The following is a 72,089-nucleotide window of genomic DNA, read 5'->3' as shown; positions in this document are numbered from 1 at the left end:
ATCCTTAAAAAATGAGTAAAGCACTGAAGTAGCAACCCACAGCTCCTAATACATGGCAATAAAAAATAAAAATAAAAAAAAAAACTTTTTTTTCCAATTCCCTTGAAGAATAGTTTAAATGAATTCTTCATCCATTGGGTAAATGTGGTCTTTAATACCAGTGACTCAAATAATGAATATATTTCAGAGAAAAGAATCTGGCTGAAAGGGTATACTTGAAGGATTGTTCTTCCTAATAATGCGGTATCCTGCTGCTTGACTTTCTAAACTCACTTCAATATTTGCATTATGGAGAAAGTGATAACTTTGGAGAACATACACATTTTCTTCAGCAGTGTAAAATGAACTCCCAGGCTATGAAGCCAGGCTTTATGCAAGGTCACCACTTATCACCTTGGCTCTGTGACTGTAATTTTCTCCTTTTCAAACAACTCTAGTACTCCTGCTAGAACAAGTTTTCTTTCACTACATCACTCTGTGGCCCAAGATTTCCTGTTTTCGTACATATCATTTTCAGAATCCTAGTTGACTTTCGGTGTCCCCCAGTGTCTTATTGTGCTCAAATTATGCAAATGTATCTTATTTTGATTTTGATCTACCTTCCAGTATAAATCTTTTCTCCTCCCACATTAAGTCACTCTCTACTGCTTGACACCTTTCTTTTATGTTCCTCACTCTGTCTACAATGACTGCTCTTCTCCTTCTCCTACCTAAATCCCAAGAGTTTTAAAAGTGCTATTTCACCATTTCAATTCTGTCATTTTAACTATATTTATTTCTCCACAATAATAGGAGATATATGTCATCTTCTTTATTTAATAGGTTCAGTTAGTACTTGGCCAGCTGATGGAGATATATCATGATACATTTATTGGTTTTCTTAAAACTCCCACCTGCGGTCATGGTAATTGAGTGTAGCAGCCAAAGTATGTGTATGCATATGTGCTTGCATGTGTTTGTTTATTTGATAGGTTCTTTTTTTTTTTTTTTTTTTACTTTTTTTTTTTCAACGTTTATTTATTTTTGGGACAGAGAGAGACAGAGCATGAACGGGGGAGGGGCAGAGAGAGGGAAACACAGAATCAGAAACAGTCTCCAGGCTCTGAGCCATCACCCCAGAGCCTGACGCGGGGCTCGAACTCACGGACCGCGAGATCGTGACCTGGCTGAAGTCGGATGCTTAACCGACTGCGCCACCCAGGTGCCCCTGATAGGTTCTTTTTAAATGACACTTAATAGTTATTTGGTCATTAAAGTGTTTAATAGTTATAGTTCATATTCAGCAAACATTTAAGTGCCTACTATGTCTTAACATTATAATTATTATAAATTGTAAACTTACATTGTAAATATAATGCTACAAAATAAACCACCAGAAAATCTCAGTGATTTCAATAATAAGTATTTATTTCTCTATCACATATGTCTACAAATCATCTCAGGTTTAGCTGATCTTGGCTAGGTTTAACTAGATTTGACACATAGCTCTGATTATTTCCTAGGCCTACTTCAATTATCACTCATCATCCTTGGATGATGGCAAAAAAGAAGAGAAGAGCACAAGGTCAATCCTACATTCACATTTCCAGAGGCTACTCATGTTTTTGTCCCTTAACATTATGTTGGTCAAAACAAGCAATATGACTGAGGACCAAGTCATGGGGAGACCATGGTAAAGAGTGAGTGTGAGCATGTACATAACTCCTACAGTGGACTGGTAAATTGAGAACAATAATTCATTTATCACAAGGGAGCAGACATATGAAGCCAGCTTGTAGTTAGTCCTGCCATCATGCAGTTTATAGATACTTTAGGGAGACAAAGTTAGAAGGTGATTAAAATACAGTAATATAAATAAAACATGTGAGATCATTTCCACACTGGCCTAAGGTGGTATATGAAAACCTACTATTTGTCAGGAAGGCATAGAATAGGTACTGGCTTATATCAAGGTTACATTGTAATTGTACTCAGGCTAGGCATTCATGGGAAGTAAGGAGGTGATAAGTAGCCATAATTAGGAAGAAGGATGTTTAGAGTGAAAAAAAGTTATCTCAGACACTGTTTTTGTTTTTACCATTTTTCTATGTATCACTGAAATAGAAAAATGAGAAGGTCCCTGAATCTCAGTTTTGTGTGCTGTGGGAACCTCCAGAAAAATCTGTCCAGTAGACACTAAAGTAAAGTACATCCCTGGAAGGAAAACACTTGATGTTAGAAATTCTTTAATATGTATTTTCTCCTCCCAGTAACTCTGTACAAAGCTGTTGCATGACATTAAATCGCTAACATGGTGATCATACAAACACACCCAAACATAGAAGTTGTGATATGGTCAATGCTAGAATAGAGTTATCAGGACTATGAGATGACAACACCATACTGAATAAAACTTTTAGAATTAAAAAGGATTTGTAAGTGAAAAAACAACCTTCCATTTATCTTTAAATGATTTACTTCACATGTGTTTTCATTCCTTTGACAAACATTTAATTGTTGGGTCTGAAAGTTTCCTGGAGGAGAGGTCCAAGAAAAGGCTAAATTCAATTTGGCAGCATCAGGAAGAGGAGGTCTTGTCAATCGCTTTCTTATCTTAAAGTGAAGAATGAAGATCGAAAGGACAAGATTAAGAGTGAATCTAAAAAAAAAAAAAATTGCTCAGTAAGTCACTCTGTTCTTTACTACCCCTTGGTTTAATTTACAAGTAATGAGTCATCCTGGCTTAATAATTACCCACCAATTCACCAAGATAGGAATGTGAATTTGAAGTCCCAAACAGTATTGAGACACACTCTTTGGGATTAATGTAATCATGGGCTGCCATAAAGGGACACAGGATCATGTTCTCAGCAATGTATCATGCAAAGAATTAAAGTAGGGAATGGCAGTGATTTGGGTATGTGAAGTTAAAAAAAATTGGGGCGCCAGGGTGGCTCAGTCGGTTAAACGTCTGAATTCAGCTCAGGTCATGATCTCATGGTTTGTGAGTTCGAGCCCTGCGTCAGGCTCTGTGCTGACAGCTCAGAGCACGGAACCTGCTTCGGATTCTGTGTGTGTGTCTCTCTCTCTCTCTGCCCCTCCCCCACTCATACTCTGTCTCTCTCTGTCTCTCAAAAAAAAATAAACATTAAAGAAAAAAATTAAAAAAAAAACTAATTCTGGAGCGCCTTCGTGGCTCACTCTTTAAGCATCGAACTCTTGATTCCGTCTCATGTCATGATCTCATGGTTTTTGGGCTCTGCACTGACAATGTGGAGCCTGCTTGGGATTCTCTCTCTCTCTCTCTCTCTCTCTCTCTTTCTCTCTCTCTCTCTCTCTCTCTCTCTCCCCCTTTGTCCTCCCCTCTTGTACTCTCTCTCTTTCTCTCAACATAAGTAAATAAACTTAAAAAACAAAAATAAAAGAGTAATTCTATGCTGGAGTTCCATTTGCCAAGATACAGTTTAACTTCCTCTTCTTTAGTCCACCCCGAATCTAACACAAATTTGCCTACATATCCTAAGTTTCTATTCAGAATAATTTCAGCAGAAAATGTATATGGAGTATGAAGTACATTTATACCTCAGAACATGACTATTTAAGGCAAGTTCTTATTAAGTGCAAGAGAATGGGGTGGTTTGGCAGTGGTTGGAAACTGGAATCACACAGACACGTGGAGGAGACCATGGCACTGGGAAGCTAGACAAGATTGAAGGTGTGGTGAGAATCACAGCACAAGGAGCAGGATAAGAATCAATCTGTTTGGTCACAGATAAAGATATCTACAAGAGGTAGTAGGTGTGTTTAGACATCTAATAGATTTGAGAATCTTGACCATTCAAGATGGAGATAAGCAGTTAGCATTAAGGAAATTTTAAGCAGCTCATGGGCAGCAGCCATCAGAAACTGGATACTAAAGAGAAATTTGGGTAATGTATAGTTTATAAAGACAGAACCTCAAGTATTTGAGGAAATAAACAAAACAAAACAAACAAAAAAACAAAAAAACCCTGTTTTAACCAGTAGAGCCTGAGCTGAAGCTTAAGTTCTAGGAAGGAAGCAAGACATGGTAATCAGTACTTGGGTACTTACAAGTCAGGGGCAACCTGTAAAAGGAGGCAACATTGAATTCCTTAGAATCAGGTTGAGGAGGCCTTAACCCCCTCAGTACTGGCCTTAGAAATTAGATAAGGGCTAAACTGTCAGATAAGTGTTAAGAAACATTAGTTATTGTTAAGAAAATTAAACATTGTTAAGAAAATAAACAAGAAAATTTGGGAACCCCCAATATATTCCAAAACAGTAGGGTTGATAGCTTCATATTTGTTGAATAGTAACTGGTCTTAAGGAAAATTTCTCTAATATTAATCCTGGAGGCAATTCCTAGTCCTATGCTAATTCAAATGTGGCTTTTTTGCAAATCCTATAGAATCTCAGCCTCTGGCCCTAATATTAGCAAATAAATTAATGAAATCTACATGAGACAATATTGTGGTCTACTGTTAATAAATTAGGGTATGGAATAGTTTAACTTCACTTTTAACTCTCAGTACAAAAATAAAAACAACCCCCGAAAAGCAAGATGTTGTGTTTCCATGTCTAGATACCCTTTTTTCTTGTAAATAGTAAGGTTTACACCTACAAAATTAAATTACTCCTCTGAGGTAAAAATGTTAGTCTCATTTATTTCAATCACATGCTTTTAACTTTCACACAAATTCAAATATTAAGTGCCTACATTATAATGTCTCACAATGTTATAGACCTGCCTTGTAATTTGTGAGCTTATGAATCTTCCAGAGAGGATGCAATGATCATTATGACCATGATGAAATGATGAAATAATAATAATAATAGTAATAATAATAATAAATACAAGTTACCATTGTTGAACACAGAAATTTGAAAATTTAGGCCCAATCCTGAGATGCTGGACTTCTAGGGTCAGAGGAATGAAATCTAAGAAATGGTTTAAGAATGAGGACATTGTCTCTTCCGTAAAGAATTTGAAGTTCTGGCATACATACCTCTTCCAAACTTATTTCCTACATACAGATATTTGAGATTTTATCTACATATGTTGATAGCTCCAAAGGGGAAACACCTAGACATAATCCCAGAGGAACAGTACAGCTTGGGTGTATGGTAAATAACATCCCTGGCAGAAATCAGCTGGGAGAAACCTGACTTGTTTCCATCACTGATAAAACCCCCTTCTGTGGAGGCCACAAAGCTAAGTGCTGCTGGTGTCACTGAAGAAGTATAGTATCAACTTGTAGGGGCACCTGGCTGGCTCAATTGGTGGAACATGCAATTCTTTTTTTTTTTTTTTTTTTTTTATTTTTTTCCAACGTTTATTTATTTTTGGGACAGAGAGAGACAGAGCATGAACAGGAGAGGGGCAGAGAGAGAGGGAGACACAAAATCGGAAACAGGCTCCAGGCTCTGAGCCATCAGCCCAGAGCCCGACGCAGGGCTTGAACTCACGGACCGCGAGATCGTGACCTGGCTGAAGTTGGACGCTTACCCGACTGCGCCACCCAGGCGCCCCATATGCAATTCTTAATCTCAGGGTTGTGGGTCCAAGCCCCACATTACATGTGGAGCCTACCTAAATAAAAAAATAATAATTTTATAAAAAAAAAAAAAAAAAGAAAGAAAATCAACTTGTAGTATGAGATGCTAAAGATGCTAAGAGTCAGATAAGAGATTTCAGATATATGCACACCCAGCTTCCATTAAATTAGCTATCATGACAGGAAAAAAAGGAGAAAAACAATCCCAAACAACTCTCAAAACAAGCCAATCATCTGTAGGACTCTGAGAGGAAATTTATAATTCCTATAGCTTCTAATTATTGTTTAAGTGCCCACTTTGATTGTTCCCTGCAGATAGATTGAGGAAGTCAAGCTATTTTGACATTCTGCAGTTTATAGGCGATCATGTATTTTAATTGTCATTTCACAGAGCAGTCAACAGAATTATACTGATCTGTTTGAAGTCAAATGATTAGTTAGAGGCAGCATCACTAAATAGACATCTTTTATTTAGTTCAGAGTTACTATGAAATCAATGGTGTATCATCACACACAGACATACACACACTGTTTTTTTGTTGAAGCAATAACCACAGTGATAGGATATTTAGAGATCAGGTCTTTGAGAGGTAATTAGGTTTCAATGACATTATGTGGGTGGGACCCTAGTGATGGGTTTAGTTCCCTTAGAGAAAAAAGACACCTGAGAGCTTGCTGTGACCTCTCTGCCATTTGAAAACACCAGATGATGGTCCTCTGCAAGTCCAAAGAGAGCCCACACTAGAAACTAAATTAGTCTGTACCTGGCCCTTGGATTTCCAGCCTCCTAATTGTGAGAATACACATTTCTGTTATTTAAGTCACCCAATGTACAGTATTCTGTTATGGCAGCCTGAGCTGCCAAGAGGAAGATCCTTTCCCTTTCTTTACTCACTGCCTGACAGTATAAAAACTGAGGGCTTCAAGGCTGGGAAGAAGGGTTCTGAAGACAGCATTCCCAATCTGCATTTGCATCCTCTTCCTTGCCTTGGTATCATTCTCTCTCTTTTCTTTCGTCTGAAGAGGCCTCTTTCAACAAGCTTTAACCCTTCACTTCATGTTGCAGGATTCTGAAAAGGCTCTCCAAATCCTTCCCCAAAGCAGGAGAGGTTTCCATTGCGGAGTTGGGCACTGAGCTCCTCAGAAGGGCTACTGTTGTTCTTCCTTCAGTACATTTCCCCTACTCTCTTCTGATAGATGCTACAGCCAAATTACATACACAAAACAAAGCTATTTCCAAAATTACCCGGGGTTATGGCTTCTATTCTCAGCTTTACTTTTGCCAAACAGACCAGATGTTAGAGTTCTTCTGAAAGTGCATACATTTTGGGATTAAAGGCTATTTACATAAAAGTTCATTGTTCGTAATTGACCCTCCTGATGGCTGGTTCTGGCCTTTTCACATTCTTTCTCATCTCCCAATAGATACATGGATAGGCATAAAGAACTAGAAATATTTTAAAAGATACAGATCAAAGTAGAGAGAAATGTGTGTGGTTAAATTTTAAATATTGAAAATAAGTGTTGGTGAAGGAGAAGATGGCAAAATACAAAACCCAAGAATAAAAAATTAAGAATTGGCAAAACATCGATTCCTTGAGTTTGGAGAAGCTGTTGGGTGAAAAAAATCCAGGGCTAGTAGTGTCCACCCCACACCCGTCTAAAGGACGCTACCCTCCAGAGTAACACAGTGCCACAGAGGCACAGTTCAGATAGTAATCCCCAAACCAACGGTGCTGTGGATGGAGGCAGGAGATGCTTATTTTATGTAACAAATTCTCTTGCTCTTTCCCTCGTTCAAGAAATTTTCTCTGTTCATCTCTTTGTTTGTAATGTGTTCTTCCTCTTTATCTTGGTAATCCTTCCAGACTTAGTTTTTGTCTCAGTCTTTCTAGGCTAACTTGGGCCTCAGGAGTCATCTGTATGCTGAATACACAAGTTGTAGGGAACTGTATTTATATATTTATAAAAATATATTTTTATATTTTATATTTATAAAAACATAAAAATATATGTACATATATACATATATATGTGTATGTATGTGTATATATATATATATATATATATATATATATGTATATATGTATATATATTCCCTACCACTTTTTATGAGGTTAAAAATAATGTAAATTGTGCCTCCATTTCTCCATTAGAATGAATTAAGTCAGTATAAATTTATTCTTTAAATATATAGTCATTGGCTACTTAATATATAAAGCACAGGGCTAGACCTTGTGGGTGGGAACGTTGAAGAATTATAGCCCAAGTTACTGAAGACTCACAATCGAAGAGAACATACCTAAGATAAGATAAACTGACTTCAATTTTTTTTTTTTGTTTTATTGTGGTAAGAACAGTTAACATGAGATCTACCCTCCTAACAGATTTTTAAGTGTACAATAAACTGCTGTTAGCTATAGATGCAATGTTGTACCACAGATTTCTAGAACTTACTCATCTTGCATAACTGAAACTTTAAACCTTTTGATAAGCAACTTCCCATTTCCCTCCCTGCTGCAGTCCCTGGTAACCACCATTCCACTCTCTGATTCTGAGTTTGACTACATTAGCTACCTCATATACAGGAGATCATGCTGTGGTTTATTTCACTTAGCATAATGTCTTTTAGGTTCATCCCATGTTGTATTACATAGAGAAGAATTCCCCTTGTTTTTAAGGTTTAATAATATTCCATTATATGTATATGCCACTTTTCTTTTAAACCATTCATCCATAGATGGACATTTAAGTTATTTTTACATCCTGAGTATTGTGAATAGTACAGCAATGAACATAGGAGTGCTGATATCTCTTTGAGATCCTGATTTAAATTCTTCTGCATAAATATCCGGAATTGGAAATGCTGGATCATATTGTAGTTCTTTTTTAATCTTTTGAGGAGCCTTCATACTATTTCCACAGCGCCTCACCATTTTACATTCCCACCAGCAACATACAAGGGCTCCAATTTCCCCACATCCTTGCCAAACACTTGGCATTTCTTCTTTTGATAACAGCCATCTTCATAGGTGTGAAGCAATATATTATTGTGGTTTTAATTTGCATTTTCCTGATGATTAGTGGTACTCAGTATACTACTTTTATATGCATTGCAGTTTTGGAGTTATGAAAGTGTAGTGGAGGGAGAGAGAAATGTGGGAAGGCTTCTTGAAGGAAGTGTGCTTTATTATGAAGCTTCAAACATGGATAGAACTTTAGATGAAGGGAATAGATTGAACAAAAGAATATTTCTTGGGTATGCCCTGTGTTTACCAGATTCCAAATGTACTTTGTGATTCTCTGAGAAATTTCTTTACTCTGATAAATTAGATTCCTATGACCTGTATTATAATTTCACTATCTATACTCATAATGATATCTTCAAAGTATTTTTACAAGACTCAAAAAATTTTAATATTTATAATGACCTTGCAAAAAAGGCACCATTAACCCTATTTGTAGATAAGCAACTGGATATCCAGGCAGGTTAATGGAGAAGAAAATAACAGGCTTTGGAACTAAACCCATTTTTTTTTCAAACCTTAAGACAGATTTTTTTTTTTCTCATTTAGAAAATAAGCTGTTTTATTTCGTATCTGAGGTAAGAAGACAACATAGATTATATCATGTCTCTTTTTAATTCTTAGAAAATGAAAAGCTTACTTAATTTTGAGTGTTAATAAAAATATAAACACCTGTGAACATTTTTAAAGATGGCATTTTAATAGAAAGATATATTAAAATAGTTTTGAATCAGTAATAAATTTATCACATATACAAAAGGAGATACTTAGATGAATCTGAGAAAGAGCAGTAAATTAAAAAAGCTGTACTACCCTATGACCCAGCAGTAGCACTGCTAGGAATTTACCCAAGGGACACAGGAGTACTGATGCACAGGGGCACTTGTACCCCAATGTTTATAGGAGCACTCTCAACAATAGCCAAATTATTGAAAGAGCCTAAATGTCCATCAACTGGTATGGACAAAGAAATTGTGGTTTATATACACAATGGAGTACTACAGGGCAATGAGAAAGAACGAAATATGGCCCTGTGTAGCAACGTGGATGGAACTGGAGAGTGTGATGCTAAGTGAAATAAGCCATACAGAGAAAGACAGATACCATATGTTTTCACTCTTATGTGGATCCTGAGAAACTTAACAGAAACCCATGGGGGAGGGGAAGGAAAAAAAAATGAGGTTAGAGTGGGAGAGAGCCAAAGCATAAGAGACTCTTAAAAACTGAGAACGAACTGAGGGTTGATGGGGGGTGGGAGGGAGGATAGGGTAGGTGATGGGCATTGAAGAGGGCATCTTTTGGGATGAGCACTGGGTGTAGTATGGAAACCAATTTGACAATAAATTTCATATATTAAAAAAAAAGAAAAAAAAGAAAAAAAAAGCTGTGGTTGTAATGCTTTTCATTAATAACATTATTGAGAACTCTCTTTGGGTGTAACTGTCTCTTATTTTCAAATACATGTCCTAGAACTTCATATATTTATAAATGTTAAGAGAGATTCTAAAATATACTTCATTTTTCTCTTATCTTTATTTTCCCCTTCTTCCATCTGATAATCTCCAGAAAATAAGTTCTTATCTTCCTCTATGATACCTTCTAAAAAACCAGATCAAAAAAAAATTTTTTAATTAAAAAAAGAAAGTCAGATGTATATATTTTCATTTTTAAAATGTTTGAAGCAGAAAACAAATGATGAGTATGTCACAGTGAATGACAGGTGACAGAAAAGTTGACAGAGCTTTTTTTGGTTTTTGTTTTTTCTTTTTCTCTAATGTCCCCCATAAAAGTCTTCATTTCCAAAGACACTGACAATATATTTCCACCATTAAAAATATTAAGAGTGTACTTAGTGGCTCTTGGCACAAGAAAAGAGTCATTTAAAAATTACCCTTATTTACTTTTTATAGAGTCTGTCCAAAAGAATATCAATATTTACTGAATATAGCAAAAGAGCTATAGATTTTTCTCATCCAAGAAAGTGGTCAACCTCAGAAATAGCTCTCAAAAATCATTATCTCCAGATATACACTTGGTCCTGGATTTTCAGTCAGGCCCACTTATCTTTTCCAATGCCAACCCTTTCTTTTAAGCCTTGGAGATCTAGAGTAAGGCAGTGCATTACCCAAAGTGTTCGTAAAATGCTCATTAATCTCTGCAGGGGATGTTTCAGACCTTGAAAGGGGCAGGATATCCACCTCACCTCACTCAGCTGTCGTACCTAGAATTCAAAATGTTGTCTTCTGTGAGAAAAACACAAGAGATAGTCTATATTAATCTGTATTCTCAATATTTGTATAGTGAAATGAAAAGGTCAATATATTTAAAACTACATTCTAAAATATTAGATTTGTTATTTTGTACAAAAATAGTTGTAATCTATCATCCAAATGAAATTTAAGTCCGCTTGTTTTATTGACCAAAAGAGGGCCTTTCAAGCTGTCGGTAGATGCATAGGTGTTCATACAAATGCATAGAAACATGTACGCCTGTTTTTTAGTTAAAATATTTTTTAAAGCAAATTGTAATAAATTTTAAACAAATAGTATGAACAACATAATTAATTTGTCCATAACAGATATGGTCCCTCATGGGTGACTTGAAACTCCGGAGGTCTAATTTCTTGTTTCATCACCAGTAGCTCACTGTTAGTGGACACAGTACCAACCTGTCTCAATTATAGCTTTGTCTTCTTAAATGGGAGTAACTCCATCTGGTGATCTAGAGGGTGGGTGGGTCAGCTGAAGCTCGAGTCACCTCTGCTGTGATTCTATGGTGTCAACTCAAAGTTAAGATTCTGATCAACTATGTACTCATTACCTCTTTTAGTTCTATCCTATTTCTGTCTTTTCTCCATAATTTACCACTTCTCTTTTCTCATGAAAATGTGAGAAAATACATTTTTTGTCATCATGAGAAGAACCTTCTTCATATCCTCGAAGAAGCTTGACAAAAAGAAGCTGCTCCAGCCCACAACTAATCACTGAGATGCTTTTCAGTTTCAACTCTGATATTCTACATTTTACCACCTTCCTCAGCCAATGAGGTTGACCTACCTTCATGTATTTCCTGTTGCAGAAATGTTGTCAGATTGAAATAAACATTTATTAAGGGCTTTGATCTTCTGAAAACAAAAAGCCTTATAAAAGTTTATTAGATGAAAAGTACTTTCATGGTTGGGTGTCTGGGCTTTTTTAAATGCCATAGACAATATAAGAATTTCAGAAGATTATTATAAAGATAGGATGTCTGCCACCCTTTGGGATTTGTCTTACAGTCTCAGCACTAGAATTTGATAACTATTCAGAAAGGAATAGATTTTTTTAAGTGTTGCAGTGTCCTCAAACCATCTGTGTTAAATCTCCATGGTAAGTCTCCCTATATTTTGGCATATGTATGGCATCTAGGTGGTGACTTTGAGAGACTTCATGAGGAAAAGTCACCAAGGTATTTTTTAGCCATGGTGTCATTCTGCCTTTAATAGCCACTTAATTCCTCCTTAGTGAGTTAAAGAAATAAATAGAAGCTCTTAAATGGGGCATATTACTTTGGTAGAGTAAATTATTAAATAACCACAACATAATGGTGGTTACTAACCATTATGCAAATGTTAGCAAATGTTTGGTTGCTAACATTTATACATGATTATTCAGATAAAAAGCAAGTATCTGGAAAAAGGAGACACTGACGTCTCAAAGTTGGCCTTGTTCCTGAATTGTTTAACTGACTTAATCATTTAATTAACACTAAGTTATGAACATAGGAGTTGTCATGTGAAGACAATAATTAACACATCCAGCTAATTTTGATTCCTCAGAATTTATTCACTCTTCATTTTACCACTATTATTTTTATCATCCTTTGCCTCATTATTCTTGCACCTCTCTCAGATTGCCTTTCTTGCCTCTAACCTCTATTTTGCTGCTACAATGAACAAGTCAATTCTTTTTGAAAAATCCTTCAATTACCCCCAGTGACTATAACAGTGATTACCAAAGTGGGTGTATCACTCTCCCAGGAATGTACTTGGTAAATTACTGCTGTGTACGAATAAAACACCAGAATTTCCATTTATGATTTATCACATCCTTTTAGAACATGTTCTGTTTATTTTTTTTATTTACTCGTTTAATGTGTATTTATTTTTGAGAGACAGAGACAGAGTGTGAGCAGGGAAGGGGCAGAGAAAGAGAGGGAGACATGGAATCTGAAGCAGGCTTCAGGCTCTGAGCTGTCAGCACAGAGCTCGAAGCATGTCTCAAACACATGGACTATGAGATCATAACCTAAGTTGGAGTCAGACGCTTAACTAAACCACTCAAGTACCCCAAACATGTTCTTTTTATTTGAATATTTGGTATCGTTTTCAGTATTGGTACACTAATACTTGGATATTACTTATAAATAAATATATTTATATGAAGATGTTTTCTTAAAATATTTGTAATGATAAAGATAAAATAAGGTACCACTATACACCTATTAGAATGGCTAAAATTAAAATGACTGACCTTGGAATGCCCAAGTGGCTGAGTTGGTTAAGCGTCTGACTTCGGCTCAGGTCATGACCTCGCAGTTTTGTGAGTTTGAGCCCTTGTATCCGGCTCTGGGCTGCTCAGAGCCTGGAGCCTGCTTCAGATTCTGTGTCTCCTTCTCTCTCTCTCTCTCTCTCTCTCTCTCTCTCTGTCCTTCTGCTTGTGTTCTATCTCTCTCTCCTCAAAAATTAATATTAAAAAAATAAAATAATATAATATAACTTACCTTACCTAGTGTTGGTAAGGATGTTGAGAAGCTGGATTTCGTATGTATTGCTAGAGAGAATGAAAAATGGTACAACAAAATTTGCAAAGAGCTTGGCAGTTTTTTAAAAAATCTTCTATATGATCCAGTCATTCCTGTCTTAGGTATTTACTCAAGACAAAAGGAAATGTATGTCCATGCAAAGACCTACATGAACGTTTATAGTAGTTTTATCTGTAATAGCCCCAAACTGGGAACAACTGAAGTTGCCATGCTCAGGTAAATAGATAAATGAATTGTGGTGTACAACCACTTAATTAAATATTTCCCAGCCATAAAAAGTAATGAGCTATCGATACGCACAACAGCACAGATGAATCTCAAAATGATTACGCTGAGTAAAAAGATGTATGATTCCATTTCTATAAAACTAGAAAATTGAAATTTATAGTGAAAAGAAAGCAGATCAGCGGTTGCTTGAAAATAGGGAGTGGAGACAGGTGGGAGAGAGGGACAGATAAAGGACATCAGGAGATTTTGTAGGTATTAGATATGTTCAATAATCTTCACTGTGATTACTATTTAGTGGGCATGTATGTATGTCACAACTTATGAAATTAGACATATATGTACAGCTTACTGTATGTTAATCATATACCTCAATAAAGCTATTGTAAAATATTTCTTTTTAAAGTTTAGATTCCATTTGCCAAAGAAAAAGTCTTAGTATGGCCTATAAGACCATTATGTGACCTTCACTACCTTATTCTCTGGCAGCTATGCAACGCTCTAGTTACCTAATAATAAATAATTACTTCCACACATTAAGTTGTTTCCTATGTTTCTGTCTTTGCTCATCCCCTTCCCTATGCCAAGAACACACTTCCCTGATTCTCTTTATCCTTAAAGTCTCAATTTAAGTATTGACTCCTCTAGAAATCTTCCCATCGCTAGCTAAGATCAAGACAGGTACCACTCCTCTGTTTCTCTAACACGCAGGACATACTCCTATCTTTGTACCAATAATCATTAGCACATGTGTCTCTTCTCCTTAAGGACAGGACCCTCATTTATTCAGCTAGATATACTTGGGTAATATTTTAAAGTAATGGTTCAATAGAAATTTGTTGAAGTAATATAAGAAAAAAGTAGAGTAGACAGTACAAGTTCTCTCTCATTCTGCAAATCACGCCGTGGTTTATGAGAATATGCTGGGTCAAGTGTTTTCTGAAGTTAAGTTGAAGGCATTGTTAAGATATATCAAATATTCATATTGTTTTTGTATTTGTAACTAACATCCATTTTCACAGTCACTAAGAAAACATGCATTGTTTCTCAGTGTGGGTTGATTTATAGCATTGTGTTTCCTGGTTACGTCTGCTAATGCTTAGTTTTTCTACCTATTATATAAGAATCTTTATGTAAAATTGCAGGCATAAGCCACAGGGTATAGCGTGGATTTAGTTTAAAACAAATCACGTTAAATCACAGCTTTAACCCACAGTTTAGGTCACTTGTAACAGAACGTAGGCTCAATCATCCTTCCTCCACTATAAAATTTTTTGGTAAAACCTTAATGTATGTGCTTCCAGATCCAGATACATGACATTTTATTTAGGAGACTGTAAGTCCTTTTTTACAGATTTAAATAATCAATTTTCAAATTTTATTTTAATGTAATTAGCAAACCAAATTGTATCTGGTTATTTTGGTCATTGAATCAAACACTCTAATGCTAACTCTAGTCTCACAATGAATGCTTGTTATTTTACACAAACAAGGTTATTCTTCTCTTTGTTCATCCCTGCTATTGCTAAGTGTTTGCAAGATTTTTGTGTTCTACTATAGTAATAGCAGTTTTCTTCCAGGACTCATTCTACCCCCAATCTGTATTCTTTCCATATGTTATTCAATCTTAGACTTGACTAAGGCAATCAATTCTGTCAGGACAGAGTTTTTTTCATCTTCATTGCTATGTGTCTCAGAAGTATTTTATTCCATTTTCTTTTCAATAGACAAGGGGTTCTTCCCTCCTTACATATTTAACTTTATTTATATTTTCAATTTCAACCATTCCTGTCTCCCTACTTTCATAATAGCACTTGAATTGTATACCTCTCTCCCACTGCACCATACACACATATCCCAAGAGTTCTACTTCAGTTTTTATTAGAGATGCATATAGTTCTTGTTTTGCTTATAGTGAAATAGACCTGACTCAGTTGCTTCTCATCTTAATGAAGCAAGAACATGCCATTTAAAATGACACAATTTGGGGCACCTGGGTGTCTGTCAGTTAAGCGTCCAACTTCAGCTCAGGTCATGATCTCACAGTTTGTGAGTTCAAGCCCCGCATCAGGCTCTCTGCTGACAGCTCAGAGCCTGGAGCCTGCTTTGGATTTTGTGTCTCATTCTCTCTCTACCCCTCCCCCCTTGTGTTTTGTCTCTTTCTGTCTCTCAAAAATAAAAAAAAATAAAAATAAAAAAATAAAAATAAATAAAATGACACAATTTTAGTTATTTTTTTACATAAATACAGATTACTTGAGTTAGTACTGTAAAGTCAGCATGAGCCAAGCGCTGACTTGCAGGTCCCAAATGTAAGCTTTTTCTGCCTGTTTATTGGTGGATTGGACCTGAAATATGTCTTCCTGTTTTTTCCTGCTTAATGTTCCTTCCAGTGTGTCTGTTAGAATATATTATTTCAAGAAGGATGGCATGGGCAAGAGAAATTCTTAGAACTTACAAGGAAAGTCTATTATAATAAAGGTCAACAATGAGTATTCATTTGTATTCCTTATACACAAGCAATAGTCCTAGCCTTAATATATGTAATAGATTGTTCCCATGTACTGAATTTTTCACCTTCTCCTTGTCCATAGCTTTGCCATGTGAGTTTTCAGTGCCTTTCACTTCCATGGATCAAGTGTTCTTCACCACTACTTGACTTTAGATTTGCTCATGTGACTTACTTTGGCCAATGCAACATTAGCAAATATCATACAAGCAGAAGCCTGAAATGTGCTTACTCTGTTGGGCTTAGTTCTTCATCACCGTCATCTCCATGAGAAACATAGGTGCTATGTAGTTCATTGGCACATAGCTTCCAATCCAGGTACACTTTTTACCCAGTGTTTATAAAATTAATCATTTACCAGGACATGTTTGAATACCATGAAATTCATAAGAGACTGGTACACATCCAAATAACAATTTATTACTCTCATTGTGATTTTTACATACAGTTCACATGTTCTCTCTCTGTTTTCTGACCCATGTGGGAATTCAGTTATAGTTATCATGTCCTTTTTGGATATGGAGTATGAATACAGGTTAATTCAACTAAGATAATTGTAAATATTCTTCCCCTGTATTATTACAAATTATTGTTTTATTGTTAGAGCTGGATAAAAACTTGAGTCTTGTTTTCTGTCCACTTTCAAGTCCCTCTATCTTTTTTCTTTTCCTAACTTCATATATATATATATGAATACATATATATATGAATACATATATATATATGAATACATATATATATAAACACTTCACATATATATATATATTCACACACATATACATACATAGGTGTAGAATGTGTATAGGTGTATGTATATATGTACATGCACACATACACATATTTATATTCATAAATGTGCATATATGTACATGTATATATGTAAATAGTTAAATGGAATACAGGGTCATAAAGAAGAACTATTTCTTCCATTAATTATCTCCATCTATATTTGTCTTTCTATTTTTTATTATTAATTTTAGTTATTTCTAGTTGCCTCCTGATGTGACAGATAAAAAAAGGACTATTTTTACTATTGCTGAATGTCCTTCCCTTCCTAAATAGCAAAATTGCTATCTTATATTTCTGCAGTCTGTTAGTTTTGTAATGTTATTATGTCATTAGTCCTTAACTCTAGTTTGGTCAAGCAAATGATCTATGTCTAGGCTACTCTATAAGATAAGCAAATTAGCAATCATCTCCTTCAACTCCGTTCTACTTCTACCTCTGAACTTCCTTTATTTATATTTTTATTGCCAAGTCTTACAGCATTTACAGTGTACTCTGTAACTGTGTGTTCTGTGTTTTGTCTATATGTAGATTTTAAAGATTAAAATTCCATACAATACTTGCTTTGTTATGACTATGCATATAAGATTTTCTATGCAACTAATTAATATATTATTGTCAGGATTCCTTTCTTATACATCCATTGCTTTTTTTTTTTTTTTTTGGATTTTTAAATGGCCCCTTTCACTTGTTTTTGTTTGTGTTTAATGCTGTATTAATTTGAAGGGTTGAATTGAAAAAATAAAGAACTTGTAGTAATCATAGACCTTACCCAACACCAAACTTTGGGAATGATAAAAAGGTTGTAGGTGAGTGCCAGTCATGATCAGAACTTTATTTTCTCAGAAGAATCCTAAACCATCATAGACAAGCTTTAAAACATATCCATTTCTCCTGTATTTGAATATGTTTTCATAGTAAAACATAAATCTTGAGCAACATAGACAAACATTGTTTGTAAAAGAACCATTTCCTTTTCAATACTCCTCCTTTTTATGCCCTATCAAATATTTACCTATGCCCCATAAATTTATAATCCCAGATATACTTATAATAAATACTTTAGTCAAACATGGTATATTCTGAAAGAAAAATTTTACAGGAAAGGGACTGCCAGGTGTCTTTCCACTAGTAATTCTATTTACATTTGCAGAAGAATGCCTACTCAATCCCCTTAACAGATTTACAAGAAAATGTGGTCTTGATCATTCATTTTGCCTGGCCAAATGAAGAAGGAATGAGCACTAGGACTGTTGTTAAGATTTTTCTTACCATGTCCTTAAGACTTTTCAATTCTTAAAAGATCATATCAGATCTTTAGACTAGTCTAATTTCCTTTGCTTCCCACTATCTGTCCCACTGTCCCCTTCAGTACCTCGATTGAAGAGACTTCTATAAAATTTTCAAGTAACTTCCCAGAAAAGGTTGCAAGAAAGATCAATATTTTCAGTTCTTGTCTTGGAAAATGTCTGTATTATATCACATTTGATTGATTTTTTTTTAGCCCAGATCCAGATTTCTAAGCTCAAAATCATCTTTCCTCAGAATTTCAGAGGCTATATTAAGGTATTCTTCAGCATGTAGTACAGCTAATAAAAAAAAAAAAAAAGATATATGCCTGGTTCTTATACATTTATGGGGCAACTGTATGTTTGTGAATGTGCAGGTGGGTTTTTAGGAGGAAGGGAGTAAACCTGAGTTCATCACTCCATTCCTTACTGCTTTTTTGTGTGTCATCACAAATGATTATCACTATTTGCGAGTTATTTTAGAAACAGTTTATTTCCAGACTCATGTCAGTTGACTATAATGAATTGAATATTTCATTGGCATCTTCACTGTACAGAGGTAAAACCTTACGGAGGAAGTTCACTTTGGGAAAAATTATACCATTTATTAACCACTTTGTGTATAAAAATGTGCTAAATGTTTTACATCATTGTCATAGTTAACCCTCACAGTGATCCTGAAGTTGGCTTATCCTTGCCATATACATTTTAATCTCCTATTTCATAAAAGGAAACTGAGGTTTGGAGATCTTAAGTATGCTATTAGGTCACACAGATAACATGCAGCTGAGGTAGAAGTTAAACCTAGAACGACCTTGCCTAGAATCCCACCCACTGGATTAAATTGTCTCCTTCTCACATGTAGAATAAAATGATAAACTTAAGATCCTTTCCAGTTCTCAATTTTTTTGCCAAGAACAACAAATTCTTCTAACACTTTCCTGAATTAGTTTCTTTTTTTTTTCCAGCCTGGAAAAATCATTTCTCTAAGCATAGTTGCTGAGGTTCTGTTCCTGTTGGGCAGTAGATAATTTGTCAGTTTTTCATTCTAGCCAAGTGAAGATGCTCATATATTCAAATCCACGTAGTAATGTCAATTTCATAGTAAAAAAAAAAAGTATACTACAGTTTCTTATAAGTACTGATCATGCTAAGATTTTGATAATATAGGGCTAATGGCATTCTCTAAAAATGATCCCCACAAAGGTCTGGAGCTAAAAATGGGGATGGTATTGAGTAAGTGCAACACACTTCATTGAGGGCCATTTCCCTGGTGGGATTGGCCAGCAGTCCATAGTTGGAAACAGGAAGTCAGGCAGTGTTGGCTACAACAACATGTGGATTGCCAGGAGGACACAGGAAGATAGAAATTTAGCTAGAATGAATCAGGGAGGATTTTCTGTTTCTGTTCCAGCCCTTTGTTTGTTGCATATTTTGACCAAGGGGCAGGGGTGGGGGGACTTTGTGAAGTAATAAAGCTGTTGTTACCTACCCCAGGGAAACATCATCCATTGTAGAGTTGTGAAGCTCCAGCAGATCCAGCATGTTGAACCCCAAAACAAGCACAGTCCAAAATCTGAAGGGAAGTATTAGATGGTACACAGGGCAATGTATGTGTGCAGGTTTTTCAGTCCAAGGTAGCTCAGTAAATCTCATTGTCTGTAACAAACTACAAAATTAAAACTGGGACCATGGTATATGAATTTTACTCTTAATTACATGTTTTAATTTAGTTTTGTGGTACAAGTGCCTGTACTGCAGATATTTCCAGGAATTATGCAAAGGTAAGACTGTGCCATGCAGACATGATCAATGAAATGAATAGCCTGATAACATTCAGGTAAGAAAGACATTGATTCAGGAACTGAATGAATAAAATGTTAATCCTGGTGCCTGGAATTGAGTAAGTGCCCAATATATTTTAGTTCCTTTTGACTCTAACTTAACTTTAAATTCAAAATTTTTATTTTTATTAATATTTTTTGAGAGATTGAGAGGGAGAGAGCATGAGTGGTAGAGGGAGAGAGAGAGAATCTTAAGCAGGCTCCATGCCCAGTGTGGAGCCCAACACAGGGCCCAGTCCCATGACCCTGAGATCATGACCTGAACCCAAATCAAGAGTCAGATGCTTAACCGACTGAGCCACCCAGGAGCCACATAAATTTTTATTTTTTATTCATTTTCTATTTCAGACAATTGAAGTATGCGAGGCAACATTTTTTCTTCCAAAGTTCATGTTAAATTGCATTATAATCTCAGTCTCTCCCAATGGCAAAGCAGAAAGGAATAATTTAGATTAATGACATGACTTTACCAGCCCTAAAACTATGATGATTATTAATTGTGAGACCCTAAGTTAGTAATTATCTCTGTGTCACAGTTTCCTTAATGCAGGTGTATTAATTTTATATTATTACATTAAAAATTACCCACAAACTTACTGGCTTAAAACAACACACATTTATTATCTCACAGTTCTTATAGGCCAGGAATCTGAGCATGGCTTAACTGGATCCTCAAAGCTAACATCTCTCACATGGCTATAATAAATATTCAAGTGGAGCAGGATCTTGCTTCCAAATTTATTTATATGGTTATTGCAGAATTCAGTTCCTTGTGGGTTTTTGGACTGATGTTCTTAGTACCTTTCTGGCTGTTACTCGGAGGCTGACCTCAATTCCTTTCCATTTGAGGCCCTCCCACATAGTAGCTTACTTCATCAAAGCCAGAAAGAGAATCTGTAAGCAACACTGAAGTCATGGTATTTTATAACCTAATAATGGAAATGATATCTCATCACTTTTGCCGTATGCTATTCTTTATAACTCAAATTAGCAAGTCCAGCTTACGCACTCTCTTCCTCTCTCCGTCTCTCAAAAATAAATAAACATTAAAAAAAAAAGCTGACTACTGTAATAAGTTAAAGCACTATGAATATCTGGAATATATTCAGTGTTCAAAAAAATGTTAGCTACTGTTATTACTGCTAATAATAATAATAATTGTGTTTACACAGTGCTTCCATATTGAACAAATAAAAAATTCAGGTATTTTACTTTATTTGATCCTCTTCAACTATATTAGATGTATGGAATAGATGTTATTATGCTTATTTTATAAATGTTGAAAATGTTAATTATTACAAATTAATTGGATATCTGATCCTGAGTTTCAGTGGAAAAGTTTCCAAGGAAAATGTTGGAAGAAATATGGAAAATGTGCTATATAAACAACGTTGGTCCCCATATTACCTGAAGATGGGCTTGTGGATTGGTCCTCAGCACACCTTATGTTCCAGTTGTCTATAGTTCTGCAACAAACCACTCTACAACTGTGGTATACAATAAGGACATGTATTTATTTTCCTCACAGATTTGGGAATTGAATAAGCTCATGAGGAAGTTCTTGCTTTGAGTCTCTTGAGCATTGGCAGTCCAATGTTACCTAGAGATGGAGTCGTCATTCTTCTGTTCTAGAGCCTGAGCTGGGCAGTCTGAAACAGCTGGAGCCCAAACAGGAGGGACATCTTTCTGTATCTTAGTTGTCTCTCTTTGTAGGCTTTCTGCATGGCTTACTCGAGATAGTCAGGCTCCTTGAATGGTTGGTGAAGGCTCCAAGAGTGAATGTTCTAAGATAAGTCAGCAGAAGCTATGTGGCCTTTTCTAATCAGATTTAAGAAGTCACACAGCATCACTTTCACTGAAATCTATACATTGGGACAGTCACAAAGGCTCTACTAAGTGCAAGGACAGGGAACATAAAAAAACACTTCTTCAAAGGAAGAATATTGTATAGTGTTGTGGTTTAAAACCACCACACCATGCTCAATTAGGTTATTACTATAAATATAAGAAAATGTCAGCAGATCCTGTCTTTCTCTCTCCCTATTCTCTTTCCCATGTATCACCTTGGTTCCTTTTCCATACTCCTCTCCTTTACACTAATTTAGCTATACTTTTTAAGAGTTCTTTATATTTTCTTCACCTTCCTTCAGTTTTGCAAATGTTTCTCAAATTGTTTCTTGGCGCTGGCTTCCGAATTGCCTAGTCACAGCGAAATGCAGAGTTCAAAGCATGACAGACCATTAACTGAGGCCATCATACCTTTGAGTTTCCATGCTTTCATCATTTTCAGGCTTACATTTATCTCATCTTGCTCCTCCTCATTACTCCTCCTTATCTCACAGATCTAATGTGTCAGTGAACTGGGGGGAAGTCTTAAACACACAGCATGTGTCTGTAAACAAGGGCTTACAAATTCATATCCAGGAGGTTTTCAGAGCTCATAAATGAAGAAAGAAAAAAAAAAAAAAGGAACACTACTTCCTGTGTAACTACAAACAGCATTGCATTCACTGTGAGCAAATTTGACTTCTGCAAATTGCCAGTGTGCCCTAAGCAAAAGTAAAAAATGTATCATTAAGAAATAAATTTTAAATTCATTACAAGCCTATTAAAATGGAGTTAGAGGATTTTCTTGAGATATTCAAACTATTGTGTAACATAGGTGTTAAATGTAACATGTCTGCATCAGCATGAGGAAGCAAAGATTCAGGAACCAAGATACTTGGCAGTATGGGAAGGAAGACTGTCATGTGTACAAATTTCTTCATTTCTATCTCAAAACCTGCTCTATTATTTTCTCCTCTTTACCTCTAAACAAAACTCCTATATCAATAGTAAACCAGTAACATACCTGTAATTGAATGGGTTGGGTATCCTGCTTTTTGCAATGAGGGAAAACATACCATGGGACTTCTAGTAAGAAGGTGTTAGACAAGAATTATTTTAGGAATTGGTGTTGTGTTAGTTATTTTGAGAAGAGTTTAAGCAAAGTGAGGCTTTGCTCTGGCTTGGATACTGTTATGAAGTTATGGTTAATTATATGCCTGTTTATCACACTAATCCTTATCTAGAAGCAAGGAAGCATAGGCTAAAGCTAAAATTATAATTGGTAAAGAAGTAGCAATCACTCATTAACCAGGAAACGAGTGTGTTTGGTCACTTTGTGATTTGGATAATGTTCTTGTTTTTGTGAGCATGCTCAGGTATCATTTCAAAGAATTCTGGTTTTGTCATGATCCATCATGATTACAGAGTGGCTTGGCCTTGTCTAATGTTGATGGTGGTGGAATTATTTATGTTCTGCAGGTGAGCACCAAAACACAGCTGATGGTTCCAGACCCCATCTGTCAGAAACTGCTTTCTTTGTTCCCACTTTAGACAAGTAGTTGCTCAATTCCCTTGTCTTTAGTTTTCTTCATATAAAATAGGGGAATAAGAATAATATCAATAAGAATTATTGATATAAGAATACTTGCCTAATAGAATCTTTCTATCTCTTTCTTTTTCTCAGTTAGCTAGAAATCAATACATTTCAGCCTCATCCCATGATTATATTCTTTAAAAATCCTTCTCATTTTACCTCTTAGTTTGCTAATATTTATACTGGACTCATAAATTTTCTCTCGTATTTCTTTTATTTTAAATATCTATCTTCGTTTCACTTTTGTTTTTTTTTCCTTTTTGTAATTTTTAAATTTTGAAATAAAGCACACATATGGAAAAGTACACAAAACATAAATGTGAAGCTTAATGTGAACACATAATCCCCAGTTTAAAATGGAAAAGAGGAAAAGTTGAAGAAACCACTGCTGCCACCATGGCATTTCCTGTGTTCCATCCCAACACCAATCATCTCCTCCCAAAAGTACCCACCACCCAAACTTTTGTAATGATGATCTAATTACCATAAATTGTGTAATTGCTTTTATAGTCTATCTTTGTTACTATATTAGATGTACATCTTTAATGGTTTTGACTGTCACAGTTCTTAAAAGAACAGACTGAGGGGCGCCTGGGTGGCGCAGTCGGTTAAGCGTCCGACTTCAGCCAGGTCACGATCTCGCGGTCTGGGAGTTCGAGCCCCGCGTCGGGCTCTGGGCTGATGGCTCAGAGCCTGGAGCCTGTTTCCGATTCTGTGTCTCCCTCCCTCGTTCATGCTCTGTCTCTCTCTGTCCCAAAAATAAATAAACGTTGAAAAAAAATTAAAAAAAAAATAAAAGAACAGACTGAGTGTTAAATAAGTTACTTTGAATGTGAATGTCAAAAAACAAGCAGGAGCAAGTAGGGTTTGAGGTACCACACTGGTAAATGTGGTTTTAAAAAGTATCAGCCCAAGATGAGGCAAATGGAACTTGATTTCAGCATCTCTGGCATTTTGCCTCTTCTTCCATGTTTCTTGTATTTTAGGTCCTCAATTCTGCTTCTTTATCTACTACCAAGAGAGATTCTTATACCATCATTTTTACTTCAGTACAAATGTATAAACTATAGAGTAAATGTAAATCATTATTCCCTCTCTTTAGAGTATTTGCATTTGAAATATTTACTCTTTATATATTCTTGCTGATGGAATTTTAATTCAGTCAGTAAAGAAAAATGACATTTTGGACACAGAAATGTTCCCTTGGCAACCTTAATGTTGTATGACACTAGTATATTTTGACATTACTTTTAAAAATGACACATTGTCTAATTGGTGATGGAAACCAGGCCTGTACTGAGAATAAGTAGGCTTGAATTCCACACCCAGGTCTAACTGCATGATCTTGAGGAATTCATTTCAATGTGCTTGTCCCATAATTTGATTAGAATTGGCTATGTATCACCTCAATTTTAGGTGACAGGAAGGTAGTGATGTAAGGCACTGACCCTGCCTTCAAGGAATCCTGAGTAAAGTGAGAGATAAGTAAGCAGGCTGCCAATTTAAGCGTGGCATGATATGTAATATGAAATAAATCCCCAGAGTATGCTACAGGAAGTCCAAATAAAGCACTAGACCCTCACCCAGAAGAGTTAGCCTAGTGAATAAGGGGAGAGAGGAATTTTAGGCAGTGAAAATACAAGCAGTGAGACAATGCACAACAAACTGTAAGTAGCTGTTAATATAGTTTCATCTGTAAACTGGAGTTGAAGACTAGAAGTTTCATCTGTAAATTGGAGTTTACAGAGTAATGGTGACTGAAGAGAAAAATACGTCTGCTACATTAACCTTGAGGTCATGAAAGCAATGGAGAGCTATTGAAGGTCATTTAATAGGGTAGTTACATAATCAAATTTTCAAATTAAAAAGACTGTTCTATCTGCAGTGAGAAGTAAGAATTGGACAAAGTAGATTCAGAATGGAGGTCAAAAAGAAATATAAAAGATGGATTCAATGAAATCTTGATTTTGATATTTCTGGTAGAGGTTTAATAAATATGTTTTGTTTGAATGAATGGATGAATGAATGAATGAAGTAGCTATTTAGGGCTAGGTTCAGGTTTCTGCCCTTTTTCAGAGCTGGGACTACCAAATTGGGTGATGTCAGCATAGGGATAGTATTTGAAGTCCTGAAAATGAGTATTGTTGAGGAAGTGAGAAAAGGGATATCAGACCTCCCTTACCAGATGTGAAGATATGGTTGGGGATATTGAAACCCCCTGCAGTAGTGTCCTTGGTCCTGATCAGAAAATAGGACTACAGTGCCGCCAGTACTAAGTTTGTATGCTAAAACCTGAGGTTATATGATCCTAAAGAATTGGTAAGTCCATTCTGTGGCTAATGTCAAAAACTCTTAGAAGGTGTTCGCAAGAGGTATGAATAAGAATGCCAATTATAACAGTGTTTCTAATTTCAAAATATTAGAGGGAAAAATCTTAAAGACTATCAAAAAGACAAAGATAAGCAGATAAATTTTAATACAATTATCAAAGGTTATTCAGTGAAATTGATACACTAGGATTGATTATATACAACAACATGGAAAATCTCAATGATGATGATATGCATGATACATCTTTTAAAATGCCAATTATTTATAATCTGAAGACATAGAGAACTGTGCAACATATTTTATATGGGTATCTACATATGCAAAAATATCATAAAAACATGAGAGAAACATAAACTCCAATATAATTATAGGGTTATTTTCTGAAGGGGGGGAAGCATGAGGATTTCAACTGTACTGCAACCTTTTTAACTCTTTTTTTAAAAAAAAAATATATTGATTTAGCATGTCAAAATATTAATATTCAATATTGATAAACATTGCATTATACTTTTGCAGGTTCTCAAGCTTTATAGATCATGCTCAATATATTATTCTTCAACTTACTATATTAACTTACTGTGTGTTTTTGAGATTTATCTGTATAGGAGTTGTCTTATTATTCCCTGTTCTCTCCAGTATGTTTAAAATACATCATAAAAATATTTTTAAGAAGGCAAGGGAAGGAAATGAATGAGGAAATACATAATAACCAAAAGAATGTGAACCCAGAAATATTGTCTGAGAGTTGGTTGACTTTGTTGCAATGCCTTATATAATAGCTTCACCCTCTGGGGTGTTTGTCCTGGGAACAAATCAGTAAGCTGATGGTACAGATGTAATCCCATCCTATACCATCTCTCCAGTCCCTCTTCCCTGAAGCAAAGGGGGTCTAAGTGCTCTGGTACATTTGGTATGTGGAAAATGGTTTTTGCAACCTTGGACCTGGAAAGGCAGTCGCACCATCAGGAGTCCATCAATTTCTGTAACATAAAATCTTTTTTTTCTGTCTGATATCATAACCTACTGTAAAGGAGAGATTGAAAAGCTTGTTTTATTATAACAGAAGGCATTGGAACATAGTAATAATGCTTATGAATGGTGGGAAATTAAGGTCAGAAGTCATAGCACTAATAACCAACATCATAATGAGAGTCTCAAGAACAGGTCCTCTTCATTTAAGTAAAAATAAGTAGTAAGAATGTGTCTACAAGAGAACCAGAACATAGCTTTCATTCAGCTGCTTGTTCCGGTGGTCTGATATATTCCATATCCTGCTCATTGGTTTGACAAAAGATATCTTTGAGGGAATCTCTGAGTTACTTATCCTTACTCCAGATACTAGCCTACTTGGAGGTTATTTGTAGTGCTGAGGATTGTAAGAAAATATCAGGGTTGGAAGACATAATTGCTCTGAAATAGGTTGTTACAGAGAAAAGGGAAGTAGTCAGTTGCTTTAGGCAAAATCAGCCAAGGTGAATCAGGTACACAAATCATGTTATTAGTAGTTAGTATAAAAGTTTGTATAAATGTATGAAAGTTGAGGGGTTGTTTTAAACTAATATCTTAATGATATGTCTTTTTGAGTATTTATTTTAGGGTTTGGGACACTAAATATGTTGATTTTTTATAATAAAACTTGAACAGCCCCATTCAAAACTGTGATACAAACTTTGGGTCACAGATGCATATGCTTGGAGCAGATAATGCTATTAATATAGCATTATCACTGGAATTCAATTAGGGATGATTTTGACCCCAGGAGACTTTTGGCAATTTAGCAATGTCTGGAGACATTTCTGGTTGCCACAGCTTTGGGGAGGGAAGTGTGCTATTGGCATCTTATGACTATAAGTCAGGGAAGCTGCTAAACATTCTCTAATGTACACCACCCCCACCCACACAAATCTCAAAAGATCATTTGGCCCAAATGTCAATAGTGGTGTTGTTGAAAAACCGTGATGTAGAACATAGTGATGGCTAAAGCAAGTCGGGGCTGACACAAAAGGATCGTGCTAATCTTAAGGCTTCCATCACCACAAGGTTGGTATCATTATTGTGGGAAAGTGATAATCAAAATAGAAACCTTATGTGCATTACTATCTCCTGGATTTCTAAGGTGTCCCTTTCCTTGGACAAAGTTGTCAGATGCCAAAATACTGAACTATGCCATGGGACCATCATGAGCCCTTTTTCAAGGCTTTCACCTAAAACATGGCCAAGGCCAGTTTGGCATCATGGCCATGGGCGAGGACATACCCAAACTAAATACAGTTCAATTGTCCATCCTTTAGACTAGATCACCTTAGCCTTCATTGTTACCTGGGGTGCCTTTGATAAACCTGAATCTTGGCTTCTTCAAAATGCAGAAGCATATTGGGGCGCCTGGGTGGCGCAGTCGGTTAAGCGTCCGACTTCAGCCAGGTCACGATCTCGTGGTCCGTGAGTTCGAGCCCCGCGTCGGGCTCTGGGCTGATGGCTCGGAGCCTGGAGCCTGTTTCCGATTCTGTGTCTCCCTCTCTCTCTGCCCCTCCCCCGTTCATGCTCTGTCTCTCTCTGTCCCAAAAATAAATAAACGTTGAAAAAAAAATTAAAAAAAAATGCAGAAGCATATCAACCCTCCCTGCTGCCTATTCCAGATACTTTATCTGATTAAGCTAAGGACTGGATTCTCTAAAAATATCCTGCCTCCACTTTTCACTCTTAAGTTATGATACACTCAACTCTAAGAATGCCCCACAGTTTATGTGGCATGGGGTGTAGTCTTGCATCAGCCTGAGGTGTTCCAGATGGGTAGTTTTGCCCTTATTAGTATGCCACAAAGGCATAACTAATAATCAGCTGATTCTGTTTCCAAAGTAGTTACCTTTTTCTGCAGTCAGTTTTCTGACGTGGAGATGGAGGTCACTTAAGCAAGTATTCTCCCAAGCCATGGCCTCCTACAATTCTGGCCTAACTGAGTTGGTTTACTATGGGTAAAGACACGGGTAGGATAAACAGAATGTGAATTTCTGGAAGAGTGTAGCCATGTTAAAGGGCAAGGTAAATTGTCTAGCTTTGTTATCACCACAACTGGTAACCCTTCTGAGGATGGGGTCTAATTATTCATTAATGTAAGCCCAAGAGATCATACAACAACATATAATCTTTGTTGATGAATACATCAAATTTCATGATGATGTGAAAACAAGATAAATTATATGGGAAAAGCCACACATTTCTGTTCCAGATATAGACAAGGTTGCAGGTGCCAAAATACCCACCCCTCTAGTGTCTCTCCATGCTACTGAGCTTGTCTTAAAGGTTAGAGATGAGCATGAAAAAGATAATGAGTCCTCTTAGGTGGTAACTAAACAGAAGTCTCCTTGGAGGAGGAAAAGCAAGTAATAAAACACAGCTAGCAGCAGATCCAAGATTTTGTGGAAAACATTATTTCTGAGCTCCTAAAAGAGCATCAGCTTGGCTTGAATGTGTGACTCCTATAGTAGATCAGTCATGTGATTACTTCAGTCCTGGGGGACAGTTCCTCTACCTCCCATACTTGAAAATATCTACTAGTGCATGCTGATACATTTACCTACTTAACACTCACTGTATATTGGGCACTGAACCTACCACTCTATGTGCGTTCTCTTTAAGTCTCACAATGATCTCATCAAATAATTTCTAGTAGTGTTCACATATTAGTAATTTAAAGTTCAAGGTGTTTTCATTTGCTGAAACTCACACAGTTCATAAGTGGTGGCACAGGGATTTAGCTGCAAGAAGGCTGACTCCAGAGGCCATGCCCTTAATCTCTATGTTGTTCTGTCTATATACAAAAAGAGAAGGTTTTCCTAACTTTTTACACTTATTTAGAATTCTCTTTCCCAGTGGTTCTTAGACTATTGCTCTGGGGATTCAGGAATCCCTGAGACCTTTCAGAGGGTCTATGAGGTCAAAATAATGCAAGCAGGAAAAACCAATGAATTTTAATGTAACACTTTGAAAAGCTCATTGACAGTGTTTCACTTTCTGTTTTGCAACTAATCTCCAAGAAACTACCATTTGTTGACTTTTTATGTAATGTTAAAGAATGTCTGCAATTACCTGAATGATTATCAAAATATTCAGTCACAAGTTGAATACAAAAACCTATGTAAAAATTTAGCTGCTTTTTATTCAGCCATGTGTCAGACACACCGTACTGTGTATCCATGCCCTTGTATCATCCTGTACCCTTTGGAATCTGTAACTTTCTCCTACCAAATAGACCATGGAAATGGTGATGGGATATCATGGCCACGATTATATTTCATGATGCCAGACTTCATTTTAGACTGGAGAGAGAGACCCCTTTGCTAATTTTGGAGAAGTAAGCTGCCAGGTTTTAAGAGAATGACATGGCAAAGAATGGCTGTCGAGCTCTAAAAGCTGAGTGGCCCCTAGCCAACAGCCTACAAGAAAATAGGAACTTCTGCCCTACAATGGCAAGGAAATGAGTTCTGCCAGCAACTCAAGTGGTCTTCCCTGCTTGGGCCTCCGGGTGGGAACATAGCTTGGCAACACCCTCAGTGCAATGCTGTGAGATCCTAAGCAGAGGACACAGTGCGGTGAGCCCTGGACTTCTTGCCCACAGCAACTGTGAGGTAATGAATACTTGTTGTTTTAATCCTCAGAGTTAGTGGTAATTTTTTAGGCTGCATAGGAAACTAATGTACCACACATTAAAGAGATTTGTAAAAAATATAGTTTTCTTCTGAACATGTAATGAGCCCATTATTCTTACACACAAGTGAATAAACTTTTAAGACATTTTTAAATTTTTAACTTATTTTTTTAAAGTTTACTTATTTATTTTGAGAGAGAGAGAGACAGAGAGCATGAGTGGGGAAGGGAGAGTGAGAATCCCAAGCAGGCTCTGTGCTGTCAGCACAGAGTTAAATGCTGGCCTTGAATGCACAAACTGTGAGATCATGACCTGAGCCAAAATCAAGAGTCAGACGCTTAACAGACTGAGCTGCCCAGGTGCCCCTGATTTTAATTTCTAATGCAAAAGGTATCAGTAAATCCAACATAGACAAAAGCTCTCTGGGAATTTTCACTGTTTTAACTGTGTTAAGGGGTCCTTAGACTAAAAATGTTGAGAACCTCTGCTCCATCCTAACCTTTAATTTCACTTTCCAACATTTTCTTACCTTTGCAGCATAAACAAACTCTAGACATGAAGAAGTGTCTCTATTTTCCTAATATGCCGAGAGTTTTCAAGTTTCTGTGTCTTTGCCAATGTTGAATCAATAATGCCCTTCCTATCTTTGCCTAATAAAATCTTGGTCGTCATTCAGGGTCAAGTTCACACTTTGCCTCCACTTCTAAGCTTAGAAAGCTGAGTAACATAGTCATTAAGTACACAGGGACCTGAACTGTCACCTACTCCCAGCCATATGACTTTGTAAAAAGTATATAATCTCTTGGGGCTTCAGCTCCATATTGTGGCGAGAAGGCATAAGTGAATTGGGAACCATAAGAGTTAATTGATACAGGCCATGGCTCTAATAATAATTAAATAAAGTAAATCTATAATAATGATAAGAGGTAATTTTTTGAGTACTATGTATATACTAGAAGAAGCTTCACATGACTTACTTTATTGAATTATCCTGAAAATTCAACTACAATAATGCACCTTTCACAAATAAAGATTCTGAGATTCAGAGTGTTGAAATATCTTGCCCAGATATCACAACTATTGCTCTGACCTCAGAGTCAAATTCCTGACCATAATGCCCCCTAATGAGACTGCACTTTATGTAGACTTCTATCATAGCACTTACTTCATTATCTTTTGCTTTTTTTTTTTCAGTTTTGTTTGTTTTGTTTCACCACTTAAATCAATAAATCATGAACTACCCTGTTTGAGCAGGATGTCTTCTTCAGCCTTTTCACCTCAGTGCTTATCACATGTCCCTATTTATTTCCTTCATGGCATTTAGTATACACTAACTATTGTATTTGTGTCCTTTTTCTTTTTGTCTCCAGGGACAGAAACTTTGGCTCTTTTTTCCACTATATTTCCTTAGTGTTTAGAACATTTCCCAACATAAATTAAGCATTTGGTAAATATTTGTGAAATGAGTAACTATGCCAGATGCATAGAAAGTAAGAAATTGATTGCTGTTGAGTGTTACTCTATTAAATTGATCCACCACAAATATGACAATCTAGGCTCTCAACATCTCCCACATGTGTCTCATAATCCAACACATGTTTCTGTATCCTTTCCCCAAATTTAGGAAGCCTTCCCTTGTCCTTTCTAATCAGCTCATACACGTCTTTTGAGACCCAGATTAAAATTAAACTCCACTTGAATCTTTTTCATAAGCATTTCAATATATAATGACCTGTTTCTTTGATATTTACTCATGTTAGGTATGTATTTATTAAAATTAAAATTTTCTGGGCGTTTATTCAATTGTAGACAATGTCTTAGGTCTGAAGATGGAACATGGAATAAGAAAAATGGCTTTTTTTAGTTTCTGCCAGCAAAAGAAACAATCAACAAAATAAAAAGCCAATCTATGAAATGAGAGAAAGTATTTGCTAACCTAACGGTTGATAGGAATATCTAAAATATAGAAGAAACTCACACAACTCGACAGAAAAAATAAGTCAAGCTATTCAATTAAAAAATGGGCAGAGGATCTCAATAAGCATTTTTCCATAGAAAACATGGACATGGCCAACAGGTACATGAACAGGTGCTCAACATCACTACTCATCAAGTAAATGCAAGCTAAAACCATAATGAGGTATCACCTTATAGCTATTAGAATGAGTGTTATCAAAAAAGGCAAGAGACAACAAATGCTGAGGGGGATGTGGAGAAAAGGGAACTTTGTATGATGTTGGTAGAAATATAAGTAGGTCCAGCAACCATGGAAAAAATTATGGAGATTCCTCAAAAATAAAACTAGAACTACCATATGATCCAACAATCCCATTTCTGGGTATATATCTAAAGGAAATAAAATCATTCTTTTGAAGAGCTATGTGTACCCCCATGTTCATTGCAGCATATGCACAGTATCCAAGGTATGGAAACAATTTAAAGTGATATCAATAAAGGAATGGACAAAGAGAGTGTGACATACACAATGGAATATTATTTGGCCCTACCAAAGAAGGAAATCTTGCCATTTGCAACAAATAGATGAAGTTCGTGGGAATAATGCTAAGTAAAACAAGCCAGACAGAGAAGGACAAACACTGCATAATATTACTTATATGTGGAAACAAACAAACAAAGAAACAAAAGTCAATCTCATAGGAACAGAGAGTAGAATCATGGTTGTCAGGGGCTGGTGGGTGGTGGGAATGGGAGAGGTTGGTAAAAGGGTACAAACTTTCAGTGATAAGATGAACAAGGTCTGAGAATCTAATGATGACTATAATTAGTATTGTATAATTGAAATTTACTAAGAGGGTATATCTGAAGTGTTCTCATCAAAAAAAGTAAATGTGTGAGGTGATGGATGTGTTGATTAACTGGAATGTGGGAATCATTTCATGATGTATACATAGATCATCATGTTAAACACTTTAAATGTATTACATTATATATCATGATATATATCAGAAGGAATCAGTTTTATTGACCTATATATATCCAAAGGAAATTAAATCACTATCTTGACAAGGTATCTACACTCCCATGTTCATTGCAACCTAAATGTCCATCAACAGATGAATGGATAAAGAAAATGTGGTATCGTGATGTCATCAAAAAGTTGAAATAGCTTTCTACCATTTTCTTTTCAAAGAACACTGATATTGACAATCACCCATGGACAAGAGTCCCTTTATGGAAGTCGGGAGTCAAGTAAATAACTTACAGCACTCCATTAGGGGAAAAAAAATCCCAGATTGGAAGCATTGAAGAATGTAAGAGGACCACCTTTACTTTACCTGTGTCACTCCACCTTCAAGGTGACACAGCTCAGTTCCAAGAGTAATCTTCTCAACCCATAATTTCTCCCACAGGGGAAAGTGGGAACACGTCTGTGAGAACCAGCCTTCCCCAGCAATGCAAACACTGCCAGAGATCCACTCCTTGCCCCATCCAAAATACTGAGGTGTGCTGCATGAATTGGAGACAAAGGAAGGCTAGGAAAGCCATAGTCAGGGCTCTCAGAAAGCAGCAAAGAGACCCAGATCCTATTAATCACTTTGCAGATTCCATCAGGATGCATGTCTGAGAGCTGCTGGAGATGCATCACCTGCAGACACCTGCCACGTGGCTGATGGGTACCCCCAAACTCCATGCACCTCACTGACACACATTGCCCCAGCTCCATGGGCATTACTCTGTGCTTGCTTCTGAGGGCAGTAAGAGTGAGACTTTGTAGACAGCAGGTGAGCAAATGCAGAAAGTTGGACAGACTGGGAGAAAGTTGGGCAGATTGGGAGAAACTGCACAGACTTGAGCATTCAGCAGCACCCTCAGGAAAGCAAATGAGAGTCTGTCAGAACCCATCCCAGGCCATACCCAGTGACCTAAAAAAATATTTATATACATAATAAGTTGTTTCTCCCAGAGCCTTTAAAATTCTAAGATGGAATTTTACACAGAAATAAGAACTCTTTTCAAAATAGATTTTATTAGAGAATCACATTTGTTTTTATAAGAATATTCTATTTTTACTCATACTTGGCACTTTTTTCATATTTTTATTTATTAATCATTTTTTTTCATTTATCCAACAGGGTTTATTACATGGAAAACCGATGAATGTTTGTTGGATTTGCAGAGAAATGAAAGGTATGGCCCTGCACTGAAGTTGGCATCAATCTAGGGGTAAGTAAAGGGATGTAAATGAAATGCAAAGAGAGTCCTGAAGAAAGAGCAATTTTTTTTATGTTTGTGAAGACAGATAAGGGAGTAGAGAAAGGAATCAATTTGAACCGTGCTTTCTCATGCTAAAAGGTCTCCACATCAGGGAGCAAATGAACCAGGCATTTTAGTGCAAGGTAAGTGAAATTGCTTACTGATATTTCATGTAGAGAAGCCCCAAAAGTTAGGTTATAATCTATTTAGAAATTTATATCATCTTCTGATGGTATCACACGCCTAGCATTTCATTATTTAAAAGATCTCAGATGGTCATTTCTAAACCAAGGGGTACTTTTTATCCCCCACTCCTGCCCCCTGCAAGAAAACTCAATAATACTTCGGGCTGAGAAAAATTCTGTCCTAGAAAAGAGACATTTATAATGATACCTTTCCTATCTAGTATCAGTTAACTTACTTTGTTCCTCTTTGTTTTCTAGTTTCTGGGCCCTGGATTTTAAATAAAAGATAGCTTTGGTGACCTCAATAGATTTGTGTGGTCCAAGATCAGGTCTGATAAATAATATATGCTTAGAATATCCATTATTAATTCTCACCACCAGCAGTAAACAATGGGAGACTAGCCTCAGCTCTCCTGCCTCTTCCACTGAAGGCGGTTAGCTCATTCCATAAGGTGTTTTCTGAACTTCATCTGCTTATTTATATGTATGTTCTGAGATGCTTTGGGAACCTCATCACAAAATGTTTTTGCATTGGGTCCTAATGGAAGTCCCAGCATGCTATTTATTCCCCACCAAATAGAGTTTGTTAAAATGCATTGTGCTGCAGCTTGCTGGACAATGTTCAGAGAAATAGTACATCCTTCCATAAAACTGCAAAGCATGCAGTCCAAAGCACAAACAAATCTCACTGTACTAAAATCCCACTCTTCAATCAACACTGTATTCCAGCCTGTCATATCTCTACAACAGCTGCAGAGGGAATAACTCTTGTATAGAGGTTTAGGGTTTTCTTTTAAAGTAAGATGTGTGTACAAGTGACTTGCGAAAAAGAGGGCAATAAAACTCTGCAATCTTTTCCAATTTTTTCTCTCCATATTTAATGGTGCCTGGCATTTCTATAGATGACATTTAATATTTGAAAGGGCACGATTTCTTTTGGTGCACAGAGGAGTTTCTGTTATGTTTCTGGCAGATAGAGAAAAATTCATATCTTTACATGTGATCTGCATTGAAATCTCTGTGTGTGATGGATGTGTCTCAGTGTTTACACCCTCTGCACGGTACCTCAACTGGATCTACGTAAATTCTCTATTTGGTACCGGTCTAGAATTGCTCATATTAGCCAACAAAAATTAACCAAAGTTCCTAGAGTTGAAAGTAATTAGAGAAAGATCTAACTTGATGCTCTTCAAATTGTGTTCTCCAGAGACCAGGCATTCGGGATATCACCTCAGGGGCAGAGGAAGCTATATGAGGAAGGCTGTGGGTAGCCTTCTTTGCTCAAGCAGACAAGCTATGCTTGGGAATGTTACATATGTTAAATCTTTCAGTGAAATTCTGTGAAAAAATAAGATTCATTTATTTAAAATAAGTAACAGTACAGGACTACTGAGTTCAAGTTATTTATTTCACAAGTGGGGGACTTTATGTAAAAGAGACCTAAACAGAAATTGAGTTAAATTGCTAGTGTTAAACCAAGTCCAAGGAAACAAGACAGGAAACAACAAAACCAGAAAATCCCATCATGACTATAAAATAGAGGACTTTTGCTAGAAAACTTGACTGAAGTGAAGTAAGAGTGAGGTCCATTTCACTCGTTATGTTGCTGCAAGTTCTTGCACTCCATATGTTGCTCCTTGCCTGGTGTATAGATAACCTTTCAGTCTTCATTTGATTAGTGGCTAAGAGGAAAGAGGAGATCTCAAAAGTGTATCACTCAGGCAAAGACTTCTTTGAACTTTAAAAGAAAGGTTGGTACTTTATATGAGTTTATTGGGAGGACATAATGGATTTACAGGAGGAGCTCTTTGGAAAATCTGTGATTTCCATCTTTTTTTCCCCATTGAAAACTTGTTTAAAGCAGAGAGTTCTGGGGCGCCTGGGTGGCGCAGTCGGTTAAGTGTCCGACTTCAGCCAGGTCACGATCTCGCGGTCCGTGAGTTCGAGCCCCGCGTCGGGCTCTGGGCTGATGGCTCAGAGCCTGGAGCCTGTTTCCGATTCTGTGTCTCCCTCTCTCTCTGCCCCTCCCCCGTTCATGCTCTGTCTCTCTCTGTCCCAAAAATAAATAAACATTGAAAAAAAAAAAAAAGCAGAGAGTTCTATTTTTCCTTCTTATAACTCCAATCAAATATAGCACAATATGTTGCTTGCTTGTGTGTGTGCATGTATAGGTATATTTATATATGAATGTGTAAACACACATAACATGTATTCAAGTGTAAAATGCTAAGTAGATAAATCTATTTCTTGATCCTTTGCTCCTGAAGGAATCTATCAGGAATCTATCTAAACATCCTGAGTTATATGCAGGCAAATGACATAATTGTGGAGTATTGAATAGCCTCAACTGCCTAATTGAGTTAATCAATCCATTAAACATCTGTTCAAAGGGCAAGAGACACTTTAAAAATCAGAGAATATATGAAGAAGTCACAGGCCTGATTCTTGCTCTCAAAGAATTTGGATCTGCAGGCAATTGTTGACAAATGGTTGACTGCTGATGGTACTAAAAAAGCAACAGTGTTTCCCAAATTCTGCTGTACTATTGGAATCACTTGGGATTCTTTAGAAAATAATTATGCCTAGTAATCATCCCCAATTATGTGTAGATATATGGAGTACAACTTGAGCATTACTGGTTCTTCATATACCATAAGACACCCTTTTCTAAAGAACACCAAATTCTCTGTTATTATTAAGTCTCTGCCAAGGCTGAAACATGAAGACTTCTTCATATTTGATGCTCTAAATTTCATTCAGGCATCATCAGCTATGAGCAATTCATAGTGTTCAATGGGATCATTTACTTTTCTTTCACTATTAGAAAGAACAAGTTGGGGCACCTGGGTGGCTCAGTCGGTTAGGCGTTCGACTTTGGCTCAGGTCATGATCTTGTGGTTCGTGAGTTCAAGCCCCGCATCGGGCTCTGTGCTGACAGTTCAGAGCCTGGAGCCTGTTTCAGATTCTGTGTCTCCCTCTCTGTCTCTGACCCTCCCCCGTTCATGCTCTGTCTCTCTCTGTCTCAAAAATAAATAAACATTAATTTTTTTCTTTTTTTTTTTAAAGAAAGAACAAGTTAAACTAGCCACTTAAGCTTTAGACTTGGGATCAGCTCACGGCAGTTTTTCAACCCCTTTTTCCCATTAGGAACATATGAAAAGCTTCTAAGATATTCTAATGTAATGGTTCCCTAATTTTATGGCACATCAAAATCTCCTGAAACCAGAAGTTCAAACCTGATACTGATTATATTAGAATGGGGCTGAGAGCCAGGTCTCAGTGCTTTTAAAAGATCCTCAGATGATTCCAGTGTGTGGCAAAATTTGAAAATCACTTTTCTAATGTCAGAGACCCATCCCAGAGTTTGTGATGTAATTGTCTGAGGCAAGGCATGGGCATGAAGAATTTTGTAAGGTCCAGAATCCAATACATGGATTCCAATATCCATTCAACATGGAAAACAACTGAGTTAGAGAAGTTGTTTAAATATGGTAGCCTATTGGAATCACCCACACAAAGATATGGGTGGATGGATGGATGGATGGATGGATGACAGATAATAGATAAATAGATATTGAGAAAGATAGAGTTTTTTTTTTTTAACATAGCAAAGTTTGAGAACCATTGATTCAGAGGCTTTGTTTTTTACAGTATAGCTCATGGGCCACTGGTGATCCCTCTTGAAGATATAGATCATAGAGTCCTTCCATACATTTACGAAATCAGCTGCAGAGTTTGGACACAGAAATACTCATTTTAACAAGATCCAAATAAAGTTTAAAGTTACTGATCTAGAGCAGTAGTTCTGAACTCAAGGATGATTTTTCCCCTCAGGATTCATTTGATAATGTCTGGAGAAATTTTTAGTTGTCACAACTGGGGTGCATGTTGCTGATATCTAGTAGGTAGAATCCAGGGATGCTTATATACCTCTTAATATGCCAATGTGGGCAACAGCCCTTCACAATAAGTATCCAGCCCAAAATGTCCAGGGTGCAGAGGTTGGGACACCTTATTCTAGAGTAGTGGTTCTCAAAGCTTAAAGTGTAACATGATCACCTGGATTGTAAAATGCAGATTGCTGGGCCTCACCCCAGAGTTTACCTAGTAGGTCTAGGAAACAGCCAAAGAATATGCATTTCTAACAAGTTCTGGTGATCTTGATACAGCTGATCCCAAAACTACATTTTCAGAAGCATTGATCTAGAGGTTGCGTCTCACTTGTCATCTAATGCTTCTGTCTCTGCTTTACTAGGAATAAAGTTCATCAAGATATGGAAATTTAAATATAATACGGGATACTACTGGGAGCTTGAAAACATTCATAGACCAGAGCACCCTAAACTTCTAAAATTAGGCTTTTTCAGAACCTGATAAGTTATCCATCTTCATTGTCAGTATTGGTATTCAACTATAGGGCCACAATTTTGATTTCAAATATTTCGCTAACCACAATGTAACATTTATAATTGTATTTATTTGATCTACAGGTGATTCCTGACATTACTCTGGTAAGGAGTACATTTAATAATGTAACCACCACACCTGACTATCTGTGGCACATTAGGGCAGAATGGCTAACCTAGTTCAATACCTTTTTCACAAGCAAATCCTGTTCATAAAACTTTTTAATAGTACACTTACCTAACCAAACAAAGACAGGCCGTCTCAGACCACCCCTGAGGTCCTTCTCACTGATTTTTTTAGGACCATTCTTTTCCCAGATCATTGTAATCAGCAGCACTGGACATACAAAAAATGTTAACATCTCTGAATTGAGATGAAAAGTGTTTTCATCAGGCCCTCAGTTGCTGCTCTCTCCATTAGAGGCGTCAATAACAAGAGAGACAAAAATTATAAATCTGTAACTAGGCAACAAGGACAAAGCTAATGAACATTAGGCTGGAGATGGTAGCCTTTATAAATAAAATCCAAATAGCACCTTAGCTGAATATATTTTTCCAGTTTATTGCTGTTTTGACACAAATGAAACCAAGATATATTTCCCATACTTTGTTTGCTTTTTCTTTTTTTTTCCTCTAGTTTATGTCCTGCGTTATTACTTTGTGGAAAGAGACAGAGTGGATGTAAAGAAGTCCATAAATTGAAACAAAATTGTTTTACTGTAAATACTTCTACTTACATATATTGTCTTATTTTAATATGTCTATTCAGCAGGTTTTCCAAAGTAATCCTTGGGGCCTCCCTTGTGTTTGGTCATGCTATCTACAATTAAAAATTTTAAATTATAAGGCTATTATAAAAAATCTGAATAAAAATGAATATATGGAGGAAAACACTAACTTACAGACAGAACCGTGTACACTTTGGTTTTATTTTCTCCTTTCAAAATAGGGAACAAAGTGTTATGAAAATCTAGTAAATTCATTCTGTTTATATAAATGTACAATTTTATTTCGAATATAGACACTGTCCTCTTCTGGTTTAGGTTTTCATATGGTTGATATTCACCAAGCACTTGAACTGCAAGAGAACTGGATTCTTTTTTTTTTTTTTAATTTTTTTTTTCTTTTCAACGTTTATTTATTTTTGGGACAGAGAGAGACAGAGCATGAACGGGGGAGGGGCAGAGAGAGAGGGAGACACAGAATTGGAAACAGGCTCCAGGCTCTGAGCCATCAGCCCAGAGCCCGACGCGGGGCTCGAACTCACAGACCGCGAGATCGTGACCTGGCTGAAGTCGGACGCTTAACCGACTGCGCCACCCAGGCACCGCGAGAACTGGATTCTTTAAAACAATCTTAGGAATGTTTTTTCCCCCTGTGGGTGTTCTCGTAAGGGTTTTCAGTACAATGATGCAAATATTAATTTATTGTCAAAGAAAATATAGTAAAAAGTATTTTGTGTGATTTTCTTTTGGAATTGCAGATACAATCAGCTAAACATACACACCTATTTATTTGTTTTAGTTTAGTAGAAAGACATATGAGACTTCTATAAGAATCTCATAGAAGTGTGAATTTGTTATCTATATGTGGTCCAGTAACCTCTAGCATACCAGAAGGGCTCTTTAGAGGTTCAGTTTTCAAGTTGAGTGGTGGGTCCTATTGCATAAATAATAGGAGAACTCCAAATGGGGCCTATAAAAGTACTCAGAGGAGACCTCCCAAAAAAATCAGCCCCAACTAAGCAGAGATTACTTAAGGTAGGAGAGGAGAATTCATTCACCCTTTATCTTAGAATCAAGTTGATTCTTGGCAGAAAAAAAATATAAGTTGGGTGCATAAATATGTGGTGTCACTTGTTCTATCCCAATCTGGGGAGGAGATGACACCGATTTCCTTGAAATTTCTTGAAAAAGAGAACTGTAAGAAAAATTGTAAGAGAGGCCTTCCCTTTAATAGACTACTAAGAGTTTGTAATACAATTAGGATGAAAACCCCTCTCCCTATCAGCATTGGTGGCTTTGAGAATGAGGAGGTCCACAAGGTAGAAGAAGGATGACTAATTCAAAACTCCAGATTACAGGAAAGCCAGTCTAGATCAAGAAACTATATATAACACAAAGCTAAAGCATCTGACCACTGAGTAGACATTAACATCAGAAGATAGAGAGGAAGATTTTGTGCCAGACCAAGGTAATCTTAGAAAAGTGAAAACTTGTAGTTAAGTTTTTCTTGTAAGACTTCAGAGGTCCCTGAGTGGCTTGGTTGGTTGAACATCTGGCTCTTGATTTTGGCTCAGGTCATGATCCCAAAGTTGTGGGATCAAGCAATGTGTTGGACTCTGCACTGAGTGTGAAGCGGGCTTAAGAGTCTCTTTCTCTGCCCCTTTCCCCCACATGCACACACATTCTCTCTCTCAACAAAAAATAAAGAAAGGAAGAAAGAAAGAAAGAAAGAAAGAAAGAAAGAAAGAAAGAAAGAAAGAAAGAGGTTTTTCTGCTAAGACTTCAAAGATTAAATTAATTTACTTTTTCTCTCCTATACTCAGTTATTGTACTCCCATCGCAAACCCAGTTAGTGGAGGCTCTTTGAAAACAGTAGGTTGCACTTTACTCAATAAAAACATATATCATGAGGTTCTCGTAAAATGCAAAAAACGCACTAGCAAAGGAGGACAGGGAGGAAAAGATAAACCAAATGATAGTCACAGCAATATAAAAGGCAAAAGTATGTAAGGAGACAAAAAATACAACTTTTTATAATAGTTGTCTTCTGGTTAAAAAAAAAGATTTTAAGTATGAGAAACAAAAGGCATCACAGTCTTTAAGTCTATGAGGGTGAGAATGTTTCATTACATCAGTCTCACACCAGGGCTTTTGGCAAGAATATTCCCTCAACATTTTACAAATTGTTTCAACTACTAATAAAGTGATTATGATGCAGCCTGGAAGTGCAACACTTAAGTTTTATAGCAAAATGGCAGAACCAATAAGGAGGCCTTAAAACCATAGAGCACATGCTAATTGAGTGGAAGGAAATATTGATTGGAGTGGAAATGACCAGACTGCCAATTTTCATCTGCTTGTCATATGCCATCGCACACACATTTAAGCAAATGTGCAATTCCAATGATTACAGCAAATGAAGATAAGGATCATCAAAACCAGGCAAAATGCATAGGACAGATTTCCTAAAACATTCTCTTTCTTCCCTTTTCTGCTTTGCATAGGAATTGATGAGTGTATACCTGTGCATCTGTGTGGCTGTTGGGAGTGAGGGAATATTTTATCTTCTTTTTGGCACGTCCCCTTATGAATTAATTTTCGAGTTCTAGGAGCAGCAAGAACAGGAGGAAACACATAGACTGGTAGCTACTTTTGTGACCTAATTGCTTGGAGATATATTGGCACAGATAGGAGAAGGAAAGAGAGTAGAAGTCACAATATTAGTAAGCATCTGCTTTGTCTCATATGTTTTGTTGGAAGTCAAGAGGAAGAATGTTAAATATGCCCCAAAAAAACATATTTCCTATCCTCAAGAAACTTACAGTCTTAATAGGAAGTGTATTTTCTCCTTTTATTGTTTAGCCATTTATTAAGTAAATATGTTTTGTGTGCCTGCCATGTTTCAGGTACTGAGAAAAGGTACAGAGATACTTAAGATATTTTTCACTTGACCAACTCTAATACTAAAAGAATTTTTAATCTTTTAGAAATAAAAAGTCTAGTCACTCACTTTTGTGATCTACTCTTGCTTTTTTAATGTATTCCAATTCTTTGGAGTAGCCGCCTCAGGATTGCAGTATCTAATACTTGCTTTATTTTCAGCTCACTTTGCAGAGTTCATCCTCTGCTCTTTGTGTTTTAGTCCCACTACCCTCTTCCTTACCCTTACTACACGAAGCTTCTGCCTATTTCAGAGCTTTCCCACCATCTGTTCTAGAACACTCTCTCCCTTGCTGAACTATGTCCTTCCCATCCTTCAGGACTAGGACGGGTTTATATGCAATCCTAGAACTCTGAACTTTTGAAGCACTTATCATAATTGGAATTGCTTAGCAATTTAGGTAATTATTTGTGTTTTTTATTATAGAATAAACTTTTCACGGAAGCCAGAATTTGTTTAGCTTAAATGTGTAGCCCAAGAACCCAGCACAGAGTTTAATGCATCTTAGATTCAATGAATAGTGTGAATAAATTAATGGAATTTTTTAAAACCTAGATATGTAATTCAGTAGTTGTTAGAGGACACACATGGTGCTTTTTCATCATAGTGTTCCAGGGACAAGAACAGTGACTGTGACATGGTGGGGTTTAGTCAGTCGGTCAATAAACAAGTAGTGTTCTGACAATAGATGCATTAGAAGAGGAGAGAGGAAGCCCCAGTGAGCACAGGATATGTGTGTGTGTGTGTGTGTGTGTGTGTGTGTGTGTGTGTGTGTGTGTGTAATTAAAAGTAAATAAAATTAGGAAAGCAATCCAGGTGCTCAGTTGGAAAATAAAAGGGTTCTTAGAGAATACTTCTTTTAGACATTAACATTTTAGTCCCTACCTGGAAAAAAAAAAAAAAGAATAAGAAGGAAGCAGCCATGCCAAGAGAAGCAAATAGCATTCCAGGCAGAGGGAGCAGTGATTCCAAAAGGCCTAAAGGCAGGCAAGTGATTGGTGTGTTAGAAACAACAAGAAGGTGTTCTTATAGCCTGAAACATGTTGAGTAAAAGGGACAGTAGCAGGGAAAGTTAGGAATTAAGCCTAAGGGTGAGATCACCTAGAGTTTTGAAGGCTATGGTATGATTTTTGGATTTTAAACACAATGGGAAGCCACTGAAAAATGTTAAGCAGGGATGGCATGATTCAATTTGTGTTTTATAAAGGTCACTCTGGCTACCGTGTAGAGAGTGCACTGGAGGAGAAAAATCCTGGGTACAGGCTGCAATACAGTGACTGAAAATTAGAAAGACAAGTTGAAGTTTTCCTTTATCTTACTAAATTAGTACTATGGTACCCCAAGGTCAGGGAAATTGTTCAACCTATGTTTTATTCCTTCTAAACTTCTGCCGTGTTTATTTTGCTACAAAGGAAAAAAATATACTGTAAACATCTCTACTTTTAATTTTTTATCTTAGAAATATGCCAGAAGCAATAGTCTTGAATCTGTAACTTACTGATATGCTGTTGGTTTTGTTTAGGAAGTGGGAGAAAAAAAAAAAAAAGCCCTGGGCTGTCACCACAATGAGGTGAATACACACCTGGTTTATGCAGATCCTGTCCCTTCTGCTGTGTATGTTTCTCTAGGTCTACAAATATTCAAGGCTAGCAAGTCTTGAGGGGTCTTGCTTTCCTTTCTCATGTCATCATAGAAAAATATATGCTCCGAACAGGGCTCTACTATTACAAACTTCTGGGCTGTTAGATGAATTCCTGCACAACTAAGCTTAGATTTATTTTCCTCATTCTTATGTGTTTTCTAGAAATTCTTTTTAGAAACAAGAGACCATTGTAATAGACAGAAACACTGTGTGGTAAATAGCCTTACGTGCATATACAGACCGACAAACATCCTGCAACAAACAGCCATTCCAATAAGCATATGCGTTGATACAAACGTTCACATGCACATTTCATTTCCTAGAGTATAGAGTGTTTTAGTAATTGCATTGTCCCAAACACAGCTGCTTATCTACAAATAACAAATGGTTTTGTGTTTTCTCAGACTTTGTTGGGAGAAAGGGAAGACATAATATGAAGCTGACTATTGAAATTTCATGGATGGTTTTCCATCCTGCTTCCAATCATGTCACTTTGTGGTCTCAATACTTGTTCTTGGTTGAAATTCAGCCAGGGATAGAAGAAAGAACAAAATGTGAAATACATGAAATCTGTTCTCTTGATGATGTTTTCATTTTAAAATGACAATTTGTCAATTAAAGGTGAATATCTGAGAAATACTGATTCTTAAAGTGGGGAAATGTCCTGTGTTACTTATGAATACATAGAGGGCCTCACCATATTTTGTTCAAGTTATTACTTGAGAAACGGTATTTTCTAACAGAGAATGACAGCCGAATATGTGGCCTCCAATAAATAGATGAGGGATATCATTGTGGACTGTTTAGTGAGGTATAATTATCATGTGAATAGCAGTGAACTGATAACTAATGATCAGGTATTTAGGAGTCAAAATTACAATGTCTGGATAGTGTAAAATAAGGTTGTAAAAGTGAAATGTCAAAGAGCTAATGCCTAGGGCTGGGTTTAGTGACATCACAATGTAATCATTTCCTGGAGGGTTCCTTCTCCATTCCTCAGGGGCCACATCTTTTCATTTGACAGAAAAAGCTGGACATTGAGTTGTAAACTCTCTCTGAGAGAAGCAGAAACTGAGGCTCACTGTAAGCAGTAAGTGGCAATCTCCAAGCCTTTCTAAAAATGGGGTTTGATGAGGGAAGAAGAGAAAACATGAGGATGGTGAGAGCTTGCAAAAAGAGACTGAGTAAACCCTAAAGGTGGAGAAAATAGATACAAAGAAGCAAATGGGGACATAAGAGTCAATATGATTAGTCTCACAATTTTGCTGGTGGCTAGCTTCAAATCAGAGAAAGTATGGACATGGACTCTTTATTTTATTTTTCCAGCAATGCTGCTCACATTGAGAGAGGAACAAGAAAATTTAATATAGCACTTTTACAAGTGGGTGAAAAAAAGGATTAACTCAGCAGGTTTGGGTTGCTCAAACCTTATCAAAGAAAGGCTTGTTTTCATGACTGACCTATAGTGGGCTCCTGAGAACTGAGCTCTTAAAATGTCCTATCTGATAAGAGTGTCTTTTGCATGCCTGAGACCTTGAACCATAGTGTCCAGTTTTGTCTAGATAGTTGATTCTAACTGTGATGTATGCTGAACAGCTGCTTTCCCACTAAGGGTCTGGAGCTTGAATGACTGAGGTCAGTCACATAGGTGGCGGTATGCTTATGTGACCAATACCCAATAAAAATCCTGGACAACCAGGCTCAGAAAAGTGTCCCATGTTGGCAACCTTTCCCATGTGTTGTCTCATATAAAAAAATGAAGTACATTTTTTTGACACTAGTGAGAAGGGACTATTGGAGACTTGATACTGTTTTCTTCCAGACTTTACCCCATGTGGTTTTTTCCCTTTGTTGAGTTTACTCTGTATTTTTTTGCTATAAGCCATAGTGGTGAGAATAACTTCGGAATCCTCTGAGTGAATCATTGGCCTGAGGGTGGTCATGAATACCTCCAGTGAAAATGTCTTTTATAAATGCAACTGTTAGCCAGTCTGACCAGTTGTAGAGTGTCCAATGGGGAGACCTCCAGTTTCTAAATTCCTCGTACAATATAATTTCAAGGAAGTGACAGGAAGCCTATCTCCGCTGACAAGGGATACATATGCTGATGTAACTGAAATGGCCTATTTAATATTCCAACATAACTTCTTATCTCTCCAGACTAAAGTGGAAGAAACTGTTTGGCTATCAGTAGCAACTAGTTGCAAAATAGTTTAGACTTTTTATTGAGTCTAAGCAATAATTTATTGGTACATAAAAGAATCACACTTTCCCAAGGAGATGATTTCGACTGGCGGAGTCAACATCATTAAATACTACTATTGGTCTTGCTCTGGAATCTGTACCTTTATATTTTGAGCTTCTTGTGAGCAAGAATCACTATCTTCTTCGTCAGGACTTATACATTCACCTACATCATTTATAGTCTATATAAGTGATTTTCCATTTGTCACACAAACAGAGCTATCCTCCTTCCCCAGTTTTGTCGTTCAAGGGACTATCCCCTATAAACAGACTCACCTAGACTACCTTGCCTTGTGGATTTATATTGGGCTGGATCCACAGCAGTCACTCTCTGGAAATTTGAGAGAGGAAAGACAAAGGAAGAAGCAGCTTGCCTTGCTCCCTCTACCTGGGTACTGTTCACATGGCAATGTCTATATTCTTTTACAACAATAACTCCTTCCTGATAGACTGATTCCATAGCACCAATACTCCCTGGGCTCCCTTTTCTTGCACCTTTAGACCTAGAGGTAATGATAACTTCCATTAGACTCTCTTTGCTGTACCAGTGGAGTGTACCTTTTGTTTACCACCGGTCATGAGACTGGCACAAAGACATATACTCATTGAATGAATTTATGAACAGTCAAATGGATGGATATTAATGAATAATCCCTGCTTCCTCATGATTTACAGAAGCTACTTTGACACATTAAGCCAAGCCAAATGCTTAATTTGCTGCATTTTTCCAAGTTGTAGTTTGACAGATGCCCTGAAAGTTAAGGCAAAGACAACATATCTATGTTGAGGATTTCATGTAAAGCTGAAGGAGGAATGTAGGGGGCACACAATGAGGATTAATGTGTACATAGCCTATACAAAAGCCAACAGTTTTTTTCTGCCTTGGCTTCTCTGGGATCCCCATGTAACCACCAGCTCTTACAATCCCAATGGGAACAAAAAATGTCATAGTTCTAGAAGGAACAAAATTCACACTCAAAAGGGTTGAAACAAGGGTAATTTAATGAAAGGGATGTGACAGAGGTGTGGGAAACCTCGTCCCCGCCTGATGAGAGTTCAGATCCAGGGAAAGGTCTTCTGTCAGGCATCAGAACCAGCTATTGGCAGAACCACAGTGCTGAGGCAGGAAATGAGTGAGGAAAATAAGTACTTCAGACTCTTTCACCCTGGCTTACAATCTACTGAGAGTACCTCCCATTGATGCAGTCTTGAATTCAACCCAGAAGATAAGGGTGAGGCAATCCAAGCCTCCCAAGGAATACAGCAGGGTAAGCCTGTATTGAAGCAGTGAACCACGTGGAGAATAGCCACCATAGTATGTTTAGAATATTTTCCAAGAGCAGTGTTAAACCTTGGTTTAAGCCCTATCTAGTAAGAACATTAATAATCAGGACTTTAATAAAAATCTGCCTTTGAAAGCAAATTTATGAGATTTAGAACCACCCCATGGGGAAGGTTTGACAAATAGTATATAATACCTTAGGTATCATATACACTAGATATTTATCAGACACACCAGGTAAACACTAGTCCCTCTAATTGTGATTCCCTAATGATACAGAAGGGAACCAGGGTTGGCCCTCTGGTCTCTGAAGTCATCTTCCAGTTGTCCTTTTATTATTGCATGCTGTACCACAGTACACTCCTTGAGCACACTGCCTCTTTTCCTCTTTTATCTTGGTATCAGCTTCTGTTTACCCCATTCAAGATATTCTGCCTGAAAATTCACTATGCTTTAGTTTTACCAGCCGATAGCCATTGGCTTAGAAATGATTAGGGCTCCCCCCCAAGAGGAAATCTTTGATCACTGAAGTCAGATCCAGCTGTGAAAGTGTGTGTTTTTCTGCTTGGTTCTAACATTTTCTCTTAATTAGGGCAAGAGAGACTGCCTTGGGAAGTTGATTCTTCACCTGTACACAGAATATCTGCACTTATTTTCTGTGTTGCAATGTTCTCCTAGGAAGTACTTGGGGATCCATTGGTAAGACTTGTTTTTGAAGTAATTGCAAGGGAAAAATGAAGCATACGTCAATGAAAACTCAGTTTGATTCTATTCCTCCCTCTCTCTCTCTCTCTCTTAGTACAGCACCCCCAAATATCAGGTTGCAAACAACAGTGTTTAATAAATTTCACTGCTGGAGAATTATCCAACAGAACAGCCCAAGGCAGAGTGAACACAGCAAGGTCTTCCTGATCTCACATGAGCAGTACCCTGCCCCCACCTCTGGCTGCAGGAGACTGCTCCTAGAACCACCTGTCCTCATGTCTAGTATCTGGATGTGCAGAAGAGATTCAAGCAGGTCCACATACTTCCAAATAAAATGTCTACATGATTAGCATGAGGTAGTGGAAGGCTTTACATGAAGATAACTGATAAGGTTAGTGCTAGGGAGAAGAGAAAATGAAGTCGAACTTGAAGTTATGATTGAAATGAAAAAACAGCAAAGACGGTGAGATGAGAAACCAACTCCCTGAATGCTGAACTTGAAATTCACAGCTGAAGTTTGAGAGGATTTAATATGGAGTAACTTTACTCCTACAGGGGAATTGTGCCAATATTTCAAAAATTCATATTATGTATGTTATTAAGGAAAGATACAAGGAGTGGGGAGAGAGTGGAATTTCTGATACTTGAAATTGATATCAAAAAGGCAGCAACCCACTTGTTTGGTATCTGCATAAACGTTGACAATGCAGACCCCTTGGATCTGACTCTTCATAAGAGTTGTGGTTTTGAGCCATACCCACTACCACCTCTAAGTGTGTTTCTTTTGTTGTTGTTGTTTTTCTCAATAAGCCAAGGTTCAAAGTCCTAGCAGCTCTCCGACCATGACTCTTACCTCCCATCCTATTTTTATTTGGTCAGGGTGATGAATTGAGCTCCCTAATTTCATGATCAGGTTAAACTAATCTATGATCACATCCCAACTGGACAGGGCTGTAACAAAGACATATTTTACCAGGAGACAAGATCCTTATATTTTCTAATGATCTGGTGTCTTGAATAGTGGGGCTGTAAGAAGGGAGGGTAGGGAGTTCTTTAGAATGAGAAGACCTCTTGCTAGCCACTGGGATAACTGTTCATTTTGCCTTATGATTAAATGTCAAGGTCTATATGTATACCTAAAAATGGGCTGAAATAAAAGCTTGGTAAGCAAATTGTACATGTGTTTGTTTATGGATGACTACTTAAACAGCATCAGAATAATGTTTTGATAGAGTAAGTGAAGTGTTTGTTTTTATTTCCAAATGATTTTTTTTTCATATGTTCCAGACCAGTTCTTGCAAATCTGGGTTTTTGAGTGACTTTTTTTTTTATTTTTTCTACTTTGTACTACATTATAAGTCCACTGCAAATAGATACAAACAAATTTAGATACATCCCAAGCCAACTAGTGAAATTCTCTACAAGTGGGGAGCACAGGTAAGAAAAAAAACTTAGGTGAAAGCTGTCCAGACAGACAGGTTGCCTGGAACTTAAAAACATCTCAGTTTAAGTTATCTCCCCAAGGCCTACTCTCTGCATTCCAAATAGCCAGGCATTAAGGTTGTAAAGGCATTAAATGTCTCAATAGGATTAGTGTTCGGGAGGTGTCAACACTTTCTCTACCACAAATACATACAGATACCCATCCCCCACCCCCGCCGTCACATACTTATACACACATACACAGCTGTACATTTCATCACTTCAAAGAAAATTTTCATTTTAACAGGGATTCTTCATGAATTGATAACTCAAAGAAATGACCCAATCTTGGAATTTTAAGTTGGGTAAAACCTGAAGAATACTTTGGGCTCACGTCTCAGTTTATAATTTATACTTGCTACCTTGCCCTCCTCCACCTAATTCTTCTAATGTTTGACACTTGTCTAAAGAAAACAACCTTGTATTCCACTTTTTCTGTGTTTTCACACATCACCTATTTTGTTTTGCCCAGAGAAGGACTTAATAAAGATTACTGGATGCTAAATTCAACGGTGTTTGGTTTTCAAAAGATACATTTTTCTTTCCACATTCTTGTCTTCAAAGGCTAATGGGATGTGCTGCTCTGTTGGAAGCCAGAGTTAGGTAGGTGGAGAAATCACAACAATTATTCCTAATTGCTGCTGAATCCTTGGCTTCTTTAGCAGAAGGGGGAAACCGGTTTAGTTGACAGAAGTGCATATCTGCTAAATAGGAGAAATGCAATTAGTGGTGAGTTGAGAGGTGGGAAAGAGAGATTTTCCTTTGTAACAACTGGAAGAAAAAGGACTTGGAAATTATTTAAATTAGGCAAGATGCATGAAGCAGCACAGAAACTGCACTACTCAAGGTCTGTCGTAATCACCAACTGCCCTTCTCTTTCAAACATATTTGGAAAACAAGTGAATTTTGTTCTTATCATCTCATTAAATCTCATTAATGAATAACTATACTCATTAATTAGAAGAAGAAAAGCAGGAGCTTTGTAGTTAGGTAACTTCAAGTGTGAGCTGAGCTCTGCCATTTATAAGCTGTATGACTTTTTGCATGTTGTTAAACATTCATTAGCCTGTTTTCTCTAAAACTGAACAATAATAGAATATGTTCAGACAGTTGTTATAAAGTTTAAATGAGATGATTATTCTTGATATCATTATATAATTAAATTATTCCATTCACATTTAAATACAGGTTCTTATTAGCTGCAGGATATTAAGCAATTTATTTAAACTCATCATCTGTAAAATGGATCTATTAATGTATAGCTTTGGGGGACAACATGAACAATTAACCAAGTATATAACTATATATACCTCATATATCATGAAGTATCTAATCTGTGCTTGGTTTATACTACTTGCTTAAGAGATACCTATTCCACTTTCTTCTTTCCTCCTTTCCCCAACTCTTCCTTTCTTCGTTTTCTATTCCTTCCTTTTTCCTTCACTGTTGAGGTGTATAGTTAACACATTGGGAAAGATGATACCTTGATAGCATCTACTCAAAATTCCTCTTCCAGCAGTTGCCTCCCTCTCCCGCTGGATGCTCTGTATCTGTGATTACAGCACCTGACAGAGTTAGGATAAATAATACACCTAGTTCAAATCTGAAACCTTCAGAGGTGAAAGATGGGTGATTTTACATGTGAGGCCACAGCTCATCTTCGTTTCTTCTAATAAAACAGTAAATCAATGGACTTCCCCTATCTCTTCTCCTTTTAACTTTCAATGTAAAGTGTCACTTTGGCTTATTAAAGACAAAAACAATAGTCGGAAGATGAATTTGATCAAACCAAAATGTTGTTTTGCCAATAGCCTCTGAGGAAAGCAGGTACCATTAGGCAGGTAGACAAATACACAGTCAGGAGGCTCTGACCCTGGAGCTGGGAGAGAGGACTGCCTTTCCTTATGCCTCAGAAAAAACAAAAGTCAGGGACTGACTAATGACTCCTATGTTTTTCATAGCCAGTATTTGTAGGGCCAAAGTGCTTCAGAATTCAGGTGGCACTGTTGAAATACACCTGTCCTTCATGTCCAACTCAATACCAACAACATTTAGGAAATCTTGCCTGCCTACTCCAGTCCCTCCATCTCAGAGTTCATAAGCATGCCTGGGACATAGGACTTCAGGAAGACTCCTAGTATGTTCTCAGTGAGAGATCCTGGTTTTATCAAGTTTCACATATTTACCTTTTTTCTTCCAAGAGAATCTACAATGCCAATCACATGATTACTGTGAACAATCCTAGTTTATTGATAATAAATATGAACTACAGTTCAAAGTCTTAGAGAACTATACTTGAGAATTCTTTAAGTCAAACAATTAAGTTTGGGATATAATTTAAAGTATTGGGAATTATCATGATTTAAAACAAAGAAAGGGAAAAGGTAATGTATTAGTCAACTTTTACTGCAGTGAAACTGCATAACAATTATCTTCCAAATCCAAGTATCTTACAACAATAAATATTTCTTTTTGCTTACTCATAGTTCTTTGAGTTAGCTGTGGATTCCCTGAGCTTGGCTCCAGGTGTCAGACTGGCTTCAGATCTGTTCCATTTGTTTTCTTATTCTCCTTGGGCCAGCAACTACCTGGGCCATATTCTCACAACACATTGCAAAAGCACAAGAAGACAAGCCAAAATCTGCACATATAAATACTGTCCTTGAATCTTGTTGGCAACATCTATTTGGCTAAGAAAGTCATATGGCTAAGATCAACGTCTTAAATTTTATAGAGGAGAAGGAATAAAGAATTGGAGGGGCGCCTGGGTGGCTCAGTCAGTTAAGCGTCCGACTTCGGCTCAGGTCATGATCTCACGGTCTGTGAGTTCAAGCCCCGCGTCGGGCTCTGTGCTGACAGCTCAGAGCCTGGAGCCTGTTTCCGATTCTGTGTCTCCCTCTCTCTCTGCCCCTCCCCTGTTCACGCTCTGTCTCTCTCTGTCTCAAAAATAAATAAACATTAAAAAAAATTAAAAAAAAATAATTGGAAACAGTTGACTTTCCACAGTAACTAATATTTAAGTTTCTTGGCGATCACAGATTTGAATGATTTACAAATATCCCATTTAATCCTTATATCAGTCTTATGATGTAGCATTGAATATCTCCACTTTATAAGTGGGGAAACTGAGGTTCAGATAGGTTTAGTGACATGTTCAAGGCCAAGAAGAAATGATGTATTATGGAGCAGGAGTTCAAGGATAGGTTCCCAAGCCTTCTTTCCATTAAGTCATACTGATGTTGCATAGTGGACATTCAAAAATAACCATTATTTTTATTATATTATATAGCATTACTAATACTGGACGCTGTTGTTAGTACTTTGCATGTATTAATTGTCACCAACTCTTTGTGTTATATAATATTATTATTTCCCATTTCATAGATAAGAACACTGAAACACAGAAGGTTTAAACAACTTCTCTAATATCCAGACCATCTGTTTCTACTGCTCTGCTAATCTGCTGTATGATAAGCCATAGTCATTCTGGTGTTATCCTCCAATGGTGATGAGGTAATTAACAAAACGCATGATACAAACTGTATATTCATGCCATATTTACATTCAACCCTCTTGCTCACTTTAGAATTGGTACCTGAAATATATTCTGAATCTGTCTGCTTCTCACCAATTCTGCTTCCAACTTGCTAGACTATTCCAGATCATCTCTTGACTGAAATTCTGCAGGAACTTCTAACTAGTTGCCCTGACTCTCCTCTTACTCTTTTGCAATGTATTTTCCACATAGCAGCCTGAGTCATCTTTGGGAAAATGTAAATCTGATCATGTTCCTTCCCTATTGGAAACCGTAGTGCTTTCTTTTTTATTTTAAATAACATGCAAACTCTTTATTTCAGCCTGTAGGGCCTCACATGACCTGATTCCTGCCTACCACTTTGATTCCATCAAGAACCACTCTCCACTTCCCAAGCACCAGCATATAGTTTTCTTCCTCCTCAGATAACATCCCTGGCTGTTTCCTGCCTTAAGGTCCTTATAATACCGACTCATTATAGTTCTCATAGTCCGAACAACCCCCAATTGAATGTAATTCTTAGCATTTACACTATTTGACATTTTTTGCTTTGTATATTTATTTATTTATTTTTTGTCTCTCTAGTACATTGAAGCTTTAAGGGAGGAGGGACATTGTCTGCTTGATCAGTGTTAACCTTCTTGTTTCCATTGTCTAGAATACCACCCACACGTAGTAGGCACTGTGTCAATATCTATTGAACATGTGAATGAATCTGTAAATGAATACATAAAATTCAGAGACTATAAACAACCATATGATCTCATTTGTTCCTTATGAAGAAAAAATCCATTATTATTCATATTCAGAGTTTGAGGCTTAATATGAACACAGAATTACTAAACATTGTAGATAAGCACAAACATTTCTAAATGGTTTAAAATGGCCAATGATAATTCTAATTCTATTCTCCTAGGCATGTGTTAACTATTTTAAATGCAAAATGGTTAAAAATGCCAAGAAATGTGAATGAGTTGTCTGTGTGGTACACATGTTGAAAAAGAGAGAGAGAACGAAGGACTTTTTGTTTAGTGAAATGTAATAAAACTCACTTTTCTTTGTACTTTTGAAGTAATTTGAAGACTTTATGAGGGAAATATTGAATATATATGACATAAAGCTTTAAACCAACTTTAATAACCAGACTCTTAAATCGTGCCTTCATTTCCACTGTGTACATAACTGTATATATTTTTTAATATACATTTTTGGTCATTCTCGGGAAAAATGGTTAGTCTATGATGATAATAGATCAGTCAGGATATAATCATTTACACATTTTCAATGTGCTCAGCCCTGAGCACACACAACACACTCAACACACAATTATTCTCGAATGCCCCCTGTGTGCCAAACAGTGTGGAAAATTCAGAGAAATTAAAAATGTATTCCATGTCCCCAGTGAGCTTCTGGTATGAAACAGATGAGAAGCATAATCTTTATAAGCAAAGTAGCAAATTATATAAAACAAGATGCAATTAAAATTTCAATAGTAGTTAATGGCAGAAGTACAAGGAGACAAATACAGGGTTCATAGGAAACATTATTAAAACAACAAAAGGAATGGTATGACCCAAAGAAAAAGAAAGTAAATGAATTCACCTCAGCCAGGTAAATCATGTGGGGAACTCCAAACTAGAAAACAAGTATGCATTTGTCTGTGTGTGTGTGTGTGTGTGTGTGTGTGTGTACATGCGTGTGTCTGCATGTGTGTTAAGTACTTTGCCACCATGCACTATGCAGGTAGGAAACAGAAAATCCATATAACTGATTACTGTGTCCTAATTCTCTATTTAACTGTTTTTTTTCCATTTTGGTTTATACAATGTAGACCTCACCTCACATATACAAGTTACCTCCTAGAAATAAGGGCACGTAAGCTTAATCCTGTGGAGGTGAATTTTCAATACTGTGACGAAGTAACTTAGATCTTTCCCCAACTCCACAGCTGCAACATCTCATGCCAATTCTTAGAAGTTCTGCTTTTCATAGGCAAAGGATTACTATTAGTTTCTCCCTACCACCCGCCATATCGATCGCCATCCAATTCACAGAAGGGAAGAAATCATTCCTTATTCAGGAAATGGAAGCAAGTTTGTTCATTTCATATAATGGCCAATTTAAGTTAGAAATCTTATCCATTTCCTACTTTAGTTACCTGTTTCACAAGCTCAGCATTTCCCAAGATGCCTATTTTATGAAGCCAGCAAGGATATTCAGAGAAATTTTCCATCACATATTTCATATCCTAGGATTGCCAAGCTCATCAGAAAGACAATACTGGGTTGATTCCAATTATCAGGGAAAATGATAGTCATGTAAAAGACGAGTAGACACTTGAGGATCACTTATCAACGTCTAATTCAAATTATTGAACATTGATTCCAGGAAATAAGATATTTAAAATACATATACATTGCTAGATGAATAAAAGAAACTAGACAGATTAAAAAATAACAATGAGAACAAAACAAATAGATCTTAATAAATATTTTTAATTTATACTAGTTAAACTTATGTATCTGTTATAGCAATGATACTATTGCTTGAAAGTTTACTGGAATTACTTTTATAAGACTGTATTTGGAGTAGTTTAGAAAACAAAGACAGAGGTCCTGTTTTTTTAATCAAACCGTATTTTTGACTCCCAAATCTTTGTAACAAGATTAGTCCATAAAAACCTCCTGGGTATAGAAATTATTTTTGATAATGATAATCAATTAAACCATAGTTCCAAGGACTCTCTTTCATCTCCTCCCACAAAAAAAAGAAAAGAAAAAAAAAAAAAAAGAAAAGAAAAATCAAGAGAGAAAAAAAAAGGTGACATAGAATCAAAAGACAATCTCTCAATAGAAATCCCAGGAGATATTTGCGTAACATCATTATAATAAACTATAAATTATGTATTAGTTTTGATGGAAAAATAATTTTTTGGAAATATAAATTCTGCTTTATCTGTGGAAAATTAAATCTCACTAATGTTTTGCGCGAATGTGTGTGTGTGTATTTACTTGTTGGGATTCCTGCATTGCAGGTTGTTCTAGGGGAATCCATCACTTTTCTGTGGTAGTGGGTTTTTTTCTCTAAAATTTATATCAAGTGATTAAGAAATAGCACAATCTTATGTTGACAAGATAGCTGGGGGATAAAAACAAACTGTTAGTACTAATCAGGAGCAAATGCCTTTAAAAATCACTTTATTTTATCAAGATTTAAAGATATTGGTAAGTAATTATCAACCATTTCTTTTAAAAAGTTCTATAGACAAACTGTTTTAAGAAAAAAATTAAATAACCACTCTTTTCAGTATGTGTGCTGTGTTGCCCCTATTATTGACTTGAAAACATGAAACTTCATGTGACAGAAATTGTTGACTTTCTATCAGGAAGAAATTTCATCCTCTTTCACTGGTAAAAGGAACTTGGTTTTATTCCAGTATCCCTTCAGCATTATGCTCAGGTACAGTGGATTCTGCCTGATGATAAATCATAACTAGTCATGGCTAATGAATGATAGGAGTCTTCATGTAGCCATTAAACATGGAAACGAGGTAGATGGGAGCTTATAGGCATGATTTACTGCATGATCAAAGAGATGACATGAGGAGAAACCCTGCTTTTTCTTATTACTTTTGGGCATTGTTGTTATGAGGATACAAACTTGGAGATCTGATAGGTGTGATGTGTCTGTAAGAAAAGAACCAACATAAAAATAAAAATGACAGGTGATCTTATGCACCTTAGCATTTGCTGATCTGTTCAATTAAGCAAATCTAAAAACATCTACTTCCAGAAATGTCATTATGCAAGATTATTAACTCTTATTTTTAAAAACACTTTTAAACCAGTATTCTGCTACCTGCAGCAAAAACATATCTTGTGAACCCCAAATGAAATCATTAGCTTTAATCAAATATCTTCCAGATTAGTTGTACTATTACCTACACAGGGAGAAAAAACAACAGTAGAATGGCCCTCACCCACAAGAAGTTTCTGTTTAAGAAGCTTCTATTTAAAAGGCTTATATGTTATGTATTTGTTAATGCATTCACTGGCATTATCTCTTTTTGTAACAATAAAGCTTTAATTAAGTACTGACAATGTGTAAACACTTTGCTAGATACTATGGGAAATAGTCTGATGTCGCTAAGTCCTATTCCCTTCTTAATTTTCAAAGGGAAAATATTTATTTATTTGTTCTACAACTATATTCTACAAGTCTGTTGCAATACAATACAAAAAAAGATTTGATGTGATCTGTTAGAAATTGGTAAAGAAACATGAAAAGAAAGTCATGTCAGATGAGAGTTCTCTATCACAGTCTTAATTTAAGTCAAGAAAAAATAACATGGTGGAATAGGAATAGACAAGCAGACCAAAAGAAACATGATGCATATAATGGTAACAGGGGGGATAAACGTGAAGAAGATCTACTGAGAAAATAACCCATAGGAAAGAAGCAGTTGATTCTTCATCTCTTATGAGCTCCTAATTAGTTGGGCCAGACCAAATAACAGGTATTGGCAAGGATGTGGAGAAAAGGGAACTATAATTGTACACTGGTGGTGGGAATGTAAATTGGTTCAGTCACTATGAAAAACAGTTCAGAGGTTTCTCAAAAAATTAAGAAGTTTTTATATTAGAAAATATAAAAACTACCTATATGATCTAGCAGTCCCACTTCTGTGTATATATTTGAAGGAAATGAAATCATTATCTTAAAGAAGTATCTGCTTCCTCATGTTCATTGAAGCATTATTTAAAGCACACAAAGAATGGAAACAACTTACATGCCCACCAATGGATTAATGGATAAGAAAATGTGGCATAAATATACTATGGAATATTATTCTGCCAGGAAAAGGGAGATCCTGCTATTTGTGACATGTATGGAATGAGGGAATTATGTAAGTGAAATAAGTCAGACAGTGAAAGATACATGATCTCACTTAGGTTTGGAATCTCAAAAAATCTAACACATAGAAGTAGAGAACAGTTTGACAGTTGCCAGAATTGGGAATTGGGGAGTTGGAAGGAAAGAGTCAAAATGTACAAATTTCCAGTTATAAGTAAGTCTTAGTAATATAAGGTACAGCATGGCAACTGTAGGTAACAATGCTTTTTCATATATTTGAAAGTTGTTAAGATAGTAGATCTTAAAAATTGTCACCACAAGGGGAAGAAATGTAACTACATTAAGTGATAGATGTTAACTGAATTTACTGTGTTAGTAATTTCACAATATATATTTCACAATATATATTGTGAAATTACTACATCAAATCATTGTGTTGTATACCTTAAACTAATGAATGCAATGTTATGTATCAATTTTATGTTTCAATAAGACTGGGAAAAATAGGTAAGGAACAAGACAAAAAAGAATATGGACCTATAAGAATTTTAATATACTGCTAAAAATGTGCATATTTCTATAACCAATATGGAAAACATTTTGTCAATATTCAGTAAATTTGAAAAAAAAAGCCACACACTATGACTCAGGAGTTTTTATCCTGGTTACATAATTTAGGAATTCTCACACATATTTGCAAAAATAAGCACATAAAACAATTTCTAACATTTTAGGGGAAAATAGAAAAGAACTTACAAACTAATGCCACATGTTATTTGTGGTTTTATATCTATTTGTCTATATTTTTAATCAAGTCACACATGATATTTGATAGTCACAATATAGCCATCCTTCACTGTTCAAAAATTTAGACCATTTAATATTTTCTTTGTTATTTAATAAAGAACACTGGAATGTAAATTAGTTACCTTAAGGAAAACCTTGAGTCACTGAAATAATGTCGAAGTAAATAACCCACATTTTATAGAAGTTATGAGTTGCAAAAAAAAATGCCTGAGACAGTATGTACTTCATGGATTATGACACACTAGTGTGTTCAAACAATAAGGCTGAGAACTAGTTTCTGGATGACATAAACTAGTCAAAAGATCATGTCGAAAGACTTGGGGAAGAAAAACAAATGTAACCTTCTATATTAGGTTATGTAATCCAGAATAAGGGAGTGATAGACTACTAATAAATTCAAATCACAGCATAATTATTTATATGTATGTTTCTGTATGTTATATGTTTCTATATGTATATTTTATATATAATCAATTATATAATTAATATTGGATGTTGCAAGGTAAGTGTATTCAAATACGAGCAATAATATCTTTACAAGATAGTAAAATTCTTTAAATGAGGAACAATTAATACAGCTGAGGCCATAGGGGAGATGAGTCTTAGAGAGATTATGATTTCATCTTCAGTTACAAGAAGCATGGAGACCCTGTGGAAGAAGATTTTGAAGTTGGTGTATAATTCTGGAAGACAAAACTGAGACTGATTTGGTAAAAATTTCAGGGAGCCATTTCAGCGTAGTGTAAAGAAGACATGCTAACAAAGCTACACAGCAATAGAAATTACTACATTGTGAAGCAGTGAATACTAATCTTAGGAAGATTCAGAAGTTTATGCAGTAACATTGCTATACTTACAGAAGGTGTGACTCTGTCATCTCTCAGGAATCTTCCACCTGTAGAATTATATTTTCATGCAACTGTGATTTGGTAGTGTTAAATAATGCTTCATCTGGCTCTGGCACATAACACCTATGGAAAAAATGACTTAACTGTCTTAGAATGCTCAGCGATACAAATGGGAAATACTATCTTGAGTAATTAAGACATAGGATGTGAAATCACCCATCACAGTTGTTAGCACATAAGTAGTAACCAATAAATATGTACATATTTAATTCAGTGATTGGAATGTTTATACAGATTTCATTCATCAACTGTATAGTTTAAGTGATGGTGATCAGTGTATCACCAATAATTGCATTAAATATATTGGTTCTGCCCACACCAATAGAGTTGAATTGAAAACTCATACAGTTTTCTGAAAAAACTGAGAAATCAACTGCACCTTCACCTAACTCTGACCGCATTTTGCCACAGTGCTTGTCATTGCCACGCTTCCTCAATTCAATGGAATTTCCCAATGAAGCACTTTAGTTTTCAGTGCTGCTGAAGTTGCCAGCAGTTTCTGTCATGGATAGTGGGGACGGGGGGGGGGGGGTTGGGGGGGGTAGGGCTATTACTGAGATAGAATATTGCTCAGTAAAATACAATGACTACCCATTGGGTGAACTCAACCACATTTTGTTATGTGAATGCATCAGAATTTGGATTGTTGTGGGTCTAAGGGAATAATATTCTATTAGGTTTGCAAATAGGCAAAATGTAAGGTGACCAAGGTCAAAGATTTCATGTAGTTTCCAAATACCTATTCCACACAGGCCATGATCTAAAGTGCCCTAGGCTTGCTTCTGAAGTTTTCTATTCTTGAATCTATTCTAAAAGGAGTGATTAATTATAAGTGGGAAGATTTCTCATTCCTCTCCCATTTCCAGCTCCTAGGCAAAGGTGGCAAGTTGTGATTACTTTTTAAAAGAAGTTCCAGGCAACTGTCTTCATGGTTTCATTGACCATGTATTCCCCAGCCAGGGGTCATGGTTATGCCTGAGCAAAGTAGGCAAATGTGGACAGAGAGGGAGCATTCTTTGCCTATTCATCTCTCCTTCCTCCCAAAAGATTAATTTTTCAAAACTAAAAGCATAATGCTCTACTGCTCTTCATTGTGTATGAAATGCCCACTTAATAGGCTTTTTAATATTTCCCATTAGAAATACAAGTTTTTTTAAATACATATTTTGCTTTGGATTTTCAAATTAAAGCTTAATTAAAACATTTAAGTTTATGTATTTATTTTTGAGACAGAGAGAGAGAGAGAGATAGAGAGAGAGAGAGAGAGAGAGAGAGAGAGAGAGAGAGATAGAGATAGAGAATGAGTAGGGGAGAGGGAGAGAGAGGGAAAGAGAGAATCCCAGGCAGGCTCAATGCTGTCAGCACAGAGTCCAATGTGGGGCTCAAACTCATGAACCATGAGATCGTGACCTGAGCCAAAAGCAGCCACTCTGTAAAACAGTGTGGAGGTTCCTCAAAAATTTAAAAATAGATCTACCCTATGACCCAGCAATAACACTGCTAGGAATTTACCCAAGCGATACAGGAGTGCTGATGCATAGGGACACTTGTACCCCTATGTTTATAGCCGCACTTTCAACAATAGCCAAATTATGGAAAGAGCCTAAATGTCCATCAACTGATGAATGGATAAAGAAGATGTGGTTTAGGGGCGCCTGGGTGGCGCAGTCGGTTAAGCGTCCGACTTCAGCCAGGTCACGATCTCGCGGTCCGTGAGTTCGAGCCCCGCGTCAGGCTCTGGGCTGATGGCTCAGAGCCTGGAGTCTGTTTCCGATTCTGTGTCTCCCTCTCTCTCTGCCCCTTCCCCGTTCATGCTCTGTCTCTCTCTGTCCCAAAAATAAATAAACGTTGAAAAAAAAAAAGATGTGGTTTATATATAAAATGGAATAAAACTTAATTTTTAAAGCAGTTTTCATTCAAAGCAAAATTGAGAGGATGGTACAAAGAATTTTCATACAGTCCTTCGCCCATGCATGCATAGCTTCCTCCATTATCAACATCTCCCTTCAGAGAGGTTTATTTGTTACAATTGATGAGCCAACATTGACAATCATAATCACCCAAACTCTATTATTTACATTAAGGTTCACTGTTAATGTTGTCCCTTCTATGGATTTAGACAAATGCATAATGACATATCCATCATTAGAATATCACATAGTCTATTGTTATTGCCCTAAAAATTGACTGTGCTGTGCCTATTCATCTCTCCCCCATCTTCCATCCCTGGAAACCACTGATCTTTTCATTGTATCCATAGTTTTGTCTTTTCTAGAATGTCATATACTTAGAATCATATAGTATGTAGCCTTTTCAGATTGGTTTCTTTTATTAGTAATATGCATTTAAGATTTCTCTGTGCCTTTTCATGGTTTGTTAGCTCATTTCTTTCTAGCACTGAATATTTCATATCGTAGTTCATTTATTCACCTACTGAAAGGCATCTCAGTTGCTTCTAAGATTTGACAACTATGAATAAAGGTCTTATAAACTTCTTTCTGTATGCAGGATTTTGTGTGGACGTAGGTTTTCAACTCCTTGATAATATACCAAGGGGTATCATTGCTGAATGATATGGTAAAACGTTTTGTAAGAAACTACGAAACTGTCTTCCAAAGTGACTGAACCATTTTGTATTCCCAGCAGCAATGAATGAGAGTTCCTGTTGTTTCACATCTTTGCCAGTGTTTGGTGTTGTCCGTATTCCGGATTTTGGACATTCTAGTAGGTATATAGTAGTATCTCTTTGTTTTAATTTGCATTTTCCTGATGACATATGATTTGCACATCTTTTCATATGATTACTTACCATCTGTATGTCTTATTTGGTGAGGTATCTCTCAACGTCTTTGGCCCATTTTTTTAATTATGTTGTTTATTTTCTTATTGTAGAGTTTTAAGAGTTTGTATATTTTGAGTGACAATCTCTTATCAGTTATCTTTTGCAAACATTTTCTCCCAGTCTGTGGCTTGTCTTATCATTCTATTGACACGATATTTCAGGGAGTAGAGGTTTTAAGGGTAATAAAGTCCAACTTGTCAATTATTTCTTTCATAGATTGTTTCTTTTCTGTTGTGTATAAGAAGTCATTGCCAGACCCAACTTTATCTAGGTTTTCTCTTATGCTGTTTTCTAGGAATGTTGTAGTTTTGTGTTTTACATTTAGGTCTGTGGTCTATTTTGAGCAAATTTCTGTGAAGGCTATAAGGTTTTTGTCTAGATTCCTTTTTTTTTTTTTTTTTTTTTTTTTTTTGCGTATAGATATCCAGTTGTTCCAGCACCATTTGTTGGAAAGACTTTGTTTGCTCTATTGTATTACCTTTGCTCCCCTGTCAAAGATCAGTTGAATGTATTTACATGGATCCAGTTCTGGGCTTTCTATTCTGCACCATTGTCCTATTTGTATGCATTTTCATCAGTACCACACTATCTTGATTACTGTAGCTTTATAATTTGCCCATTTTCTAATTGGGTTATTTGGGGTTTTGCTGCTGAGTTGTATGACTCCCTTCTGTGTTTGTATGTTAATCCTTTATCAGATGTATGGTTTGGAAATATATTCTCCTATTTATAGATTGACTTTTCATTTTATTGTTTTTTTTTCTTCACTGTGGAGAAGCTTTTAATTTGATGTAGTTCCACTTGTTTATTTCTGCTTTTGTTGCCTTGCTTTTGGTGTTGTATAAAAAAAATTTCCAAGACCCAAGTCAAGGAGACTTTTCCCCTATGCTTTCCTCTAGGAATTTAATGGTTTCAGGGCTTACATTTAAGTCTTTAATTCAGTTTGAGTCGATTTTTGTATATGGTATAAGATAAGGGTCAGTTTCAAAGTAGTATATGGGAAAAAATATTACCCAATACATAAGTCTAAACTCTTATATTTAACCTAATAAAATACTCTCCCTACTCTCTTCTCCATGTTTAATAAAGAAAAGGCAAGGATGATTATTTTATTTCCACTCCCTTCCCCTTCCCTCACTGGTATAAAACCAAATTCCCTAAGTTATATATTCAGTTTCAATACCATTGTGAATTTTATGGGCTTCAATAAACTCTCTTTTTATGCTTTCGAAATCTTAATTTCTGGTGTTTGAAGACTTGCCATTCTAGATTTCATGTTTAGCCATATATGTAAAAAATTATCCTTTTTTATTCAGAATAGAGAAAGGGTCTTTCTAAATGGTCTCTGTCCACCTTTGAAAGGGAGACCTAAATGCCACTTAAAATCAAAAGATAAGGTAGGTGTTTTTATTACACTCATTTCACAGATGATAAAACTAAGGCTCTGAGAGAATTACTGACTTTTCCAAGATCAAAAAATGAATTTGTATCAATGAAATTTGAATGTATTCTTCAGAGCTAATGGGATGTAGAATTTGCAAGGAGCTTTTGCATACTAATGTGTTTATATTTCAAAAGGGTATATAAACAGATAAAAAGAAAAGCAAAGGTAAATAAATATAATATTAATAAAAATGCCCCCAAATGAGCTGAGGCAGGAAAATTGCTAAGTTAAGCATAAATGCTGCTTTTTCTTATTTTTAGCACAAAAGATCAAGGAAAGATAGTTCTTCATTCTGGGGCCAAGCGTGTAGCTATTATTTTCTTATTTTATTAATATCTGAGCTTTTTCCAAGGAGGTGTTGAAACTGCTGAATGATGAATTAGGTATAAAACCAGAACATTTAATCAATATTTGACTTTTGTCTTCTCTGTCAAGTAAAATGACCATTAGACTCAAATAGGAGCACAAACACAAATACTGGAGGCAGTTTCCCAAGGTGATGTTCATGATGGATCAGGATATTTTATGTGAACAACTAGCTATTTCCCCAGGAGACAAATATGGCACTGAAGTGAAGAACTAGTAAGCAAGATCTCTGAATGGCCATTGGTGATCATCATGGAGTCATTATTGTAGATAGAAGATTAATGTTTGTAAATGGGCAAATATCATATTGACTTTTATAAACATTTGACTTTTATCAAAATGGAGTAAACAAACTGTGGGCTGGCTCACTTAACGTTGAACCCAGGCAAGATGCTGTAATCAAGGACCATTAACATAAGTTTCAGTTCACTTAGGATCACATTAAACCCACTCACTTCCTTGGGAAATATGAGATGGGTAGATAGTAGAAAAATCAAGTAGATGTAGAGATCAGTAAGGCATTTGGTAGTATTTCTTATAAGACACTTGAAACTGCAAAGGAAAGTAAAGATGATATGCAACAGTAATTTATTGGATAAGAAATCAGTTCACAATCTTACATAAATGTGAGTTGGATTTTGATCAACTGGCTGGGTGATTTCTTGTGGTTACCTCAGGATCTTACATAGAGATTATTCTGCCTAATCTACTTTTATAACATGTTGTTAGCAATAGAGATGTCATGTTTGTCCAATTTATGGATAACATATAGCAAATTTAATATTTAAATCGGTACATGTTTTGAGTAGTATATTTGGAATGGTGCTAGAACACAAAATCATATAACATGACCATACCATTCAACTGAATAATGATATCCCATAATGCACATGCTAAAAATAGAGGGAAGGGTACAAAGTAGTAATTATTTTCTAACAAAAAGTCATAGATGGGTGGAAAATATCTCCCTGGTAAAAGAATAAAGGAGTAAGCTGTTTGAGTAAAAATAGAAGACATTTATAAAGTAGAAGCCCTTTATGAAAGATACGTGTTTTACTTCCTATCAACATATTTCAAATTAATGAAATGAGGACAACACACAGATGAGCATCAACAGATTTCGGAAATGGACAAAATAAAACATGATGGAATTTAAAGAAGAAAGGATAAATAAGTGTCTAAGTATGAGGAATGCATTGTAAATGTGTTTCAGGACCAAATCTATTCCTCTTATATTTAGTCATCAAACTGAAATCAAGGAGTCAAATATTTAAAAAATATAAATTTGGTGAAGCTCATCATATAAATTGCACAAATACTTTCTGTTAGTCAAAAGCACACTTGAAAAATGAGGCAAATATCTGGAAATGACTTGAGGTGTTTTTAAAGATGCGAATGGATATTACTAGAAGTATTATATAGGAGAAGAGTTGATTTATTGTATTGATAAGTAAGACAAAAAGAATAGAGAAGACATCTAATAGTTGATGAGTAACTACTATAGTGCATGTTTTTTAAGTGTTTTAATATGCACTTTGGTTATTTATACCTCAAAATTATTCCATTTTTTCTGATTAAGAAACTGAAAGAAAATTTAAAAAGTTATGTTACTTTCTCGGGGTTCCTGGGTGGCTCAGTCAGTTAAGCATCTGAGTCCGACCCAGGTCATGATCTCACAGTCCGTGGGTTCAAGTCCTGCATTGGGCTCTGTGCTGACAGCTCAGAACCTGGACCTTGTTTCAGATTCTGTGTCTCCCTCTCTCTCTGTCCATCCCCCACTCATGCTGTCACTCTCTGTCTCTCAAAAATGAATAAACATTAAAATTTTTTTAAGTTATGTTACTTTCTCAATGTCATATGACTTGTAAATAGTAAAGATAACCTTTGAATTCATGTCTACACTAAGTCCTTCTGTGGACGGGTGTATGCTAGAACCTGATTCAGTTTACTCTTCAATAAGCAAAAGATCCAACATTCCACCCCCTTTTCCCCACCCCCTGACATATACATGGGATCAAGGATGTAGGATTGATCAGAAAGGTTTGGTAAGGGTCACCTGGGTGGTTCAATGGGTTGAGCATCAGTCTCCAGCTCAGCTCATGATCGCAGGGTTTGGTTTGTGACTTCCAGGTCCAGTCAGGGCTTTGCTCTGACAGTGTGCTAAGCCTGCTTCAGATTCTCTCTCCCTCACTCTGTGCCCCTCCTTCTCTCTCTCTCTCTCTCTCTCTCTCTCTCTCTCTCTCTCTCTCTCTCAAAAATGAATAAACATTAAAAAAAAATAAAAAGGAAAAGATTTGGTAAGCTTTGTCTTTGTTACCCCTTAGCTTAGCATCTAAACCCTACATACAGGGATTTGGCCTAGTCATATAATCAAAATTGAATTTAGGAGTAAAAGAGGTTCATACCATTTCTTTAAAAGAAAGAGTTAAATTCAGTAATTTACACGCCATTTTCACTTTTGTTGTTTCAATCTCCCTACAGACCTGTGAGAGGGGCTGTAATCCTCTATATAAAGGAATCTTTAACTGAATTGTTTCCCAAGGATTCAACTAATTATATATAGAACTTGAACTGGAACTTAATTTTGAATAACAGCCACTTGCCTTTCCACTTATATAAGTGGCAATTAAATAAATTCATTTATAATCTATTTAATTTTTTTAAGTTTATTAATTTTTGAGAGAGAGAGAGAGCACATAAGTGGGGGAGGGACAGAGAGAGAGAGAGGCACAGAATCCGATGCAGGCTCCAGGCTCCCAGCTGTTAGCACAGAACACAACGTGGGGCTGAAACCCATGAACTGCGAGATCATGACCTGAGCTGAATTAAGACACTCAACCGACTGAGTCACCCAGGTGCCCCCTCATTTATAATCTATTTTTATACTATGTTTATGGATTAAACTTTACTGTATATTAAAGAAAGAGAAAAACAAAACGAGGCACAGTTTTTAACACAATAAGGCTTAGGGTTGCTCTCAACATAATTGTCGCCTGATATATTTCAGGCTGGTTTTCTAGCTTATTTGAAATATGATGTTGTTCTGAGTGGTCTCCTAAATTACTTTTGTGATCTTGACACCCCTATCTTCCTCTGAATACTATGTTTTTATGAGCACACAATTGTTTCCAAGTATTTACTTCTTTCAGGTATAAGCATGTTTTTGAAGCCAAAGTTGACTGGATTACTGGGTTCAATACAGGGCAATTTCTTGAATGTTATGATTTTGCCATCACAGATACTAAATGAAGAACAAAAAAGAGATACTGCAAAAGTGTCAGTGATGGATGATGTGAAAGATTGCTTTGGAATCAATAGGATAACTTCCTTAAGATTGCAGCATTATCTGTGGCATGAATGTCATGTTTAGGGGAGAAAATCTGACAAAACAAAGCCTATTAAATGTCAATGCAGTGTTAGCATCTATTGAACATAATGAAGTTAATTTAGCTTAATCTAAAAATCAAAGGTAGTTATATAAGATATAAAAAAGTTGTTACTATTAAAAACAAAGCACATTTCTGTCAAGGTGGCATTTAACTACTTGACCCAGAAGTTAATATATAGAAATATATATTTTGAAAATATTTATAAATAGTATATGGAAACATGCATAGAAAGAGAAGTGATGTTGAAATAAAAAAATTACCCGGTATGGGTAAATTATCAGTATGATAGCCTAATGATATATTTTGGAAATGAGAAATACAGCTCTCTCTTGGAATGTACATTTAAGTACTTCTTCCCCTCCCTTGTCTCTCCCTTCTCATACTCCTCTCTTGCCTACAAGAAGGAAAAAATGATCACATTACACACACACACACACAATGTATAAGTAGACAATATTAGTCCTGTTTTTCAGATAAGGAAAGTGAATTATAGAATAATTAAATAATTGACCCATTGTCATATTTTGAGTAAATATTGAAATCTTACAGTGTATATGTAGTGTCCTTTCCTTGGCATGTAAAGAAAAAAATCACAGGCTTACAAATTTCAGGATCATGACAGAAATAATTTTCCTGTGTCTGAAATGTTCTCTAACACTGAAAATTGTAGAGTCAGAGAAAGAGCAAGGTGGCCCTTAGAATTTTGTATGTGATGAATAACATGTTGCTCATGCATTAGAAAGGAGAGAGAAGTTCCCCAAACTGGAATGAGATCTACTTCTAATAAAATATATGCTCACAAACAGATACCAGTTTAGACTCTTAAGATAGAAAGCTTGGGAAAAGTGGGAAAAAAGGGGGGTGGGTAGGGTGGGGAGATGAGGGCACCCATCTAACTATACAAGGAAAGAAAGGAAGCAAAATCGACTTAAGAAATAGGTTAGAGTTTAAAAACAACTAGCTAAATCTTCATGGAAGTGTAAGATAGTCACTCAGAGAAATGATAGTAGGTCATTAGATAAAAATATTGCCAGGCTTTCTGCTGCATAAAAAGAAATGACATAATGGAATATTTGAAATGCCATTGAAGTCATGATTGTTTTTCTAGTCAATACTGTCAATTCATACTCATTGCATATTATTGTCTGTTGAGTGTATTAAGTTGAAGATAATTTGAGATCATGAATAGAATAATGTATCCTTTACATGCATATAATGTAAACGCAGTATCAAGTTAATGTAAGTTTAGCTTCTGTGGGTCCATATTGAAATCTTCCGGGAACAAGCCAAAGAGACATTTATAATTGTGTTGAGGAATTGAACTTATTATCACTCTTATATAAGAGTAGTTTATTGGATTGACAAAAGTGGACTTCTAATGATATTGACAGGACTTTTGAAACAGGTTACTTCTGTTCTTCCAAGGGAGAAGAAAGACCCTTGCTCAATAAAACACCTGAAAGTTTATCACATTTAAGTTTAGAGAAACACTAAAAATGAATAACAAGCCCAAGTTTCAGTATCCTGTCCACTTTTATCCAGCCTGTGAATGCATCTTGTTTGACATTATGGATAGTTAAGGAAACAGGAGGACCAGTTAGAAGGCAGCTCCAGTATTCATGGCAAGACTTAAGATCTATCCCTGAACATAACTATAGAAATAAAAGGAGAAATTTAACAAATATAATAAAAAAACAAAAACAGAGCTTAGTGATGGATTGGATATGAAGGAAGTTAAACAGAGGGAATAGATTAGGATATGGTGATGTCACTCTCTGACATAGAGAACACAGGAGTAGCCCTTAGTTAGCATGGAAAGATTATGAAGTTCTGTTTGAAGTCAGTGAATCTGAGAGGCCTGTGGAACATCCAAGTGGAAATATTCATTTTTAAGGGATGGGTATTGAGATTTGAGTGTCAGTCATTTAAGTCTTTAAAACCTTTTAATGACTTCCCATTAATTATTTTCCAAAGTTAATTTATTTTCCTTGAATCATGCTTTGGAGAACGTAGGAGTTTTGGATTTTATAAATTAGGATAAACACGGAGAACTTGAGTAACAGATGTGAATAATTTGAAGTAATAAAACATGATTGCTCAATTTTTATAACATAGTTTATTTATAAATCCAGGAAAGTCAAGACGTTTTTGAGCACTAGATTTTCAGAAAGGACATAGAAGAGGTCTGCTATTCTAAAGAATGTATATTTTTCCCCAAAAAGATGAAATCACATGCCAGCAATAGAATAAGTTTAGTTAGCATCTGGAAACAAAAATAACAGCAATATCAATGTTTTGTCTAAACAGAAACAGATTGATCAGAGATAACTCCTAAGTTAAAACAGAGAACTTTATATTATCTCTATCATTATCATAGTGCAGTGGAAAATTTAATGAACAAGGTTCAGTAAATGAAAAATCTGAGGCAATAAATTAAGAAAATATCATAAGACCTGGGACTTATAGAAGTCAGAGATAAACTACTCTATTAGATTTTTAACCACACCCCTTTTCCATTATGTTAATTTGCCTTCAGATGTGGATGTTGTTTAGAGGTGACTATAAATAATCTTTGAAATATTTTTTTCCAATGGTGATTCATATTTTAAGGAATGATCTGATCTCATTTTGGAGACCTTGTTTCCAAAGGTTTCTCAATTCTTTGAGAGACCACACAGAATGATGTAAAGTGTTCATCTATTGAATTTAGTCGGGTTTAGGTTGAATTGTTGCTTAACATTTTGCTAGGCATTTGATTGAGAGCAAATTTTTTTAGCATCATTAAGGGGGAAGAATGTGATTTGTAAAATGACAATAATAACACATACTTTCTAAGTTTGTGGTAAAAATAAAATGACAGAATAACATGAATAGCCAAACAAGGTAATCTTCAAATACTAGGTGTGGTCTATGTATGTGTGTATGTATGTATGTATGTATGTATGTATGTATGTATGTATGTATTTTACCAGGGATAACACTTGTAATTGTTGAAGGAAAAGATTAATTTCAAATCTCAGTAGTGCACCTTCCTCCTCTTAATTCAGGCAGAGAACTTCTGCTTTCACTTTTCCTCAGAGAAGAATGTGTCAGTCATGCATATCTTAGAAGAACTCATTTTCAGTGTCTTTGTGCCCTTTGTCAGGAAGTGTAGGCAGAATGCACTTCACTGTAAACATTAATGCTTTGCTCTGAAGTAAAATTTAATTTTAACTGCTCTATGTTTTTAGATTAGTCAGAGTTGACCAGATTATACTGGATTGGGACACTCAGAGATTCAGTCTAATGGAGAAATCATTACTCAGTTTTGAAAACGAATTCGGGTGACGCTTATACAAGGAACCAAGATACCATGGGTATCTCAGAAGATACCCATGTCACTTCCAAGTGTGCCTTTTAGTTCCACTCAGCTACTAAATGACAAGGAAGTACAATGTTGTCCTGATTCCAGAAGACAGAGCCACAAATATTTAGGAACTACCAGTTAGCACTGAATACACATGCGTTAGATCTGTTGAGAACATGTTGCCAAAAATTCTGGGTATGGGAAACGTAACTTTCTGTTACAGAAGTACATTATCTCTCTCAAGTTCTCATTTTGCGTACTGGCAAAAAAAAAAAAAAAAAAACCTATTAATTGCAGGAAAATTCAGTCACTTCCAGGTTTTCTTAGTCATTCTTAG

The sequence above is a fragment of the Leopardus geoffroyi genome, chromosome A3 (genome assembly GCF_018350155.1).
Source record: "Leopardus geoffroyi isolate Oge1 chromosome A3, O.geoffroyi_Oge1_pat1.0, whole genome shotgun sequence".
In the NCBI taxonomy this organism is placed as follows: Eukaryota; Metazoa; Chordata; class Mammalia; order Carnivora; family Felidae; genus Leopardus; species Leopardus geoffroyi.
The sequence above is the reverse complement of the archived record's forward strand: the minus strand, read 5'-3'. Positions refer to the sequence as shown.